The sequence below is a fragment of the Hyperolius riggenbachi genome, chromosome 7 (genome assembly GCF_040937935.1).
Source record: "Hyperolius riggenbachi isolate aHypRig1 chromosome 7, aHypRig1.pri, whole genome shotgun sequence".
In the NCBI taxonomy this organism is placed as follows: domain Eukaryota; kingdom Metazoa; phylum Chordata; class Amphibia; order Anura; family Hyperoliidae; genus Hyperolius; species Hyperolius riggenbachi.
In genome coordinates this window covers 323,386,939-323,459,027 of record NC_090652.1, presented here as the reverse complement: position 1 = coordinate 323,459,027, position 72,089 = coordinate 323,386,939, and the positions used below count along the sequence as shown (strand labels likewise).

At 46.6% G+C, this 72,089-nt stretch overlaps 1 long non-coding RNA gene across 2 annotated transcripts; it reads right to left on the bottom strand.

The window, feature by feature from the left end:
* Positions 1–21,295: 21,295 nt before the first annotated feature.
* On the bottom strand, positions 21,296–47,680 carry LOC137525924 (uncharacterized). 2 transcript variants are annotated; one of them, XR_011023068.1, is made up of 5 exons: positions 46,980–47,680; positions 38,090–38,120; positions 36,635–36,759; positions 35,445–35,551; positions 21,296–21,378 (listed from the first exon to the last, which is right to left on the bottom strand). It is a non-coding gene; the product is annotated as an uncharacterized lncRNA (long non-coding RNA). The 2 variants fall into 2 exon arrangements; XR_011023069.1 differs by lacking the exon at positions 21,296–21,378 and adding an exon at positions 34,700–34,837.
* Between the last annotated feature and the right edge of the window lie 24,409 nt (positions 47,681–72,089).

Below are 72,089 nucleotides of genomic sequence, written 5' to 3'. Positions count from 1 at the left end.
TGGAGGTTCTATAGGTGTGGTTAGTATATGTAAATGATCAGTCTCCCATCAGGTCCTCTAATTTGTATACCTTCTATGATTGGATGACTTGTATATATATATATATATATATATATATGTGTGCATTGATGTGTGTTTTAATCAGAACTGGGCAACTTGAAGATGGGCAGGTAGCCCGAAACAGCGGACTGTTTTGCCCTACGGTTCTTTTTATGTGTTTGTCTTTTTCTACCAATAAATGAGGATACATGTATGAAGGTGGTGCGGATTACTACGCTTTGATACTTTGTTTGTCTGCTGGACAGGGCACTTGGCGATTTGGTGGATTTGGGAGAGGAGGCCACTGCTGCGCAGGTATTTGAGTCCCTGGAGGAGTATGAGGAGGAGTTGGAGGTGCTGGACGTTGCTGCTGGGGGGGGGGACATCGGAGCGCAGCAGCAGTGGTGCGAGGGTGGAGAGAGGAGGAAGAGGCTCAGGGGCCAGAGGAGGAGGACGCTGACCCTGATGTCTCTGTTGGACAGTCCACCCTGTTCCCCATGGCAGCGCACATGCTGCGCTGCCTGCGCACAGACCCCAGGGTCAAGCGGATGCAAGCGAGGGAGGACGCCTGCATCAGCATGATCCTGGACCCACGGCTGAGTTTCTGCCTGCCAGAGACCGTGAGCAGCGAGCAAGGGAGTTGCAGGAGATCCTTGTTCGGTGACTGGAGGAAGCCTTCCCCCCACCTTCCACCCCCTCTGTCCCTGTCCAGCAGCCAGCAGCAGCTTCAGGCGCCCAGGAGACCTGCTGTCATTGACGCAGGCGTTCTACATGAAGGTACAGCAGCCGAGAGAGGAGGTGCGTCCAGCAGCCACCTTCGCTGAGAGTCACAGCCAGCGCATGACCCGGATGGTGGCCGACTACATGGGGTCCTTCAGTGGGCTTGACACCGGCAGCGAAGAGCCTGTGGACCCCATGGAGTACTGGGTGGAGCGCTTGCACATCTGAAGGGAGCTTGCGCAGTACGCCCTGGAGGTATTGTCTTGCCCCCCTTCCAGCGTGCTGTCTGAGAGGTGCTTCAGTGCGGCCGGTGGCGTGGTCACCGAGAAGCGCTCTCGTCTGTCCACAGAGGGCGTGGACAGACTGACATTTTTGAAGCTTAACCAGGCCTAGATTGAAGGCACGTTCCTGGCACCTGTTGTCGGCGAAAGGAGGACATGAGGTGCCTGCCTGGGAATTACAATACATTGCCTGCTGCCTGCCATACATGACGACTCCTCCTGCTGTATTTTTTATTTATTTATGAATTTATTTATGTATTTATTGTATTTGTACAGGACTCCTCCTGCTGCTGCTGCTGGCCTGCTGCATTTATTTATTTATTGATGAATGAATTTATGTATTTTATAAATAACCAGCTTTTTGTCTGGTTCCTTCCACTTGGTTTCCATTAAGTCACACATTGTTTTGTGAACCGGAAACACTAACCCTTTCGGCACTATGGGCCATATGCAATTCAGTTTTTCACCTGAGTTCTCTCTTAGGAGAACATTTTCATCTTCTCTTTAAACTAAATTTTCAGCATTTTACAATTGAAAAAGTACCCAAAAGTTGGTGAAAAAGTACTATCAAATTTATTTTGAGTATTTTCTTGCTTGTTAGTGGCTTAAAAACACACGATTGGTTCACACGATGGCCAGGGGCCCCAAGGCCAACACGTGATACCTGGAGGGGAGTGCAGGTGGGCCTGGACCTCTCACACCCAGGCTCTGGACCTCTCACATCCAGAAAACCCACCAACACTGCCTCCATACTGAATGCTAAATTCAACACACACAAGCAATAGAACACAGCAGTACATGCATCCAGCTACATTTAAAAGTGGTCAGCAGGTGCTCGTCAGCCAATCAGGATGCACTGTCATACACCCTTTACCTGCCATACCACATCTAGCAGCCATTAGCATTCAGGTGGGAGGCTTCAGTTAGACGCCACCGCAAGATTGGGTCGCTAGCAGGACCGCCCCGTGCAGGCATCTCTCCCACAGGAGTCCCTCCCTAACCACTCACCTGTCCGCCATGTCCTAGAGCTGAAAGAAAACGTTTAAAAACACATGATTGGTTTGCACGATGGCCAGGGGCCCCGAACCTCTCTCACTGGCCGGGGCCCCAAGGCCAGCATGCAATACCTGGAGGGGAGTGCAGGTGGGCCTAGATATCATGCGAACCAATCGTGTGTTTTTAAAACATTTTCTTTCAGCTCTAGGACATGGCGGACAGGTGAGCGGTTAGGGAGGGACCCCTGTGGGAGGGATGCCTGCACGGGGCGGTCCTGCTAGCGACGGAATCTTGCGATGGCGTCCAACTGAAGCCTCCCACCTGAATGCTAATGGCTGCTAGATGTGGTATGGCAGGTAAAGGGTGTATGACAGTACATCCTGATTGGCTGACGAGCACCTGCTGACCACTTAAATGTAATGTGCAAGCACGATTGTGCAGGTGCTTACCCGGATGACATCACTGTGTTCCGCCCGACATGGCAGCAACACCGTGATCACTCATCCTTGGTACTATAACAGCTGTAAATCTGACTGTTGAACCAGACAGGTCAGATTGTCATGACAGAGGTGCAGGCTGAGATGAAGAGCGATTGGAGAGATGCTGCAGTCATGAGTCACTCAGTCTCCTGTAGTCAACCCCGAATCAGGTGGTCTTGCTCGCTGCGGTGAGCCATACAAAGGTTACAAAAAGTGGGTAGATTTAAAAAATAAATGTCCCTGGGAAAATGTAAACTGCAGCCCCTCTTCACCTACTTTTCTGAATATGAATCCCAGTCACCAACTGTGCAAAGTTTGAGAACTCTGCCATGAACAGTGGAGCCTAAAAAAGCCAATCAAAATGTGCCTGTTTTCACTCCTGCACTGTTAATAGCACATGCCTCAAACCTGATGCAGTTGGTCATTAGGTCACTAAGGTTCAAATTCAGCAAAGGGGGGTAGAGCCACAAACAACCAATCATAGGTTTAATTTAACTGGGAAAATACAAATTATTGATGCCAAGGACCCCAAAGCTCACAAACTTGGACATTGAGTGTGTGTGTGTTAACGTTAGACAAAGTGGGTGAGTGAACAGCAGCCAAATACATACCTAGATCATCAGCTAGTTTACAATATTAGACAGCCCTATCACATAACTTGCTAGGCAGCAGGGATGCTTGGATAGTACTTTTTAAAATCCGAATTGATCCGGTTCGGATATCTGAATCCGACCTTTTAGATATCCGCGTGAACGTGAATATCCGAACGCATTATCCGGATATTATTATTATTTGTATTTATAAAGCGCCAACATATTATGCAGCGCTGGACATCAATTTAGGTTACAGACAATATTTAGGGGTGACATACAGCAATATGACAATACAGGAATACAAGAGAGACCAGATCACACAGCACAGTATGAGTACAAGGTAATGCTTAGTCAGTCACTGGAGGGGAGCATGGAGATCACACAGCACAGTATGAGTACAAGGTAATGCTTAGTCAGTCACTGGAGGGGAGCATGGAGATCACACAGCACAGTATGAGTACAAGGTAATGCTTAGTCACTGGATGGGAGCATGGAGATCACACAGCACAGTATGAGTACAAGGTAATGCTTAGTCACTGGATGGGAGCATGGAGATCACACAGCACAGTATGAGTACAAGGTAATGCTTAGTCACTGGAGGGGAGCATGGAGATCACACAGCACAGTATGAGTACAAGGTAATGCTTAGTCACTGGAGGGGAGCATGGAGATCACACAGCACAGTATGAGTACAAGGTAATGCTTAGTCACTGGATGGAGCATGGAGATCACCAGAGGTGGCCTTAGAGTACGCGGGGCCTGGGGCGACTGTCATATGCGGGGCCTAGAGACATATACTGTGGATACACACGTTGTGGAAGCACACACTCTGTATAGGTTAGATAGGTAGGTGCCTCTAGTATAGGTTAGATAGGTAGGTGCCCCGCAGTATATATTAGACAGGTAGGTGCCCCGCAGTACAGATTAGATAGGTAGGTAGGTACCCTGCAGTATAGATTAGATAGGTGCCTGCAGTATAGATTAGTTAGGTAGGTACCCCGCAGTATATATTAGATACGTGCCTGCAGTATAGATTAAATAGGTGCCAGCCTGCAGTACAGATTAGATAGGTGCCCGCAGTATAGATTAGATAGGTGCCAGCCTGAAGTATAGGTTAGATAGGTGGCTGCAGTATAGATTAGTTAGGTAGGTACCCCGCAGTATAGATTAGATGGGTGCCAGCCTGCAGTATAGGTTAGATAGGTGCCTGCAGAATAGATTAGATAGGTGCCTGCAGTATAGGTTAGATAGGTGGCTGCAGTATAGATTAGATAGGTGCCTGCAGTATAGGTTAGATAGGTGGCTGCAGTATAGATTAGATAGGTGCCTGCAGTATAGGTTAGATAGGTGCCCACAGTATAGATTAGATGGGTGCCAGCCTGCAGTATAGGTTAGATAGGTGCCAGCCTGCAGTATAGGTTAGATAGGTGCCTGCAGTATAGATTAGATAGGTGCCAGCCTGCAGTATAGGTTAGATAGGTGCCTGCAGTATAGATTAGATAGGTGCCTGCAGTATAGGTTAGATAGGTGGCTGCAGTATAGGTTAGATAGGTGGCTGCAGTATAGGTTAGATAGGTGGCTGCAGTATAGATTAGATAGGTGCCTGCAGTATAGGTTAGATAGGTGCCTGCAGTATAGGTTAGATAGGTGGCTGCAGTATAGGTTAGATAGGTGGCTGCAGTATAGGTTAGATAGGTGCCTGCAGTATAGATTAGATAGGTAAGTGCCCACAGTATAGATTAGATAGGTGCCAGCCTGCAGTATACGTTAGATAGGTGCCTGCAGTATAGGTTAGATAGGTGCCAGCCTGCAGTATAGGTTAGATAGGTGCCTGCAGTATAGATTAGATAGGTGCCAGCCTGCAGTATAGATTAGATAGGTGCCCTGCAGTATAGATTAGATAGGTGCCAGTATGCAGTATAGGTTAGATAGGTGCCAGCCTGCAGTATAGATTAGATAGGTGCCAGCCTGCAGTATAGGTTAGATAGGTGCCAGCCTGCAGTATAGGTTAGATAGGTGCCTCCAGTATAGGTTAGATAGGTGCCAGTATGCAGTATAGGTTAGATAGGTGCCAGCCTGCAGTATAGATTAGATAGGTGCCCTGCAGTATAGATTAGATGGGTGCCAGCCTGCAGTATAGGTTAGATAGGTGCCAGTATGCAGTATAGGTTAGATAGGTGCCAGCCTGCAGTATAGGTTAGATAGGTGCCAGCCTGCAGTATAGATTAGATAGGAGCCTGCAGTATAGATTAGATAGGTGCCTGCAGTATAGATTAGATAGGTGCCAGTCTGCAGTATAGATTAGATAGGTGCCTGCAGTATAGGTTAGATAGGTGCCCTGCAGTATAGATTAGATAGGTGCCAGCCTGCAGTATAGATTAGATAGGTGCCAGCCTGCAGTATAGGTTAGATAGGTGCCAGCCTGCAGTATAGATTAGATAGGTGCCAGCCTGCAGTATAGATTAGATAGGTGCCTCCAGTATAGGTTAGATAGGTGCCAGTATGCAGTATAGGTTAGATAGGTGCCAGCCTGCAGTATAGATTAGATAGGTGCCAGTCTGCAGTATAGATTAGATAGGTGCCAGTCTGCAGTATAGGTTAGATAGGTGCCAGCCTGCAGTATAGGTTAGATAGGTGCCAGCCTGCAGTATAGGTTAGATAGGTGCCAGCCTGCAGTATAGGTTAGATAGGTGCCACTGCCAGCCTGCAGTATAGGTTAGATAGGTGCCTGCAGTATAGATTAGATAGATGCCTGCAGTATAGATTAGATAGGTGCCAGCCTGCAGTATAGGTTAGATAGGTGCCTGCAGTATAGGTTAGATAGGTGCCTGCAGTATAGATTAGATAGGTGCCCTGCAGTATAGATTAGATAGGTGCCAGCCTGCAGTATAGATTAGATAGGTGCCTGCAGTATAGGTTAGATAGGTGCCTGCAGTATAGGTTAGATAGGTGCCTGCAGTATAGATTAGATAGGTGCCAGCCTGCAGTATAGATTAGATAGGTGCTAGTATGCAGTATAGGTTAGATAGGTGCCTGCAGTATAGGTTAGATAGGTGCCAGCCTGCAGTATAGGTTAGATAGGTGCCAGCCTGCAGTATAGGTTAGATAGGTGCCAGCCTGCAGTATAGATTAGATAGGTGCCAGCCTGCAGTATAGATTAGATAGGTGCCAGCCTGCAGTATAGATTAGATAGGTGCCAGTCTGCAGTATAAATTAGATAGGTGCTAGTATGCAGTATAGGTTAGATAGGTGCCAGTATGCAGTATAGGTTAGATAGGTGCCAGTATGCAGTATAGGTTAGATAGGTGCCAGTATGCAGTATAGGTTAGATAGGTGCCAGTATGCAGTATAGGTTAGATAGGTGCCAGCCTGCAGTATAGGTTAGATAGGTGCCTGCAGTATAGATTAGGTAGGTGCCAGCCTGCAGTATAGGTTAGATAGGTGCCAGCCTGCAGTATAGATTAGATAGGGGCCAGCCTGCAGTATAGATTAGATAGGTGCCAGTCTGCAGTATAGATTAGATAGGTGCCTGCAGTATAGATTAGATAGGTGACAGCCTGCAGTATAGGTTAGATAGGTGCCTGCAGTATAGATTAGATAGGTGCCTGCAGTATAGATTAGATGGGTGCCAGCCTGCAGTATAGGTTAGATAGGTGCCAGTATGCAGTATAGGTTAGATAGGTGCCAGCCTGCAGTATAGGTTAGATAGGTGCCCGCAGTATAGATTAGATAGGTGCCAGCCTGCAGTATAGATTAGATAGGTGCCTCCAGTATAGGTTAGATAGGTGCCAGTATGCAGTATAGGTTAGATAGGTGCCAGTATGCAGTATAGGTTAGATAGGTGCCAGCCTGCAGTATAGGTTAGATAGGTGCCAGCCTGCAGTATAGATTAGATAGGTGCCTGCAGTATAGATTAGATAGGTAGGTGCCCTGCAGTATAGATTAGATAGGTGCCTGCAGTATAGGTTAGATAGGTGCCAGCCTGCAGTATAGATTAGATAGGTGCCTGCAGTATAGGTTAGATAGGTGCCAGCCTGCAGTATAGATTAGATAGGTGCCTGCAGTATAGGTTAGATAGGTGCCAGCCTGCAGTATAGATTAGATAGGTAGGTGCCCTGCAGTATAGATTAGATAGGTGCCCTGCAGTATAGATTAGATAGGTGCCCTGCAGTATAGATTAGATAGGTGCCTGCAGTATAGATTAGATAGGTGCCAGCCTGCAGTATAGATTAGATAGGGGCCAGCCTGCAGTATAGATTAGATAGGTAGGTGCCCTGCAGTATAGATTAGATAGGTGCCTGCAGTATAGGTTAGATAGGTGCCAGCCTGCAGTATAGGTTAGATAGGTGCCTGCAGTATAGGTTAGATAGGTGCCAGCCTGCAGTATAGGTTAGATAGGTGCCTGCAGTATAGATTAGATAGGTGCCAGCCTGCAGTATAGATTAGATAGGTACCAGCCTGCAGTATAGGTTAGATAGGTGCCTGCAGTATAGATTAGATAGGTGCCAGCCTGCAGTATAGATTAGATAGGTACCAGCCTGCAGTATAGATTAGATAGGTGCCAGCCTGCAGTATAGGTTAGATAGGTGCCTGCAGTATAGATTAGATAGGTGCCTACAGTATAGGTTAGATAGGTGCCAGCCTGCAGTATAGATTAGATAGGTGCCAGCCTGCAGTATAGATTAGATAGGTGCCAGCCTGCAGTATAGGTTAGATAGGTGCCAGTATGCAGTATAGGTTAGATAGGTGCCAGTATGCAGTATAGGTTAGATAGGTGCCTGCAGTATAGGTTAGATAGGTGCCAGCCTGCAGTATAGGTTAGATAGGTGCCAGCCTGCAGTATAGATTAGATAGGTGCCTGCAGTATAGATTAGATAGGTGCCAGTATGCAGTATAGGTTAGATAGGTGCCAGCCTGCAGTATAGGTTACATAGGTGACAGCCTGCAGTATAGGTTAGATAGGTGACAGCCTGCAGTATAGGTTAGATAGGTGCCAGCCTGCAGTATAGGTTAGATAGGTGCCAGCATGCAGTATAGGTTACATAGGTGACAGCCTGCAGTATAGGTTAGATAGGTGACAGCCTGCAGTATAGGTTAGATAGGTGACAGCCTGCAGTATAGGTTAGATAGGTGACAGCCTGCAGTATAGGTTAGATAGGTGTCAGCCTGCAGTATAGGTTAGATAGGTGCCAGCCTGCAGTATAGGTTACATAGGTGACAGCCTGCAGTATAGGTTAGATAGGTGACAGCCTGCAGTATAGGTTAGATAGGTGACAGCCTGCAGTATAGGTTAGATAGGTGACAGCCTGCAGTATAGGTTAGATAGGTGTCAGCCTGCAGTATAGGTTAGATAGGTGCCAGCCTGCAGTATAGGTTAGATAGGTGCCAGCCTGCAGTATAGATTAGATAGATAGGTGCCAGTATGCAGTATAGGTTAGATAGGTGCCAGTATGCAGTATAGGTTAGATAGGTGCCAGTATGCAGTATAGGTTAGATAGGTGCCTGCAGTATAGGTTAGATAGGTGCCTGCAGTATAGGTTAGATAGGTGCCAGCCTGCAGTATAGATTAGATAGGTGCCAGCCTGCAGTATAGATTAGATAGGTGCCAGTATGCAGTATAGGTTAGATAGGTGCCAGTATGCAGTATAGGTTAGATAGGTGCCTGCAGTATAGGTTAGATAGGTGCCTGCAGTATAGATTAGATAGGTGCCAGTATGCAGTATAGATTAGATAGGTGCCAGTATGCAGTATAGGTTACATAGGTGACAGCCTGCAGTATAGGTTAGATAGGTGCCAGCCTGCAGTATAGGTTAGATAGGTGCCAGCCTGCAGTATAGGTTAGATAGGTGCCTGCAGTATAGATTAGATAGGTGCCAGTATGCAGTATAGATTAGATAGGTGCCAGTATGCAGTATAGGTTACATAGGTGACAGCCTGCAGTATAGGTTACATAGGTGCCAGCCTGCAGTATAGGTTAGATAGGTGCCAGTATGCAGTATAGGTTAGATAGGTGCCAGCCTGCAGTATAGGTTAGATAGGTGCCAGCCTGCAGTATAGGTTAGATAGGTGCCTGCAGTATATGTTAGATAGGTGCCAGCCTGCAGTATAGGTTAGATAGGTGCCACTGTGCCAGCCTACAGTATAGGTTAGATAGCAAGAAGGCTGCAGCGGTGGGGAGCGGCCATAGTTGTTAAAACTCACGTGTCTTTACCGATGCGCACACTGTGAGTCACAGCTACCAACTAGTTCCTCTCCCAGCATCTGTGTATTGGTAACAGTGCCCCCCTGTGGTGACATGTGGTCACGTCATCATAGGGGGCGCTGTTACCAATATACAGATGCCGGGAGAGGAACTAGTTGGTAGCTGTGACTCACAGTGTGCGCATCGGTAAAGACACATGAGTGTAGATTAGATAGGTGCCAGTATGCAGTATAGGTTAGATAGGTGCCAGCCTGCAGTATAGGTTAGATAGGTGCCAGCCTGCAGTATAGGTTAGATAGGTGCCAGTATGCAGTATAGGTTAGATAGGTGCCAGTATGCAGTATAGGTTAGATAGGTGCCAGTATGCAGTATAGGTTAGATAGGTGCCTGCAGTATAGGTTAGATAGGTGCCTCCAGTATAGGTTAGATAGGTGCCAGTATGCAGTATAGGTTAGATAGGTGCCAGCCTGCAGTATAGATTAGATAGGTGCCTGCCTGCAGTATAGGTTAGATAGGTGACAGCCTGCAGTATAGATTAGATAGGTGCCAGCCTGCAGCATAGGTTAGATAGGTGCCCTGCAGTATAGATTAGATAGGTGCCAGTATGCAGTATAGATTAGATAGGTGCCAGCCTGCAGTATAGGTTAGATAGGTGACAGCCTGCAGTATAGGTTAGATAGGTGCCAGCCTGCAGTATAGGTTAGATAGGTGCCTGCAGTATAGGTTAGATAGGTGCCTCCAGTATAGGTTAGATAGGTGCCAGTATGCAGTATAGGTTAGATAGGTGCCAGTCTGCAGTATAGATTAGATAGGTGCCTGCAGTATAGATTAGATAGGTGCCAGTATGCAGTATAGGTTACATAGGTGACAGCCTGCAGTATAGGTTAGATAGGTGCCAGCCTGCAGTATAGATTAGATAGGTGCCTGCAGTATAGATTAGATAGGTGCCAGCCTGCAGTATAGGTTAGATAGGTGCCAGCCTGCAGTATAGATTAGATAGGTGCCCTGCAGTATAGATTAGATGGGTGCCAGCCTGCAGTATAGGTTAGATAGGTGCCAGTATGCAGTATAGGTTAGATAGGTGCCAGCCTGCAGTATAGGTTAGATAGGTGCCAGCCTGCAGTATAGGTTAGATAGGTGCCAGCCTGCAGTATAGATTAGATAGGTGCCTGCAGTATAGATTAGATAGGTAGGTGCCCTGCAGTATAGATTAGATAGGTGCCTGCAGTATAGGTTAGATAGGTGCCAGCCTGCAGTATAGATTAGATAGGTGCCTGCAGTATAGGTTAGATAGGTGCCAGCCTGCAGTATAGATTAGATAGGTGCCTGCAGTATAGGTTAGATAGGTGCCAGCCTGCAGTATAGATTAGATAGGTAGGTGCTCTGCAGTATAGATTAGATAGGTGCCCTGCAGTATAGATTAGATAGGTGCCTGCAGTATAGGTTAGATAGGTGCCTGCAGTATAGATTAGATAGGTGCCAGCCTGCAGTATAGATTAGATAGGGGCCAGCCTGCAGTATAGATTAGATAGGTAGGTGCCCTGCAGTATAGATTAGATAGGTGCCTGCAGTATAGATTAGATAGGTGCCTGCAGTATAGGTTAGATAGGTGCCAGCCTGCAGTATAGGTTAGATAGGTGCCTGCAGTATAGGTTAGATAGGTGCCAGCCTGCAGTATAGGTTAGATAGGTGCCAGCCTGCAGTATAGATTAGATAGGTACCAGCCTGCAGTATAGATTAGATAGGTGCCAGCCTGCAGTATAGATTAGATAGGTGCCAGCCTGCAGTATAGGTTAGATAGGTGCCAGCCTGCAGTATAGATTAGATAGGTGCCTACAGTATAGGTTAGATAGGTGCCAGCCTGCAGTATAGATTAGATAGGTGCCAGCCTGCAGTATAGATTAGATAGGTGCCAGTATGCAGTATAGGTTAGATAGGTGCCAGCCTGCAGTATAGGTTAGATAGGTGCCCGCAGTATAGATTAGATAGGTGCCAGCCTGCAGTATAGATTAGATAGGTGCCTCCAGTATAGGTTAGATAGGTGCCAGTATGCAGTATAGGTTAGATAGGTGCCAGTATGCAGTATAGGTTAGATAGGTGCCAGCCTGCAGTATAGGTTAGATAGGTGCCAGCCTGCAGTATAGATTAGATAGGTGCCTGCAGTATAGATTAGATAGGTAGGTGCCCTGCAGTATAGATTAGATAGGTGCCTGCAGTATAGGTTAGATAGGTGCCAGCCTGCAGTATAGATTAGATAGGTGCCTGCAGTATAGGTTAGATAGGTGCCAGCCTGCAGTATAGATTAGATAGGTGCCTGCAGTATAGGTTAGATAGGTGCCAGCCTGCAGTATAGATTAGATAGGTAGGTGCCCTGCAGTATAGATTAGATAGGTGCCCTGCAGTATAGATTAGATAGGTGCCCTGCAGTATAGATTAGATAGGTGCCTGCAGTATAGATTAGATAGGTGCCAGCCTGCAGTATAGATTAGATAGGGGCCAGCCTGCAGTATAGATTAGATAGGTAGGTGCCCTGCAGTATAGATTAGATAGGTGCCTGCAGTATAGGTTAGATAGGTGCCAGCCTGCAGTATAGGTTAGATAGGTGCCTGCAGTATAGGTTAGATAGGTGCCAGCCTGCAGTATAGGTTAGATAGGTGCCTGCAGTATAGATTAGATAGGTGCCAGCCTGCAGTATAGATTAGATAGGTACCAGCCTGCAGTATAGGTTAGATAGGTGCCTGCAGTATAGATTAGATAGGTGCCAGCCTGCAGTATAGATTAGATAGGTACCAGCCTGCAGTATAGATTAGATAGGTGCCAGCCTGCAGTATAGGTTAGATAGGTGCCTGCAGTATAGATTAGATAGGTGCCTACAGTATAGGTTAGATAGGTGCCAGCCTGCAGTATAGATTAGATAGGTGCCAGCCTGCAGTATAGATTAGATAGGTGCCAGCCTGCAGTATAGGTTAGATAGGTGCCAGTATGCAGTATAGGTTAGATAGGTGCCAGTATGCAGTATAGGTTAGATAGGTGCCTGCAGTATAGGTTAGATAGGTGCCAGCCTGCAGTATAGGTTAGATAGGTGCCAGCCTGCAGTATAGATTAGATAGGTGCCTGCAGTATAGATTAGATAGGTGCCAGTATGCAGTATAGGTTAGATAGGTGCCAGCCTGCAGTATAGGTTACATAGGTGACAGCCTGCAGTATAGGTTAGATAGGTGACAGCCTGCAGTATAGGTTAGATAGGTGACAGCCTGCAGTATAGGTTAGATAGGTGACAGCCTGCAGTATAGGTTAGATAGGTGTCAGCCTGCAGTATAGGTTAGATAGGTGCCAGCCTGCAGTATAGGTTACATAGGTGACAGCCTGCAGTATAGGTTAGATAGGTGACAGCCTGCAGTATAGGTTAGATAGGTGACAGCCTGCAGTATAGGTTAGATAGGTGACAGCCTGCAGTATAGGTTAGATAGGTGTCAGCCTGCAGTATAGGTTAGATAGGTGCCAGCCTGCAGTATAGGTTAGATAGGTGCCAGCCTGCAGTATAGATTAGATAGATAGGTGCCAGTATGCAGTATAGGTTAGATAGGTGCCAGTATGCAGTATAGGTTAGATAGGTGCCAGTATGCAGTATAGGTTAGATAGGTGCCTGCAGTATAGGTTAGATAGGTGCCTGCAGTATAGGTTAGATAGGTGCCAGCCTGCAGTATAGATTAGATAGGTGCCAGCCTGCAGTATAGATTAGATAGGTGCCAGTATGCAGTATAGGTTAGATAGGTGCCAGTATGCAGTATAGGTTAGATAGGTGCCTGCAGTATAGGTTAGATAGGTGCCTGCAGTATAGATTAGATAGGTGCCAGTATGCAGTATAGATTAGATAGGTGCCAGTATGCAGTATAGGTTACATAGGTGACAGCCTGCAGTATAGGTTAGATAGGTGCCAGCCTGCAGTATAGGTTAGATAGGTGCCAGCCTGCAGTATAGGTTAGATAGGTGCCTGCAGTATAGATTAGATAGGTGCCAGTATGCAGTATAGATTAGATAGGTGCCAGTATGCAGTATAGGTTACATAGGTGACAGCCTGCAGTATAGGTTACATAGGTGCCAGCCTGCAGTATAGGTTAGATAGGTGCCAGTATGCAGTATAGGTTAGATAGGTGCCAGCCTGCAGTATAGGTTAGATAGGTGCCAGCCTGCAGTATAGGTTAGATAGGTGCCTGCAGTATATGTTAGATAGGTGCCAGCCTGCAGTATAGGTTAGATAGGTGCCACTGTGCCAGCCTACAGTATAGGTTAGATAGCAAGAAGGCTGCAGCGGTGGGGAGCGGCCATAGTTGTTAAAACTCACGTGTCTTTACCGATGCGCACACTGTGAGTCACAGCTACCAACTAGTTCCTCTCCCAGCATCTGTGTATTGGTAACAGTGCCCCCCTGTGGTGACATGTGGTCACGTCATCATAGGGGGCGCTGTTACCAATATACAGATGCCGGGAGAGGAACTAGTTGGTAGCTGTGACTCACAGTGTGCGCATCGGTAAAGACACATGAGTGTAGATTAGATAGGTGCCAGTATGCAGTATAGGTTAGATAGGTGCCAGCCTGCAGTATAGGTTAGATAGGTGCCAGCCTGCAGTATAGGTTAGATAGGTGCCAGTATGCAGTATAGGTTAGATAGGTGCCAGTATGCAGTATAGGTTAGATAGGTGCCAGTATGCAGTATAGGTTAGATAGGTGCCTGCAGTATAGGTTAGATAGGTGCCTCCAGTATAGGTTAGATAGGTGCCAGTATGCAGTATAGGTTAGATAGGTGCCAGCCTGCAGTATAGATTAGATAGGTGCCTGCCTGCAGTATAGGTTAGATAGGTGACAGCCTGCAGTATAGATTAGATAGGTGCCAGCCTGCAGCATAGGTTAGATAGGTGCCCTGCAGTATAGATTAGATAGGTGCCAGTATGCAGTATAGATTAGATAGGTGCCAGCCTGCAGTATAGGTTAGATAGGTGACAGCCTGCAGTATAGGTTAGATAGGTGCCAGCCTGCAGTATAGGTTAGATAGGTGCCTGCAGTATAGGTTAGATAGGTGCCTCCAGTATAGGTTAGATAGGTGCCAGTATGCAGTATAGGTTAGATAGGTGCCAGTCTGCAGTATAGATTAGATAGGTGCCTGCAGTATAGATTAGATAGGTGCCAGTATGCAGTATAGGTTACATAGGTGACAGCCTGCAGTATAGGTTAGATAGGTGCCAGCCTGCAGTATAGATTAGATAGGTGCCTGCAGTATAGATTAGATAGGTGCCAGCCTGCAGTATAGGTTAGATAGGTGCCAGCCTGCAGTATAGATTAGATAGGTGCCCTGCAGTATAGATTAGATGGGTGCCAGCCTGCAGTATAGGTTAGATAGGTGCCAGTATGCAGTATAGGTTAGATAGGTGCCAGCCTGCAGTATAGGTTAGATAGGTGCCAGCCTGCAGTATAGGTTAGATAGGTGCCAGCCTGCAGTATAGATTAGATAGGTGCCTGCAGTATAGATTAGATAGGTAGGTGCCCTGCAGTATAGATTAGATAGGTGCCTGCAGTATAGGTTAGATAGGTGCCAGCCTGCAGTATAGATTAGATAGGTGCCTGCAGTATAGGTTAGATAGGTGCCAGCCTGCAGTATAGATTAGATAGGTGCCTGCAGTATAGGTTAGATAGGTGCCAGCCTGCAGTATAGATTAGATAGGTAGGTGCTCTGCAGTATAGATTAGATAGGTGCCCTGCAGTATAGATTAGATAGGTGCCTGCAGTATAGGTTAGATAGGTGCCTGCAGTATAGATTAGATAGGTGCCAGCCTGCAGTATAGATTAGATAGGGGCCAGCCTGCAGTATAGATTAGATAGGTAGGTGCCCTGCAGTATAGATTAGATAGGTGCCTGCAGTATAGATTAGATAGGTGCCTGCAGTATAGGTTAGATAGGTGCCAGCCTGCAGTATAGGTTAGATAGGTGCCTGCAGTATAGGTTAGATAGGTGCCAGCCTGCAGTATAGGTTAGATAGGTGCCAGCCTGCAGTATAGATTAGATAGGTACCAGCCTGCAGTATAGATTAGATAGGTGCCAGCCTGCAGTATAGATTAGATAGGTGCCAGCCTGCAGTATAGGTTAGATAGGTGCCAGCCTGCAGTATAGATTAGATAGGTGCCTACAGTATAGGTTAGATAGGTGCCAGCCTGCAGTATAGATTAGATAGGTGCCAGCCTGCAGTATAGATTAGATAGGTGCCAGTATGCAGTATAGGTTAGATAGGTGCCAGCCTGCAGTATAGATTAGATAGGTGCCTGCAGTATAGATTAGATAGGTGCCAGTATGCAGTATAGGTTAGATAGGTGCCAGCCTGCAGTATAGGTTACATAGGTGACAGCCTGCAGTATAGGTTAGATAGGTGCCAGCCTGCAGTATAGGTTAGATAGGTGCCAGCCTGCAGTATAGGTTAGATAGGTGCCAGCCTGCAGTATAGGTTAGATAGGTGCCAGCCTGCAGTATAGGTTAGATAGGTGCCAGCCTGCAGTATAGGTTAGATAGGTGCCAGTATGCAGTATAGGTTAGATAGGTGCCAGTATGCAGTATAGGTTAGATAGGTGCCAGTATGCAGTATAGGTTAGATAGGTGCCTGCAGTATAGGTTAGATAGGTGCCTGCAGTATAGGTTAGATAGGTGCCAGCCTGCAGTATAGATTAGATAGGTGCCAGTATGCAGTATAGGTTAGATAGGTGCCAGTATGCAGTATAGGTTAGATAGGTGCCTGCAGTATAGGTTAGATAGGTGCCTGCAGTATAGATTAGATAGGTGCCTGCAGTATAGATTAGATAGGTGCCTGCAGTATAGATTAGATAGGTGCCAGTATGCAGTATAGGTTACATAGGTGACAGCCTGCAGTATAGGTTAGATAGGTGCCAGCCTGCAGTATAGGTTAGATAGGTGCCAGTATGCAGTATAGGTTAGATAGGTGCCAGCCTGCAGTATAGGTTAGATAGGTGCCAGCCTGCAGTATAGGTTAGATAGGTGCCACTGTGCCAGCCTACAGTATAGGTTAGATAGCAAGAAGGCTGCAGCGGTGGGGAGCGGCCATAGTTGTTAAAACTCATGTGTCTTTACCGATGCGCACACTGTGAGTCACAGCTACCAACTAGTTCCTCTCCCAGCATCTGTGTATTGGTAACAGTGCCCCCCTGTGGTGACATGTGGTCACGTCATCATAGGGGGCGCTGTTACCAATATACAGATGCCGGGAGAGGAACTAGTTGGTAGCTGTGACTCACAGTGTGCGCATCGGTAAAGACACATGAGTTTTAACAACTATGCCCGCTCTCCCCAGCACTGCAGAGGGTGCGGGGCCTCCTCAGGCGCGGGGCCTGGGGCGATTGCCCCACTTGCCACCCCCAAAGGCCGGCTCTGGAGATCACACAGCACAGTATGATTACAAGGTAATGCTTAGTCACTGGAGGGGAGCATGGAGATCACACAGCACAGTATGAGTACAAGGTAATGCTTAGTCACTGGATGGAGCATGGAGATCACACAGCACAGTATGAGTACAAGGTAATGCTTAGTCACTGGATGGAGCATGGAGATCACACAGCACAGTATGAGTACAAGGTAATGCTTAGTCACTGGAGGGGAGCATGGAGATCACACAGCACAGTATGAGTACAAGGTAATGCTTAGTTACTGGATGGGAGCATGGAGATCACACAGCACAGTATGAGTATAAGGTAATGCTTAGTCACTGGATGGAGCATGGAGATCACACAGCACAGTATGAGTACAAGGTAATGCTTAGTCACTGGATGGCAGCATGGAGATCACGCAGCACAGTATGAGTACAAGGTAATGCTTAGTCACTGGATGGAGCATGGAGATCACACAGCACCGTATGAGTACAAGGTAATGCTTAGTCACTGGATTGAGCATGGAGATCACACAGCACAGTATGAGTACAAGGTAATGCTTAGTCACTGGATGGGAGCATGGGGATTAGGCAAGTTAGGTTCACTCAGATGCATAGCATGGGTTTACAGTAATGGAGGTGCATGATCAGGTAGGACACAAAAGGAAGAGGACCCTGCCCAAAGGCTTACAATCTAGAGGGAGAGGTAAGGACACGAACGGTAGGGGACCAGAGCTCAGCTGTGGGTTTAGAGCACTTGTGAGGGGTAGTAGGCCAGAGTGAAAAGGTGAGTTTTGAGGGCCTTCTTGAAGGTGTTGAAGGAGGGGCTGCCCTAATGGGTGGAGGTAGAGAGTTCCATAGTGTTGAAGCAGCTCTTGAGAAGTCCTGGAGGCATGCATGGGACTGGGTGATGCGGGGGACGGTCAGGTGAAGTTCATTGGAAGAGCGGAGTGAGCAGCTAGGTGTGTAGCTCTGAGCAACATCAGAAGTGTAGGTTGGACAGGTTTTGTGGACAGATTTGTAGGTCAGACCTAGTATCTTGTATCTGATTCTGGACTAGATAGGAAGCCAGTGGAGGGATTCACGGAGGGGAGCCGCCCTGGTGGAGCGATGGGAGGAGTGGATAATTCTGGCTGCCGCATTCATGATGGACTGCAGTGGGGCTATTCGGGTCATAGGGAGACCAGACAGAAGGGCATTGCAGTAGTCGAGGCGGGAAATTATGAGGGCATGGATGGAGTTTGGTGGTGGCAGGGGTCAGGAAAGGGCGAATCTTACAGATGTTATGAAGGTGGAAGTTGCAGGGCTTTGTGAGGTTTTGGATGTGGGGAGTGAAGGAGACTGCGGGCTTGAGCGGTAGAGCGAATGATAGTGTGGTTAACAGTGACCTGCACATCTGGGAGGTCCAGGGATGACCGACGTATTTGTATATCCGGATAGACAAACCGGAATTGCCTTTTAAAATGCTTTAAAAACGTTTAACCTTCAATCCTCCCTCTCTTTGTCTGATTTTGTTTTCCAGGGGTTTGTAGGCTGTCAAAAGCATGCTCACATACATTAGCCAGGAATCAAACCCAGCTATGCTCACCGCTATACCACCATTGACCGGGAATCGAACCCAGGTCAACTAACATTACAGGCTGAAGCCAGCCATTTCACTCATCTCTTCAACTACAAGAAAGGCCCAGGAGTACTTAGCCAGTGGCGTCCCTACCATAGGGCGCAGGGGGGGGGTGTGGCACACCGGGTATCAGACACCCAGAGGGTGTCGCCACAACCCCCCACAGCAGGAGGGGGAAGCAGGGCTAGAAGGAGGGGATGTGGAGGCAGCGGTGGGGAGGGGGGACATATCCCACCCCTCCCTCACCTGGGACCTCTCCTTCTGCCTCTCTCCCCCTCCAGAAATTAGCAGCGACAAGTGCGGGGCGGCCAGAGGCGTATGGACAATTACTCACCTGATTTCTGCGTTCCAAGCGTGGAGCGCAGCGTCATGAGGTTACAGGTCTCCGTCTTCAATGCCGCCCATTGTGCTTCCTGATTAGTGGAAGCACAGTGGGCGGTATAGGAGGAGGAGACCTGTAACGTCATGACGCTTGGATCGCAGAGATTAGGTGAGTAATTCTCTGTACACCTCCGGTCGCGCCGCACTTGTCGCCGCTATGCTGGAGAGGGGAGAGAGAGACAGAAGGAGGGGTCCCAGGTGAGGGACCCCTCCACAGCCCCTCCATCTAGCCCTGCTTCCCACTCCTGGGGCACCTACACTGGGGGCAACTATACTAGCTTACTGGGGCAACTATACTAGCCATACTGTACTAGCTTACTGGGGGCAACTATACTAGCCATACTGGGATCAACTATACATACTGGGGACAACTATACTAGCTATACTGGGGACAACTATACTAGCTAGACTGGGGACAACGATACTTACTGGGGGCAACTATACTAGCTATACTGGGGGCAACTATACTGGGGGCAACTAAACCAGCTATACTGGGGGCAACTATACTAGCTTCACTGGGGCAACTATACTGGGGGAAACTGTACTAGCTATACTGGGGGCAACTATATTAGCTATACTGGGGGCAACTATATTAGCTAATACTTTAAATTACAGTTAGCTCCACCCTCATCTGGTCATGACCACGCCCAGTTTTTGCCGCGAAGCATGCCGCAGGTTGTGGCCACACCCTTTTTTTTTGGGGGGGGGGGGGGTCTTTTAATACCCAGCACCGGGTGCCAAATGCCATAGGTACGCCACTGGTCTTAGCTACAGTAATATCTATGTTACGGCAGGGCCCTTATTACACTTTCTCTTACAGGGCTACGGAAACAGTTTTGCCCATGCGATAAAGCGAGGTGCAAAATGAAATCATGCCTAGCAGAGGATGGTTTCAATCCATCAACCTCTGGGTTATGGGCCCAGCACACTTCTGCTGCACCACTCTGCAGTCTGATTACAGTTGTATACAAACTTCAAGTTTAAGAAGGGTACATTAGTTCCCTTCACAAAACACAAGGCCATCCCTGGGTGGGCTTGAACCACCAACCTTTCGGTTAACAGCCAAATGCACTAACCAATTGTGCCACATGGACTGTGTCGTGGCTGCTAAATGGCTATCTGGGGTTCTCTTCGGACAACTGTTGAACACAAAAGGCAAGGCCGTCCCTAGCAGGAAGGGTTGCATGGCCACCGAGCTTTTCATCCTTCCCACCCTTGCCCTTGAATCTTCCGGACTTCAAATTGTTGTCATTTGCTGTGTGTGTTGCACCAGCATCATCCAGGGGGGCACATGATCTTCCTGATTCTGAAGTCTTGAAGCCTGTAAGCTGTTTCACTATGTGTCCCACTGCTTTCATCTAGCAAATTAGCAAGCTAATTTTTCTCTTGGATAGATATAGAGAGAGGTGTTGCTGGTCCTTCTTGTAATCCGGATATCTGCAGATATCCGGGTCAGCCGGCAAACTGAGCAGAAATCCAGATAGCTATCTGCGGATAACTATCCAGAATTTGGATCCAGCCAGATCGGGTAAACCGGATATCCAAAAATGTTTACACTGATATCTGAATTCCGGATGAGCAGCCCTGCTAGGGCCTTCATCCAGGGAGGACACAGACACAAGAAGTCTCTGCTTCACAATTTTATTTTGTGGTTTGAAAATACAAAAATATCAAGATTAATGATTTAAACAAAATATACAAAATCTGTAATAAAACAGCTCAATAAAAACATCAGCATTTAATGTTCATTTAACTGTGCAGCTCTGGATAAGCCAGCCTGAGGAGGTCTCAGGGGGATCGGAGATGCAAAGAAACAGCCAAGTCTCTTGGCCAGATCACCATTGCTGGTGGACTCTATTCTGTAGACAGAAAACAGATATACTATAAAGGGGAACACCGCTTTATTGGTAAACTAAAATTATCGGATTATGTACACAGCGAACAATGGACAGCGCCACTTAGCACCGACTGCATTCAAATGACTAGCAGCACGAAGTGTGCAAGGACCACTAATAGACAAAATACACAACCTCACAGCTGAGGATGACCACACCGTGGTGGGGGGGTAGAGTACTTTATAATTTGCATGCAAGCTATTATGAAAACTAACATCCTCCAGTGCGGTGTCGGTAACAATTCGGTAAATTTGTGTTCGGGAATTCGGATGCGTTTGTCTTTTTTAGGGAAAAAAAACATTGAAATAGGTGTAAATAAAAAAAACAAAAAAAAGAGGAGGAGGAGGAGGAGGAGAGAGAGAGATCCTTCTTGTAATCCGGATATCTGGGAGATATCTGCGGATATCAGAGTCAGCCGGCAAACTATCCGCAGATAGCTATCCGGATTTCTGCTCAACTATCCACAATCTGGAGGCGGCCGGAAGAATGTAAAAATGTTCGGATATCTGGTTTTTCGGATGAGCATCCCTGCTAGGCAGCCTTCATCCAGGGAGGACACAGACAAGTCTCTTTCAAAATTTTATTTACATTTTAAGCTTTGTAAAATTTCAAATTAAAATAAGCAATCAAAATCACAAAAAAAAAAAAAAAAAAAAAAAAAAAAAAACCAGCTGTCGAATGGGTTAGGAGAATAAAAAAAAAAAAAATCTTCCTGGTTTCTTGGTCCCAGGGTGTGTGGACTCCGCTCTGCAGACAGAAAACAAATATAATATAAAGGGTCACACCGCTTTATTGGTTAACTAAAATGATTGGATTATGTACACAGCGAACAATGGACAGCCCTACTTAGCACCGACTGCATTCAAATGGCTACCAGCACGAAGTGTGCAAGGACTACTAATAGACAAAATACACAACCTCACAGCTGAGGATGACCTCACCGTGGTGGGTGGGTAGAGTACTTTGTTTTTGAAATTTTCATAATAGCTTGCATGCAAATTATAGAGGAGAGAGGAGAGAGAAAAGAGAGAAGAGAGAAAGAAAAGAAAAAGAGAGAAGAGAAGAGAAAAGGAAAAGAGAGAAGAGAAAGAGAGAAAAGAGAGGAGAGAGAAGAGAAGGGAGAGGAGAGAGGAGGAGAGAGAAGAGAAAAGAGAGAGGAGAGAGGAGGAGAGAGAAGAGAAAAGAGAGAGGAGAGAGGAGGAGAGAGAAGAGAAAAGAGAGGAGAGAAGAGGAGAAGAGAGATCTCTGCTTCAAAATTTTATTTGGTTATTTGAAAAAAAAAATAAAAAATAAAAAAATCAAGATTTAAATAAAAACATGCAAAATCGAATAAAACCACTCAAAGGGGGGGGGGGGGGGGGGGGGGGGGAATCAGCGGTTAATGGTCTAAACTGCAGCCAGCCTGAGGTCTCAGGTGTTGAGATGCAAAGAACCGGCCAGGTTTCTTGGCCCCATGGTGTGTGTTCTCCACTCTGCAGACAGAAAACAGATATATTATAAAGGTTACCTAAAATGATCGGATTATGTACACAGCGAACAATGGACAGCCCTACTTAGCACTGACTGCATTCAAATGACTAGCAGCACGAAGTGTGCAAGGACCACTAATAGACAAAATACACAACCTCACAGCTGAGGATGACCTCACCGTGGTGGGTGGGTAGAGTACTTTATAATTTGCATGCAAGCTATTATGAAAACTTCAAAAACAATTGGAGAGAGAGTGTGAGAGAGCGCGAGCAAGCGCGAGAGCCAAGAAGTCTCTGCTTCAAAATTTTATTTGGTTATTTGAAAATATAAAGATTAAGATTTAAATAAAAGAAGATCTAATAAAACCACAAAAAAAAAAAAAAAAAAATCAGCCGTCAGTGGTCTAACTGCAGCCAGCCTGAGGTCTCAGGTGTTTGGAAATGCAAAAAAAACGGCCAGGTTTCTGGGCCCCATGGTGTGTGGACTCCACTCTGCAGACAGAAAACAGATTATAAAGGGGAACACCGCTTTATTGGTTAAGTAAAATGATTGGATTATGTACACAGCGAACAATGGACAGCGGTACTTAGCACTGACTGCATTCAAATGACTACCAGCACGAAGTGTGCAAGGACTACGAATAGACAAAATACACAACCTCACAGCTGAGGATGACCTCACCGTGGTGGGGGGGTAGAGTACTTTATAATTTGCATGCAAGCTATTATGAAAACCTCCTCCAGTGGTAGTCAGGTGCATCTTATTTGAATGCAGGGTGTGCACTTTGTCTATGTGTAGTCTTTGCACACTTCCTGCTGGTAAACATATGGATGCAGTCTGCCCTAAGTAGCACTGTCCATTGTTCGCTGTGTACACACCTTAAAGAGAACCTGTACTGAGTAAAAATATTTAAAATAAACACATGAGGTAACTTCAAATGAACATTACATAGTTACCTTGCCATCAGTTCCGTTCAGAAGCTCACCATTTTCTTCTGACAATGATCCCTTCCAGTTCTGACAATATTTTGTCAGATCTGAAATATATCAGTTGCTGTCAGTAAAATATCAGTTGCTGTCAGTTATAGCTGAGAGGAAAACTGATGTACCAGGTAATGTCCATGTTTCCCTATGGCTCAAGTGGGCGATGTTACAGTTTAACTGTGTGCTGACCAGGAAGCTGTTATGGGGTAATGGCCATTTTCAAAATGGAGGACGAAAAATTACCTTGATCACAGTGAACAAACCGGACGCGGGACAGGAGAAAGACACTGAGGAGTAGACTACATGGAAGGTAAGTATGACTTGTGTATGCTTATTTTGACTTTTAATTTTCAGTTCAGGTTTTCTTTAAGTATTTTTCAACCAGCTGCTCCCATCAATACAGTAGGATGCGAAAGTTTGGGCAACCTTGGTTATCGGCATGATTTTCCTGTGTAAATCGTTGGTTGTAACAAAAAAAAAAAAAAAAAGTCAGTTAAATATATCATATAAGAGACACCCAGTGATATTTGAGAAGTGAAAGGATGTTTATTGGATTTACAGAAAGCGTGCAATAATAGTTTAAAGAGACTCTGAAGCGAGAATAAATCTCGCTTCAGAGCTCATAGTTAGCAGGGGTATGTGTGCCCCTGCTAAAACGCCGCTAAACGGGGGTCCCTTCACCCCCAAACAACTTGGTCGTAGACTTAGTCGTGAAATTTTCTCTTCCTGGAGGCAGGGCTAACGGCTGCAGCCCTGCCTCTAGTCGCATCTATTAGACGCGCATCGCCGCCTCTCCCCCGCCCCTCAGTGAAGGAAGACTGAGAGGGGCGGGGGAGAGGCGGAGGTACGCGTCTGATAGACGCGCATGAGGCAGGGCTGCGGCAGTTAGCCCTGCCCCAATGTGGTAGCGCTCCCCGGCTGCACAAAGGGGATTTGGGGGTGAAGGGACCCCCGTTAAGCCGCGGGATAGCGGCCTTTTAGCAGGGGCACACATGCCCCTGCTGAGGTCTGAAGCGAGATTTATTCTCGCTTCAGACTCTCTTTAAATAAAATTAGACAGGTGCATAAATTTGGGCACCACAAAAAAGAATTTAAAGCAATATTTAGCAGATCCTCCTTTTTCAGAAATTACAGCCTCTAAATGCTTCCTGTAGGTTCTAATTAGAGTCTGGATTCTGTTGGAATGGTCCAAAATACCTTCATCTTTATAAAACCTCTAGTTCATTCAGGGTTGATGGCTTCCGAGCATGGACATCTCTCTAACTCACCACAGATGTTCAATTATATTCAGGTCTGGGGACTGAGATGGCCATTCCAGAATGTTGTACTTGTTCCTCTGCATGAATGCCTTAGTGGATTTTGAGCAGTGTTTAGGGCCGTTGTCTTGTTGGCAGATCCAGCCCCGGTGTGGCGTCAACTTTGTCACTGATTCCTGGACATTGGTCTCCAGAATCTGCTGATACTGAGTGAAATCCTTGCGTCCCTCAACTTTGACAAGATTTCCAGTCCCTGCACTGGCCACCCAGCCCCACAGCATGATGGAACCACTACCATATTTTTCTGTAGGTAGCAGATGTTTCTCTTGGAATGCTGTTTTTCCTCCATGCATAATGCTCCTTGCTATGCCCAAATAACCCAATTTTACTTTCATCAGTCCACAGCACCTTATTCCGAAAGGAAGCCGGCTTGTCCCAATGTGCTTTCGCATACCTCAAGCAGCTGTTTGCACTGTGGGCTGAAAAAATGCTTCCTCTGCATGACTCTCTTACATCATCTCCTTGTGTAACGTGTGCAGAATGGTGTAACGATGCAGTGACTCCATCTACAGCAAGATGAGGTTGTAGGTAGTTTGTGCTGGACTGTGGGTTGACTGACTGTTCTCACCATTTGTCACTTCTGTTTATCCAAGATTTTTCTTGGTCTGCCACTTTAAGCCTTAACTTGAACTGAGCCTGTGGTCTTCCATTTCCTTAATATGTTGCTAACTGTGGAAACATACAGCTGAAATCTCTGAAACAGCTTTCTGTATCCTTCCCCCACAACCGTGATGGTGAATAATCTTTGTCTTCAGGTCAAGTTGAGTTGTTTTGAGACCCCAATGTTGCTACTTTTCAGAGAAATTTAGAAGAGGGAAACTTACAATTGACACCCTTAAATACTCTCTCATAATTGGATTCACCTGTGTATGTAGGTCAGGGGTCACTAAGCTTACCAAGCCAATTTGAGTTCCAATAATTAGTTCTAAAGGTTTTGGAATCAATACAAATTTATGCACCCATTTAAATTTAAACAATTATTGCGCACTTTCTGTAAATCCAATAAACTTCATTTCACTTCTCAAATACCACTGCGTGGTGGTTATGATAAAAAATGTCAGTTAAATACAGGATCTTCTCAAAAAAATAGCATATTGTGATAAAGTTCATTATTTTCTGTAATGTACTGATAAACATTAGACTTTCATATATGTTAGATTCAAATACACACAACTGAAGTAGTTCAAGCCTTTTATTGTTTTAATATTGATGATTTTGGCATACAGCTTATGAAAACCCAAATTTCCTATCTCAAAAAATTAGCATATTTCATCCGACCAATAAAAGAAAAGTGTTTTTAAAACAAAAAAAAAAGTCAACCTTCAAATAATGATGTTCAGTTATGCACTCAATACTTGGTCGGGAATCCTTTTGCAGAAATGACTGCTTCATGCGGCCTGGCATGGAGGCAATCAGCCTGTGGCACTGCTCAGGTGTTATGGAGGCCCAGGATGCTTCCATAGCAGCCTTAAGCTCATCCAGAGTGTTGGGTCTTGCGTCTCTCAACTCTCTCTTCACAATATCCCACAGATTCTCTATGGGGTTCAGGGCAGGAGAGTTGGCAGGCCAATTGAGCACAGTAATACCATGGTCAGTAAACCATTTACCAGTGGTTTGGGCACTGTGAGCAGGTGCCAGGTCATGCTGAAAAATGAAATCGTCATCTCTATAAAGCTTTTCAGCAGATGGAAGCATGAACCCACTTTTGAACCAGAAACAGTGGCAGAAGCACCTGACCTGGGCTACAGAGAAGCAGCACTGGACTGTTGCTCAGTGGTCCAAAGTACTTTTTTCGGATGAAAGCAACTTTTACATGTCATTCGGAAATCAAGGTGCCAGAGTCTGGAGGAAGACTGGGGAGAGGGAAAAGCCAAAATGCCGGAAGTCCAGTGTCAAGTATCCACAGTCAGTGATGGTCTGGGGTGCCATGTCAGCTGCTGGTGTTGGTCCACTGTGTTTTATCAAGGGCAGGGTCAATGCAGCTAGCTATCAGGAGATTTTGGAGCACTTCATGCTTTCATCTGCTGAAAAGCTTTATGGAGATGAAGATTTTATTTTTCAGCACGACCTGGCACCTGCTCACAGTGCCAAAACCACCGGTAAATGGTTTACTGACCATGGTATTACTGTGCTCAATTGGCCTGCCAACTCTCCTGACCTGAACCCCATAGAGAATCTGTGGGATATTGTGAAGAGAAAGTTGAGAGACGCAAGACCCAACACTCTGGATGAGCTTAAGGCCACTATCTAAGCAACCTGGGCCTCCATAACACCTGAGCAGTGCCACAGGCTGATTGCCTCCATGCCACGCTGCATTGAAGCAGTCATTTCTGCAAAAGGGTTTCCGACCAAGTATTGAGTGCATAACTGAACATAATTTGAAGGTTGACTTTTTTTGTTTTAAAAACACTTATTTTTTTATTGATCGGATGAAATATGCTAATTTTTGAGATAGGAAATTTGGGTTCTCATGAGCTGTATGCCAAAATCATCAATATTAAAACAATAAAAGGCTTGAACTACTTCACTTGTGTGTAATGAATCTAAAATATATGAAAGTCTAATGTTTATCAGTACATTACAGAAAATAATGAACATTATCACAATATGCTAATTTATTGAGAAGATCCTGTATATCATATAGGAGACAGTGATTTATACAGGATGATCATGACCATTAACAAGGTTGCCCAAACTTTAGCATCCCACTGTAGTTCTGCATTTACTGTTAATGTATATGCACAGCTCCTATTTTGGGTACATGGTGCGTTTCTAGGCATCTGAGGCAGCTTGCTGATGTGCTGATCTACCTTCTATTGTAAAATGATCGCATTAGTAGTAATTTTTTATCCTATTTATGACCCAGATTTCTGATCTTTTCCTTTCAATTGCTATTATAGTATTGGACATTCTATCATCTGAGAAAATGTTACTGTTATTGGACACCATTAGTCTAACAATCTGATGCAGAAAACTTCCCAAAGTGAACACAATAATCCCTAGATTTCTTTATGGTTATCTCATGGTAACTTGCACAACTTGCTGTACTGATGACTTGAGGTGCCCACTATCTGTCATTTTAGCAAACAATCAACATTCCGATTTGATAACCACGATCGGAAAGGAAACCATCAAAAATCATCCCTCAGTGGCATCAACTTGATTAAAAGTATAAATATGATCATTTCAGATAAACCATGCACAAAATGGATCGATACTTTAATTGTCTGGTCAATTGGCAGAATCAACATTCTGATGTATCTGCTACTTGGTTTCCCAGTTCTACTTTTGTAAATAACAGTCTTGTTGCAGTAACGCCATTTGTTTTTCCAAATTAAAAAGTATAACAAAGTAGAATCAAATTACAAGTTAGGGTTCGCTCCTCTAGTCTTCTACTCTGACTAATTTGGGTATAAATGCAGGTACTAAATTTTAAGCAAGATGACTACTTCTAACATCAAAATGGAGGCTTGGTGGAGTCTGAGGTCGCTCTATGCTCCTGCTGGTGGAATCTCATAGAACCTTATGGAAGCTTTTCTTCTGGGATGTTATGGAAGCTCTCTCTCATGGAGTCCCTTTCTCAGTCTTAAAAAGCCAAGAAATTCATTCACATACACCCCTACATGACCACCTCAAGCTCAGGTGTCATTCCCCTCCCCCCTGTCCTTGCCATTTATGACTTCTTTGGACCTCTAGATGGCATGATAACCTCACTCATGAAGTCCGGTGATGTTGGCTGCAAGACACAGGGGGCACTCTGATCATACAGGTGTTTGGATCTGTAAGATGACCCTTCCTTTCATAGAAACTTTCTCAGGCATCATAGAGACAAATAGAAACTATTTAGCTATTGTTCATCTGATAAGACTGTTCCCATGAAATTCCATTGTCCCCTCGGTTTTTATGGCTTTAGCATCCAAGGGTCCCATACTTTGAGATAGGAGAACACCAGTTTCACTGGCTATTTAGTCGCTAGACCAGCTCTGATTGTTTCTGTTCCCAAGGGTAATGCATAGTGTCAGATGGGGATTTGCTGAACAGGATCTCACTTTAGTTTCTGTAAACACCACCAGCTGTTTTTACATTCAGCATTCCTTTGGGATGGTTTCACCCTGTTTCACACCTATGCCAACATAGAAACCATATCCAACAAGCTGACACACGGGTGCACTGGGCAGTAGGCTGTATACAGCTGACACACGGGTGCACTGTAAACGGTAGGCTGTATACGGCTGACACACGGGTGCACTGTGGGCGGTAGGCTGTATACGGCTGACACACTGGTGCACTGTAAACGGTAGGCTGTATACGGCTGACACACGGGTGCACTGTGAGCGGTAGGCTGTATATGACACACGGGTGCACTGTGGGCGGTAGGCTGTATATGACACACGGGTGCACTGTGGGCGGTAGGCTGTATATGACACACGGGTGCACTGTGGGCGGTAGGCTGTATATGACACACGGGTGCACTGTGGGCGGTAGGCTGTATATGACACACGGGTGCACTGTGGGCGGCAGGCTGTATATGACACACGGGTGCACTGTGGGCGGCAGGCTGTATATGACACACGGGTGCACTGTGGGCGGCAGGCTGTATATGACACACGGGTGCACTGTGGGCGGTAGGCTGTATATGACACACGGGTGCACTGTGGGCGGTAGGCTGTATATGACACACGGGTGCACTGTGGACGGCATGCTGTATATGACACGGGTGCACAGTGGGCGGTATGCTGTATATGACACGGGTGCACTGTGGGCGGTATGCTGTATACAGCTGACACGGGTGCACTGTGGGCGGTATGCTGTATACAGCTGACACACGGGTGCACTGGTTCGCATGACAGCTGGGGCCCCAGTCTCACTGGCTGGGGCCCCCAAGCAATAGCCAGAGGGAAGTAAGGGTGGGCCCAGGACCTCTCACCACTTAATTCTTTCATGAACACATTGAACACCTTTTAAGTTATGTTAAAACCAAGCACACCATTGTTTTTCTTGTGAAATTCCCAAGAAGTTTGATGTGTCACATGACCCTCTTCCTATTGAAAAAAAACCCTAAAGTTAGATTCAAAATGGCCAGCTTCAAAATGGTCGCCATGGTCACCACCCATCTTAAAAGTTTCCCCCCCTCACATATACTAATGTGCCACAAACAGGAAGTTAATATCCCCAACCATTCCCATTTTAGTGTAGTTTTGCCAAAACTTATCCAGCTGATCAAATTTGGTCTGTCAACAATGATCTTTACTTTGGTGTGCCAACACACTCACTCATATAGGTCATTGCTTCACTGAGATATGCAAGCCCCTTCACCATGACAAGGCACCAATCACGAAGGGGAATGGACTCATGTACATGTTTTTTTTGGCTGTTGCAGCCACAGTGTAGCACCAGAGGCCAGAAACATTAGGAATGTACAGTCACATGCCAGAAAAATGACGTTTTGTAGCAGCAGCCTTAATATTTCAGGATTTACCTGTAGGAATTTTTTAAAACCATTGTTTCTTGGACCCTAGTTGGTGGTGGACAGCTGTGTGGAGACTGAGTCACAAGTCTTCCTGCATGCAGTAACCCTCCGGGATCCATGCCTCATTCATCTTAATAAGCGGGATCACTTATGGGCATGGATTGCTCCTACGCCACCGTCCTCCGCTGCCTGTAGCTCCGGTATTGGGTCCTGTTACTTCATCCAGTCTGCACAAGAGGAAGTGCGCCCTTTAAGTATCTCTCCAGCAGCTGCTGAGAGGTATGTAAATAGCTGCGACTGGAGGAATTTGCAGGAACCGGAGCTACAGGCAGTGTGGCAGCAATCTGTGCCCATGGGGCAGGAGGAAGCCCCAGATATGGGCATCTATATCTCTTTTCAACCCAGAACCACACAAAACAAAAAAGGAAATCACAATTGCTGTACAAATAACTGGCAGTCATTTCAAAAGTGCTTTACAAAGCACCAGAAATTGATGTGGAAAATGCTGCAAAAATAAAGACCACAATTACTTACAGGAACATGTTTTCCAGGAGGTCCTCAGTAGTGTTGGGCGAACAGTGTTCGCCACTGTTCGGGTTCTGCAGAACATCACCCTGTTCGGGTGATGTTCGAGTTCGGCCGAACACCTGACGGGGCTCGGCCAAACCGTTCGGCCGCATGGCCGAACTAAGAGCGCATGGCCGAACGTTCCCCGAACATTCGGCTAGCGCTGTGATTGGCCGAACGGGTCACGTGGTTCGGACCCGAACGCGCTCTGATTGGCCGAACGGTCACGTGGTTCGGGTAAATAAATACCCGAACCACGTCATATCTCTGCCATTTGTCTGTGGGTTTAGCTTTGGGTAGGCAGGCAGGGTAGTTCGCGCTCCAGCCACGCTAGCCAGGGTCCCCCCCAGTCATTGTGTGTCGCTGCTGGGAACAGTAGTACACCGCTCGCTCAGCCAGACTATATATAGCATTGTTTACTGCCACTGTACCTCGCTCAGCCACGCTATATATAGCATTGTGTTTACTGACACTCTGTGTACACCGCTCAGCCAGACTATATATAGCATTGTGTGTACTGCCACTGTGTGCACCTCGCTCAGCCACGCTATATATAGCATTGTTTTTTCTGACACTGTGTACACCGCTCAGCCAGACTATATATAGCATTGTGTGTACTGCCACTGTGTGCACCTCGCTCAGCCAGCCACGCTATATATAGCATTGTGTTTACTGACAGACTATATTTAGCATTGTGTGTACTGCCACTGTGTGCACCTCGCTCAGCCACGCTATATATAGCATTGTTTTTTCTGACACTGTGTACACCGCTCAGCCAGACTATATATAGCATTGTGTGTACTGCCACTGTGTGCACCTCGCTCAGCCAGCCACGCTATATATAGCATTGTTTTTTCTGACACTCTGTACACCGCTCAGCCAGACTATATATAGCATTGTGTGTACTGCCACTGTGTGCACCTCGCTCAGCCAGCCACGCTATATATAGCATTGTGTTTACTGACACTCTGTACACCGCTCAGCCAGACTATATATAGCATTGTGTGTACTGCCACTGTGTGCACCTCGCTCAGCCAGCCACGCTATATATAGCATTGTGTTTACTGACACTCTGTACACCGCTCAGCTAGACTATATATATATAGCATTGTGTGTACTGCCACTGTGTGCACCTCGCTCAGCCAGCCACGCTATATATAGCATTGTGTTTACTGACACTCTGTGTACACCGCTCAGCCAGACTATATACCATTGTTTACTGACACTCTGATTCTGCTGGGAACAGTAGTACACCGCTCGCTCAGCCACACTATATAAGCATTGTGTTTACTGCCACTCTGTGTACACCGCTCAGCCACACTATATAGCATTGCGTACTCTGCCAGTCAGTGTGTATATTGCTGGGATCAGTAATACTCCACTCACCGTCAACCACTATATGAGCTCAACATGAGTTCCCCAGAGACCTCCGCTGTGAGCAGCACTCCCAACAACAGCAACAGCCAACGCCCCACACAAGCTATAACATCCACCCCAGCAGCCAGTGGTCAGCAGCAGCCCTCCCCGGAGGAGAACGTTGTGTCCATCGCCAGAGCGATTGAGGGCTGCCATTGAGGAGATGATGGGGCCTGATGTGGAGGAGGAGGTCTGGCTCAGGCCAGCAGCATCCCAAGTTAATGTTGAGGACGATGAGGGGTCTGTGTCTGGGGATGTTGGGGTGGCAGAGGTGGTGGGTGGGTCAGACTCAGGAGAAGAGTTGTATGATGAGGATGATGATCGGGACCATCTGTATGTGCCTCAGAGTCCGACCCCAGAAAACATGTTGTATCGTGTGTTTAGGTACTAAAATCTGCGTTCCCAGTAGTGTTGGGCGAACAGTGTTTGCCACTGTTCGGGTTCTGCAGAACATCACCCCGTTCGGGGTGACTATATAGCAGACTATATAGCATTGTGTTTAATGCCACTGTGTACACGGCTCAGCCACACTATATAGCATTGTGTTTACTGCCACTCTGGGTCTGCTGGGAACAGTAGTACACCGCTCACCCGCCACTGTATAGCATTGTGCTCTGTGTCGCTGCTGGCAATAGTGGTACACCGCTTACCCACCACTGTATAGCATTTCTGTACTGCCACTGTACTGCTGCCAGTCAGCGTGTACTTTAAGGATAAGTGAAATGAGGGAGAAATCCGGTGAAAGAGGGAGGGGCAAGGGAAGAGGTGTTTCCCCTGACGGTTCACGTACAGGCCACAGGGGAGCACCCAAGAAAACCCACTCAATACCGCCCATGTTGTCCAGGACAACCACTCTCACAGATCCAAAACAGGACCAGATAATTACTTGGATGACCTCTCAAGCGTCCAGCAGTGGGTTAAGCAGCACCAGCACATCACGCACGAGGTCCGAGTCCTCAGCCAGTTACAAGGAGCCAGTGGGCACAAAGCTGACACAACCGGCAGCGACACCACGCACACAACTGCCAGATAACCAGACGACGTTGGAGTGAGCTGCGCAGAGGTTGTTCTGGGGAGCTCTACTCCACGGCGGCGGCCCCCCACAATGACATATGACGAGTTTCAGGAGATGGAAGAGGAGGGTATGGACAATGTGGACATAGACCCAGATTTTGTTTGTGAACGAGAACATCGCCGTCGTAGCAGCAGCACAGCCACAGATGTCTGTTGGGGAACCCACTGCTGCACGAGTTCGCCTTGTGCCACAACTTAGGCGGCGCGCAATTTCAGGCACCGCAAGCGTGGAAGTTCAAGTGAGAGGCAAAAGAGGCGCAAACAGAAATCGCCAGCAAGGCAGGTGCTCCAAAGTCTGGGCTTTCTTTGAAGACTGCACTGAGGATGTTACCATGGCGATTTTCAAGGTGTGCAAGACCCGCCTGAGCAGGGGGAAAAGTATTAACAACCTCTCCACCACCAGCATGAGCCGCCACATTCTATCCAAACATCCCACTCTGTGGGCAAACGCGGCAGGACAGGGTACCACCAGCAACACTGCCTCCCTTGGGTTCACCAGACTCACCACCAGACCCGCCTCAGCAGCAGCAGTAGGCCAGCCATTGCGTGGTTCACAACATTCACAAACATCAGACGACGCTGACACTGTCACTGTCACTTTCCGGACTAGTGCTCTTGAGGTCTCCCAGTGTTCAACACAACAACCAACAGCCCTTCGGTGTGCAGCCCTACGGTTGAGTTGTCTGTCTCGGAGATGTTTGAGCGCAAGAGGAAATTGCCAGCAAATGACCCCCGGGCCGTGGCAGTAACAGGCAGCCAGCATAGCCAAGCTTCTGGCCTGCGAAATGCTGCCATATCGAGTGGTGGAGAGTGGAGACAAACAGCTTCAAGGGCATGATGTCAGTGGCCATCCCACGTTACGTGGTTCCCAGCCGCTACCACTTTGAGCACTCTGCAGTGCCTGAGTTGCATGAGCACGTGGTCAGCAAAATAACCCGAAGCTTTAAGAATGCCGTTGCCTGCAAGGTTCACCTCACCACTGACACCTGGACGAGTGCGTTCGGCCAGGGTCGATACATCTCCCTTACCGCGCACTGGGTGAACCTTGTGGAGCCTGGCAGCGATTCCTCACCTGCTACGGCGCGGGTGTTGCCCACGCCACAAACAGCTGCACCGCCGTCCCTCCTACTGGATAACAGCAGCACCTACCTCTGACTCCTTCTCCTCCAACACATCTCAAAGCTGTACCTCATCCGGAAACGCTAACCCAGCAGCAGTAGGATCGTGGAAGCAGTGCAGCACAGCTGTTGGCATGCGTCAGCAAGCGTTGCTGAAGCTGATCTGCCTTGGGGATAAGCAGCACACAGGGGAGGAAATTTGGAGGGGAATAAAGGAACAGACGGATTTGTGGCTGGCAGGCACCGCTGGACCTGAAACCAGGCATGAAGCTAGACACCTGGCACGAACTGGCAATGTACGCAATAGAGGTGCTGGCTTGCCCGGCAGCCAGCGTTATGTCGGAACGCTGTTTCAGTGCTGCCGGAGGCATCGTCACAGATCGGCGTATCCGCCTCTCCACAGAAAATGCAGACCGTCTGACTCAAATTAAAATGAATCAATCCTGGATTGGAAACGACTACGCAACACTCCAGGACCCCAACCAAGTAACATGACCAATGAACATCTGGGATGGTTTAGCGTTTCCGGTCCCTGTTTATTTAACCTCTCATCTTTATTACATTTATGACTGCATGGCGACAAAAAGCATTGCTGCTATATCCGCACGCTTTTTGTCCTCATGCAAGGCCTGGGTTGTTGTGTCTCACAAAGCGTGGCCTTCTCCTCCTGCGCCTCCTCCTGTTCCATCACGTGTACTGCTGCTGGTGCTGGGTTAGCGTTACCGGTCCCTTTTCCTGGAACCTCTTCTCTGTATTACACTTATGACTGCATGGCGACAAAAAGCATGTTACCTGTGCAAAGAAACATGACATTTTCCACATTTAAAAGACAGTTTTTCCTTTGAAACTTTACAATCAATTTTCTCAAAAACTATAAGCTCTTTTTCAAATATTTTTTTTCCCCCTTGTACCCACTCCCAAGGTGCACATACCCTGCAAATTTGGGGTATGTAGCATGTAAGGAAGCTTTACAAAGCACGAAAGTTCGGGTCCCCATTGACTTCCATTATGTTCGGAGTTCGGGTCGAACACCCGAACATCGCGGCCATGTTCGGCCTGTTCGGCCCGAACCCGAACATCTAGATGTTCGCCCAACACTAGTCCTCAGGACAGCTCCCCCAATACTCTTCTCCTTCCCAATCTTTGGACAGGAAGCGAGATTAGCATAAATCTTTAATACTCCTTAGAATATATATTTTCTAATAAAAATGTAAATGTTATGCTAATCTAGCTTCCTGCCCACAGATGGGGGAGGAGACTAGTATCAGGGTGTTTTCCTGGGACAAGAGCTAAGCGATTGCATTTGTCATTTCTAGTGTGCCCCAGCTCTAAGAGCGGCCTCTGCTGGCCATTCCCAGTCAGGCCCTGGTGTTTCTTCAGTAGATGCTACAGCACTCACCGCTTCCACCAATGTCTCTAATGGCTCTTCTGACTTCTGCCTGGCAATGTCCTCCAATACCGTCATTGATGCTGGAAAGGCCCCACTGGAATCAGCAAAGCTGTAGTCTGAGGAGGAAGGAAAGACAATGAACCCCAGAATCTCCACAAACCTCGGCTGGACTTGAATACAAAACTATTCTCTTAAAAAGGAACCAGAGCTGAAAAAAAAAAAAAAAAAAAAAAAAAATGATTTTATACATACCTGGGGCTTCCTCCAGCTCCATACGCGCTGATCGATCCCATGCCGCCGTCCTCTGCCCGCTGCTATGAGAAACATCTCCGCGCTGTTCCGTCAGTCGGAGCCAGTCTACGCATAGTAGAAGTGCGCTCTTTGTGCATCTCTGCAGCAGTGTATGGAGAGATACGTAGAGGGCGCACTTCTCCTGCGTAGCCCGGCTCCGATGACGTCAGCGACAGGAGCTAGTTCTCGTAGATGCGGGCAGCGGTGGATCGATCAGCGCGTATGGGGCTGGAGGAAGCCCCAGGTATGTATAACATTTTTTATTTTGTCATCTAGGGTTCATCTCTGGTACCCTTTAAACAGTTCATGGGTGGGGTGTTGTCCTGAGTGGAAGGCTTAATGGCATTTTTCATCCCTAAGAGTGGCCTATGCTGGCTGTGAAAGACTCTGAAGCCTCCTAAAATTCCTTTTTATTGAATATTTCTCTTCTGCAATATCAGAATAGCTAAGAACCAGAATGCTGTGTTTAACCCCCCCTCCAAATACCGGGGCAAAAATCCATGACTTTCAAAGTCGTGGATTTTGCTGACTGGGGAGGCAGAGCTTAGAACTGTAGCTCTGCCTCCATCATCAATCACCGCTGATCACCATCTCTCAGTGAAAGAAGACAGAGGGGCGGGGAGCGATAGACACAAGTAGAGGCAGAGCTACAGCCCTAAGCTCTGCCGCTACTAGGAACCGTTCCCCACCTTTTTCCCCCAGGGGATTCGGGGGTTTTAAACATCATTCTGCCACAGGGAAAGCGGTTTACCCATTCCGATATTGCAAGAGATAACTATTGAATAAAAAAGTGGAATTTTAGGACTTGAGTCTCAAAAAAAAAAAAAAAAAAATAAAAATAAAAAAAACCACCACCTGGGCTCAGATTTAAAATGTATTTTTATTTTAGTAGGTCCTTCAACACTCACCGTTTCAGTGTTTCTTTGTAGGCTCTTTCCTGCACAATATTCTGCATACCCATAAGATCCAGAGTTCCAAAGGCCGATTCAAACAGGAAGGGGGGGGGGGGGGGGGGTCTTCTTGCCAGTTTAGTCTGAGGAAGGAAACAACAATCTTCACAAACCTCTGCTGGACATGAATACAAACAACTATTCTTCAGCCTGCGGTGTTCTCTTCTAGGATGTACATCAAAAAGGGGCACTGGGCAAATTGGTGAGCCGGGTGGAACCGCCAGTAGGCTCTCTTACACCCCTGGGAGCTAGCTATGTAATTCCCATAAGCAGGAGTAGTAAGGTGTGGTGGCAAACTAGGCAGTGCTCCCTGGCGGTAGGATCACAGACTGTAGTAGGGAAATACATCAATGGCAGCAGCAGGGGGAGGACTAAGGTGTGTCCTCAGCAGTAGCACAGAAGGGCATGGCACCGAATTGGTTGTAACTCAGCATGAAAAAATGTCACCCAAATATGAAAGCATCCATGAACCCTGGCGGTGGATACAGACTTTAGTAGAGAAATACATCAGCGGCAGCAGGAGGGGGACTAAGCACTCAGCAGCAGCACAGAAGACCATGGCACCTCACTGGTGGTATTACAGCATAATTCTGGCCAAAAATATAAGCATCCATGGACCCTGGTGGTGGGAACACAGTAGGGAAATGCTGCAGCAGGAGCAGCAGCAGCATATGAGGCCAGGAGACATGCCGGGTGGCACCACAGCAAAAGATTAAATGAACCAGGCCAAATAGGAGTAGTACTTGCCTTAAGGGGACGACTTTAAGGTAGGACCCCACCTTTTTCATGGTTGCTGTTGTCTCTACCAGATAAAGTGTAAACTTATTTATAAATCTGACCGGCCGCCTTCTAACCTCTCTAAAACAAACAACAATTAGGAGTAGGTTCTAACTTGCGTTGGAAAGGCAGGCATTATTGAAATTCCCGGCCACTTCATGTCCCCGTCACCAACAGCAGGGGCCAGGAAATTGCTTCCCACCCAAGCCTGGTTTAATTTTGAGGAAGGTGAGTTTATTCAGTTGTCAGAATTCTAGCGGTTTTATTTATGCAGGAAAAGCTGTCATGTGTATGTATATATAAAAATATTAATGATCAATACAGTCCTAAAGAAAGCAATAGTTATTCTCTCTCTTTATATATCTATCTATCTATCTATGAAATATATTTAAAAACTGGTGGTTTGAGACAGTAAAACATTCTCGTGAGATTGTTAGGATTCTAGAGAGTTGACGTGTTCTAGTACAAGGTCGTTACAGCCAGCAAGGAAAAATTTCCCAGCTAGAGAAAGTCAAAATATGAAAGATCTAAAATAATAAGAGGTTTTCGAATTAGTTAAAGAAGATTCAATGATGCCACCTGGCAGTTTCATAGTTTTATAATTCTGAATAGATTGTTATGTTCTGAAATGCTTACCTCTGCCGGTTGAAATGATAGATTTATTCACCTGAAAGACAAATATATAAAACATGATTTTATATTAAGATTTAATATGCAATTATTTCTTATATGAGTCATTGTTTTAAGAAGAATTATATAATAAGCTTTATATTTAAATAAGTATATTAGAAGCCCTGTATGCTTCAATAAGCCTTACATTGCTGAAGGTTCTTACAGGTCTGTGTTGGTGTCAACCTGACCTGGGAAAGTACAGACACATTCCAAAAACTAATTAGCAGAAGGGGATATTATCAGAAATGCGTCATGAATGACATTGTTTAGTCTCAATGTCTGGGGCAGCCAGCAGACAAGATGGCTGGTGACGTCCATTTTTAATTAACTGCGTCAGAAATGACCCTATATCAAATGTCAAGCACTGTAAATAATGTTAATTCCCACAAGATAAGGTAATTAAGAATTTATAAACAATATTGTGATTTAGGTATTCAAAACAGATAGCGTTTGACGCACTAAGTTTTAGCCAATCAGAACCTGGGATCCAGGGAAATTCCAGATTAGGCAGCCATATTGCTTCCTATCCCTATAAAAGTAGGGGCTGAAAGCTCATAGTTTGCAGAAGCCCAACAATCTCCTGAGAAGACATGAGGCAGAAGCTACCTTTCCACAAGTGGTTCTAGATGCTGAAGAGATGACAGAGAAGGGGTAATATGCTTAATATTCTGGTGATTTACTTTATTAATTGTTCAGCATTAAGTTTTGTTAAGATGTTAGCAAGAAGTTTTTTTTAGAAGCTATTTTTTATGCTATTTCTAGAAGATTACTACAAGTTTTACACAGCTATTATATACACAGCTATTGACACAGATGAGACTATTTTTGATCTTATTCTACATAACACAACTGTTATATTCTTTTTTGAATGTACTTAGAAGATTGATGATCGCATGGCTATAAAGCCTTGATAAGATGGAATACTGTTAGAAGGAAACACTACTTGGAACTGTTCATATTTTGTATATATGCTGTATGATAAGCAAATACAATTTTTTATATAAAATCATATACTGAGTGCTCTGATTCATTTCAAGGTATACCGTCAATCTATAATTACTGTTATAGAGGGTTCAGACCCCGCTATGCCGGATTTATATGATAGCAACACTATAAAGGCTGGTCCTTTACTGAGTTAGCAATCATGAAAAAGGCAAGAACCGCTCAGGGTTTTTGACACAGTCATTGAACAGCTCAGAGTGTTTATTGGTGACCACACCATCGGCCGCACTAAAGCATCTTTCGGATAGGACAGTGGTAGGGGTGCAGGACAGGACTTCTAGGGCATACTGGGTAAGCTCACTCCAGATCTCCAGTCTCTTGACCCAGTGCTCCATGGGGCTGTCTATGTCCAGCCCGCTGAATGACCCCATGAAGTCAGACACCATGCTGGAAAGTCGCTGCTGGTTGGAGGATGCTATGGCTGGCACCTCTGATCTGGGCAGCTACACTGCATACAAGCTCTTAGGCTCAGCAGGTCTCCGGTGTGCCGGATGCTGGTGGCCACAGGCACCTGTTGCTGGGTTGGCAGAATAGCAACAGTGGGGGTGGAAGGCTGGGGGGGGGGGGGGGGGAAGGCTTCCTGAAGTCTGTGCACAAGGGCCCCCTGCAATCCCTTGTGCGGCGCTCAGTGGTGGATGGTGACATGAACTGTCCCAGCTTCCCCTTCAGATTCAGGTCCCGGATCAAGGTGATCCAGGTGTCCTCCCTTGCATGCATCTGGGTCACCTGGGGGTCCCTGAAAAGGCAGCGCAACATGTGCACACCCATGGGGAAGAGGCCAGCATTGGCAGACACATCTTCATCCCTCCCTGAGACAACATGCCTGTCCTCTTCCCGCACCATGTCCTCCTGAAACCGCCACCCACGCACAACGGCAGCAGTGATCTACTGCTCCCCCTCAGCATCCAGGTTAAGGACCTCCAACTCCACTGCCTAAAAGTCGTTGTCCTGTGGAGGTGGACTGTGCTGCCAACTGCTCCTGATCCAGATGGGTCAGGGCTGCCTCTCCCTGTTCCATCAGATCATACACTGCCCTGTCCAGCAGGCAAACCCATTCAAACGGATGCCCGCTCCTGGCTCACCATCTTGGTTCCATGCAGGAAGGGAGCCAAGACCAGGCACAGTTGCTGCATGTGTCCACTCAGCTGAGGAGATCAGCTGCAGGTTGGTGGAGCCGGAGACGGTTTCCTTACAGTTGTACCTGGTGACAGCCATCCTGTGCTGGCGCAGCCACTCCAACATGGCCAGGGTTGAGTTCCAGTTGGGACATCTATGATCAAGTGGTGTGATGGCAGGCCCTCATGCTGCTGTAGGTTGGCCAGCATTGCAGAGGCAGAGCATTGGAAATGGTGCATCAGCTTCTGCGCAGCTGGTCCACCTCCGGCTAGGTGCACAGGAAGCGCTGCACCACCAATTGAGAACGTGGGCCAAACAGGGGGATATGGTCGAGTAAGCTTATCCTTCCCCAGGCTGAGAAATTTCAGCAGAGCTTGGCAGTGGTGAGGCTTTTCGCTTCTGCTGAGGTGGGCTTGATTGCTTGTGGGGTGTAGAAAAAAATAAAATAAAAATAAATATGAGATCAAAGGAGCCTGCTGCATCCCCCCTGATCCCACGTGAACTGATGGCACCACCAACTGGCTTGCTGCTACTATGCCAGCTGCTGTTGCTTTCTTCTCACTCCCTACCACCAATGTCACCCAGTGCACGATAAGGGACAGCTAGCGGCTCCCAAAACTGCTCCCAAACTGGAGCAGCACACGAATATCACTCCCCTCTTGCACCAGGGAGTACAGAAGGAGCTGGGAACACATGGCCCAGGCCAGCAAGCCATTCAGCTTCCGGATGTGCCTGTGGCCAGGAGACAGAGGCTTGGTCAAACCATGAAAGCTGTCGCTCAGCAGGGTCTGCCAATGTCCTACATGGGAAGCTGAGGGAGCAGAGGAGGCCAATGAGGACTGGCTGGCCTCACCAGCCTCAATGTCTGTGGCATGAGCTGCCAAGGGTGCACTTCAGTGAGAAATGAGTTTTCGTACTGCGGCGGCTTGATGACCATGAGGAAGGGATGCTGCTGCTCCTGAATGCCGCGGGGTGTCTCCTGCTCTGACCACCCTGTTCTTGGACCTTCAGCCTCTTAACTCTGCAAAATCTTTCTGGTGCTGGCTCCTCAGGTGGGTCTGGAGGCTTTAGGTACCCATCATAGCCATGTTGCACCCACAGATCAAGGTTTTTTTTTTGCAGGAGTTACACACTGCATAACAGGTGGACAAATTAAAATAATTCCATATTGGGGATGTAAAAAAACCCCTACGGTGTGAAGAGGGTGTGGTGGCTTTCCCTCTGGTTGGGGGTTGCGTGGTGCTGCTGATGGTGGTGCCGGCTGAAGCAGTGAGCTGTGGCTCCTGCCTTCCATGCCCACTGCTGGACCTTCCCCTGCCTGACATATGACAATTCAATTGCCTACACTCCTGTGCCCCATCCTCCAAGCTGCCTTTGGAGACCTCAGGCATATAAAGTCCTGCCAATCATCCTCGTCATCAACCGCTTTTCTCCTGACCCCCCCACCACCTCTTCCTCCCATCAGCTTTTCTCCTGACCCCCCACCACCTCTTCCTCCAACATCCCCAGACACAGACCCCTCATCCTCAAAAATCTGCTTGTGCTGGCCCAAGCCCAACTGACGGGCGAGCCGTCAGTGCGCAGAAAACGCAGCCGCAACCGACTTCCTGCCTTGGTTGTCGTTGCGCTGCCCCAATCAGAATCTCATGTCTGTGGACACCAGGCAGTCCAGCCTGGGGGGTCTCTGCTGTCTTCAGAGAAATAGTTAGCCTAGTTCTTTTCATGAAGCCTGTGCCCTGTGACTTGCTAATGAAGCCAGAGGGGTAACACTCAGATGTTAATTAACAAACCAGGAGTCTTTTCAGAGCCAAGGAAGCTAATCCCAGCAGGGGGCAGACTTAGCGGAACCATTCAGCCAGGATAGGGAAACATAGAGTTATGATCTTTATGCATGTTTTAGAAGTACCATACATCGGAGAAATGTGGAAGTTATATCATTCTGCTGGTCCGGATCTTGTGAGTGTTTTGATATTAAATTTGGGCCCCTAGCCTAACCAGAACGCTGGGAATTCCACCGTTTTTTAACCGGGCATGCAAACATGCCCAAGTTTGATATATTAATCGGTAGGTTCTGGGGATCGAGAATATGTAATTATTATCTGTGTGCCGGCCGCGCAGGTCTGCCTAGGGAACCTGTCAGGATTATGAGTTTGCTAAAGCCCCTGCCCAGATGTGATTACCATAGTCCGGCCTGGGGGGCCGACCCTGGAAGCCCGCCTCTGAGCTCAGCTCCATTAAAAGTGAATGAGCTGCCTGGGAAGAAATTCCTCCCTTTACCATCTTCAGGACACACGGCCACTATGAGGAACAAGTGGTGGCCATATTGCCAGAGCTAAAACAAAGGACATCCTCCATTTTGTTTGGATTCTAAATCTTGCTGAACTTTACTCTGCAACAAAGAACTCTAAGAACTTGAAACCGTTTTGCTTGAACTTGACGATTTTCCCACAAAAGGACATATTTCCACAAACCATAAGTATTTTTCTCCCTTTTATTTTTCATACTGGCTATTACTGTCTTAATAATTGTTGATTTTCATAATTGTCTGTATATATTAATTATTTATATTGCTGTGAATAAACGACTTTCTCCAAGTCATTCACTGTTTCGCTACCCTGCTTATCAGCACACACAGAAATGATCCCGGGTCTCTGAAGATACGCTACTGTTTGTTTGTTGTTGGCTAGACAGAATATCGTGTGTTTAACCGTTTTATTCGCAGGATTAGTCAGTCAGTTAGTGGGCCCCACGGTCCCATAGTAACCGCGGTGGTGGCAGTTTACTCTGAACCAGTAGGTGACGTTGTAATTACCCGTGTCTCACAGGCTCCCTTCTGAGTTGTCTGCGGCTAATTCTTAACGGTTCCTGCGCATTGACTGCGACCAGAGTTCGCACGATCTGTGCGCTGGCACCGTTTAGAAGGCTAAGTGCGGTCAGCCACTGAGGGCTCCTGTGACACCAACCTCCTCCACATCAGGCCCAATGATCAATGAACTGAGGGGCAGAAAGCTCTCATCCAGGGAGGGCTGACCACTGGCTGCTGGGGTGGATGTCACAACAAGTGGGGGGGGCAGGGCCGGGCCGAGGCATAGGCTGGAGAGGCTCCAGCCTCAGGGCGCAGTGTAGGGGGGGCGCAGAATTCATTCAGCTGTCATTCCTAATTGTGTTTGAAGCAGAAAAAAATAAGAAAAGGGGATACATGGCAGTGACTGCAAGCCAGATAACTAGATATTAAGGTGTTGGGGAGGTTGTGGGCCCTGTGGCGCCTCTTAGTCTAATAGCAATCAGTGTGTGACGGCTGGGGTGGGAGGGATGGAGGGGCGCACTTTGGTGTCTCAGCCTTGGGTGCTGGAGGACCTTGTCCTGGCTCTGGGGGGGGGGGGGGGGGGGGGGGGGGCATTGCCTGCTGGTCAAATCGGAGTTCTGGGAACAAGTAATGGACTGCTTCTCCACCACTGCCTCTGCCTGCATGTCCTGAATGGCCATATGGTGAGCCAAGGTGCTGAAAATGGGTGCCAACGGCGGCCGCTGTGCTGCTGGACGCCACTCTGCTGCATCCCCTACAGCTGACCACCCTCTCCCTGGCAGTGGACCACTCCCAGACATGGCAGTGGCAATGGCATTCCCTCTCCTGCCTCGGCCCCTGGCAGACTTTCTCTGTACACTGTATTTGAAGGTGGAAAGTGTGCTGCTTTTTACTTCAATGTGTGTGTAGACAGATGGAATATAAACAGGGCTTTAGTTATTGATTTTTTTTTTTAAACTGGCAATAGAAAAAACAAATGTGCAGACTGTGCAAGTACTGAAAAGAGCTGTCTACAAATACAATACACATACACCTGTAACAACAACATTTCTATAGCGCTTTTCTCCCATAGGACTCAAAGCGCTTAGGGGAAGGGACAGGGAAATCGTAAACAAGTTGGGTTTTTTTTTTTGCGAATAAGTGAAATTTTCCCCCAGTGATTTTTTTTAATCCTAAAAATGTGTACATATGGGTTGTTTGATTTTTTCTTTAAGTTTTTTGTGCAATGTTTTTTTTTGGGGGGGGGGAATATTTTGAAAAGCCATGAGGCTAGGTTTACAGTGGGATGTTGCGTTGTGACCTTATAGGGACCATGAGCAGAAAAAACAAAAAACTAAAAAAGTAATAGAGAAGTAAAATCAGTGAACACGTGCCTGCCTGCACTACGCACAGCACAGTAACTGCACACTGACAGTACACCGTCACTGACTACAACTAACTTAAGTTAATCGCTGGCTAGCTAAATTACAAGTATCAAATACAGTAATAGAGCAATAAAAGGAGTTACAATGCTGTTTTACACAAAAAACTCTTGCTATGTAACTGGAGATGCTCTCAGTACCACTCAGTCTAGCAAGGACAGAGCTCTTGAAATGGCTGCCGCTTTATATACAGGAGGGGAGGTCATAGCCTCCCCTCCTATGATTGGTTGCTAGGGCCTACACTTGGGGCCTCCGGTTGGCCCAGTGACGCCATTTCCCCCAGTCACGGATTTCCGACCCGTGATCATGGGTAGAATCTGAGTGATTGGAATCTGAACGCGGTCTGATCATGGATTCCAGTCTGTTGAATACTGGAAAAGAGGCTCTTGATCATGAGACTGTGATGAGCACCACTAGTGTTTGCAGAGCGGTATATAGTCTGGTCTGCTGTATCTGTATTCTACTGCAATCAGGGCCGGGACAAGGTCCACCATCAACAGAGGCTGAGCTGCCCAAGTGCGCCCCCCCCCCCCACACGGCGATCGCGCATTGTCAAATGAGAGACACAGTGGATCAGTTCTTTAAGATTCTTGAAGACTTTCGCACAAAGTACCACGATCGCTTGAACTCTCGATCAAGCCCGTCGTGTAATGTCATGTGACCCGGCAGCAGGCAGATGGATCAAGGATTACTTGTCAAGTTTGTTGCTGGATCCATCTTCCTGCTTTCGTTAGGTGAGTACATAACTTAAAGGATACATCTGACAAATTAAAAAAGAAACAGATGTACTGACCTGGAGCTTGCTCCAGCCCCTGGAAGCCTGTGTGTCCCTGGGCGCAGCTACTCTCCCAGTCCATCTAGTGTGGTCACCTCCGTAGCAAATGCCAAACTGGCAGGTCGTCATCCACTGCGCAGGCGCCCAGCCGATCTGCTTGCTATCAAGCTCCCTTTGCCGGGAGCATTCTGCACAGGCGGAAAAGTACTGCGTCTGCGCAGAATGCTCCCGGCGACAGGAGCTTGATAGCAAGCAGATTAGCTGTGCCCTGCTACAGTCGGGACCACTGGAGACAGGCTGGAAGCGGAGCTGCCCCGAGGGACACACAGGCTCCCAGGGGCTGGAGGAAGTCCCTAGGTCATTAAATCTCATTTTTTATTATGTTCGTCAGATGTATCCTTTAAGCAATGTGCACCCCTCAGACTTCAGGTGCCAAATAAACCCACAAGAAATAGGAATCGACAACACCAAAATAATGTGCATTGTTCAAACCCATGGATAGCAGACACCTGAGTGACATGATTGATGACAGTGCACAGACACACTGTATAATATTATCCATCATATAATGCATCATGTATGGATATAATCAGTAGCTGATAGGTGTACATGTCACATTAATATGTAATATTATCCATCATATAATGCATGACAGACAGGAGCTGTGCTTGTCACATTATAATATATAATATTACCCATCATATAATGCATAAAAGAGAGGAGCTGTGCTTGTCGCATTAAGGAGCAGGGGTTGTCACACACCGGGTCGGACTGGGACACTGGGGGCCCACCAGAGAAATTTTAGCCTAGGGCCCACACACCCCATGATTTGGCACTCACATACCCTACTCCAGTGGTTCTCTTAACAGCATTACCTAGTGATATAGAGGTCCCCCTCCCTCCCCTATACAGTCCCCTGTACTCTGTAAAGTGCTGCAAAGGATGTCAATGCTCTATAAAATACATATTATTATTAATAATAATAATAATACTATGTAAGGACAATAGATTGTTACTATGGTAGGATTCGATTGTGAGCTCCTCTGAGGGCAGTCAGTGACATGACTATGTACTCTGTAAAGTGCTGCAGAAGATGTCAGTGCTGTATAAATACATAATAATAATATGGTAGGGCATTACACTATGACTATGGTAGGATTAGACTGTGAGGTCCTCTGAGGAGGAGTCAGTGACACTTCCTATTCAGAAAAATCACATTACACGCAGAAACATTTAAATATAAGTTAGCTTCTCTTCGGTGAGGTTAAAGTAAACCAGAGACAAGTATTTGGCAGCGTTTTATACATACCTGGGGCTTCCTCCAGCCCCATCGGCACAGATCGCTCCCATGCTGCCCACCTCAGTCTTCTCCCTCTTCAGTAACAGGACCGGAACTTCAGCCAGTTGGTGCATGCGCAGGGCGCTCCTCTGTCTCACTCCCGTGGCTGGGAGCAATCTGCACCTGTGAAGGCGCAGAAAGCTCCCAGACACGGGAGCGAGACAGAGGAGCGCACTGCGCATGCACCAACTGACGGCGACTGAACAGACTTACGGGACCAGATACCAAAGAGGGAGAAGGCGGAGGACAGCGGCGTGGGAGCGATCTGTGCCGATGGGGCTGGAGGAAGCCCCAGGAATGCATTGAATACTGCCAAATAAATGTCTCTGGTTTACTTTAAGTATACATGTGAATCAAAACATTTCTGGCACTGCAATACATTATTAAGATCTCACCAGCCTCCTCTTGTCTGTTGTTTACTCTGGCCCACAGCTTTTCCCCCATAAGTGTTTTCTTCCTGCCTGTCTTCTCTTCTGTCAAGGAGTTAATCTTTCCTCTTAATGGTCATTCTTTTCCCAGCTTAGTCTCTTCATCTGTCCCCTGCATTCCCTCTGTAATTGAATGCTGTCCTCTCCTTCTGTAATGCTTCTGTACACTTTCCCCTGCTGCTCCACTCTCACTGGTGTTTCCTTATCTTTGTTCTCTGCTTTGTCACAGCTTCTTCGGTCTTTCCTCACAGACACAGTGTACTCTCCCTCAGAGCTGCTCCATGTCACAGGCAGCTCAGCATCTCCCTTACAGCCAGCTCTATCTGGCTTCTCAGTTGAAAATCCGCGCGCTGCTCTCCAACCATCAGCTGAGAGCTGCACGTCTGTGAAGTGTGTGCTTGACTGCTTGTCAGTCACATGACTCTTCTGCTTCCTGTCTCATCTAGGGACCTGGTCTGCACAATCCCCTTGCCAACAGTATCTCTCATGCAGCGAGTACTGGCCGGGGCAAAACACACACACTTACATTTTATTTATGAGGGGACAGGCCACGGCTCGCACAGCCGAATCCACTATCACCACACCACCCCACCGTCTCCAGCCTGCCTCCTCCTAGCTGCTGACTGCCTGTCCTGACTCACAGGACAGGAGACGGCAAGACGCTGAAAGGCACGTTTAACCAGCCACAAGGGGGCGGGACCCACAGGCTGCTGATGTCACTGAGAGAGACACGCTGGCTGGCTCTACGAGAGAGGGGCTGGCAGCATCGCTGGAGTCGGACGGTAACCATGGCAACAGGGAAGCGGAGAGCGGATTGTATACACTCCGCTCCTGCTACATCATCCCCGGCAGCAGCTATCCAGCGCTGTGTGAATCGGCGGGCGCAGGCAGCATGAACACACCGGGGGGCGGCTAGCCAGAGGCAACACAGACCTGCAAGTTGCGCTCACTCAGACTGCTGACATGCGCCCAGAGGCCCCAGCCTCGTCGGCCTCTGTGTCGGCACGGCCCTGACTGCAATGGTCCTCAATAATTGAATGTAGGCATCCCCTAGTAGCTGATGTTCTGTTCTATCTGTACACAAACACCATATAAAATCCTGCTCTGATATCAGGGTAGAGTATTTTGGTGTTTTGGGTTGAATTACCGGTTTGATCTGGGTAAGGATGGTAACTTTTTCAGTTGTTGGTACAGGTAAACCTAATACATGCCCTATTATTGAAAGTGTGTGGTTAAATTGTACAGGTTTACAGTTTTCAGCCTTATCCTACATCAATTTCATCTGGTCTTGAGGCAGCTTTGCCTTTTCCAGTCTGATTAACTCCTTTGATAAGATCCTCAATAGTGTGGCAATGTGTACATCTAAAAATGGTGCAGGGAGTAAAGTGGTGCACCGTTCCGCCGATAAATGCATCTTAAAATGCAATTTACCGTTTTAATGTAAATACATTAACAGTAAATAGCATTTTATGATTTATTGCGGAATGGTGCACCATTAAAAAAAAGGCAGGGGGCTAGTATAGGCAGCGGGGAGTGGCACAGCGGCACACTAGAGGGAGTAGGCATAGGTGGAGGGTGTGTGCAATTTGTGTACATTACCTTGTCCCGGCCGGCGATCGCTCCTTCAGTTAGTTTGCTGTAATCATGCAGCCAGCCAATCACCATGCGGGGACTGAAACCACATGGTGATTGGCCAGCTGCAGGACTACAGCAAACTGAAGGAGCGATCGGCAACCCGGCACAAGGTAATGTATGCAAATTGCACACACCCTCCACCTATGCCTACTCCCTCCAGTGTCCCGCTGCCTCTCCCCCCCGCCCCCTCCTGACCCCAACTGCCTACACTAGCCCTCTGCAATTTTCTTTTCTAGGAAACATCTTGCAAAGATTTCTATCTGATGGGGAGCTCAGCTCCATATAATAGACTGTAGGTATGGCTCTCATACTATATGGAAGGGGGTAAAATTGGTCAGTGATCTTTCATTTTCCAAAGACTATGGTCTGGTGTGTGTATGCACCCTAAGGCACACTGCATGCGCCATTTTTAACACTTATAATTCTAAAGCGCATTATATAATTGAAGTCATTGCAGCACCATTTTTATTCCCCTGGCGCTGTGCACCATTTTTCTGTCCCGGTGGCAATACCTGGCTCTAACAATCTCTTAACGGTTCTCCACATTTCCCAGTGTGAAAAATACCCTGGGAACCCTCAAAAGCTTTACCATGAATGTGGATATATGGCCTCAATTCACTAAGCTTATCTCCTGTCTTTAATAACTCTTCTAGAGTTGTTACCATGGTGATGAGGCATGTAGTATTCAGGAAACATTTTACCTCAGGCAAACCTAAAGTTAACTCTTCTGTCTTTGGAGTTATTTTAAGGATTGAAGAGTTAACTTAGAGTTAAAGACAAGCTGTTTATTAACTGCATGAGGAAGTAACTACAGAGGAAGTAACTTAAGGAATGAAGAAATTAAGATAACTCTCTTATGTGGAGGTAAGTTTCCTCTTGCCTTATTATCTCCAGCATGATCTTAGTGAATTTAGGCCATAGTATTTCAGTGAGTGCTACTTCCCACGACCCGCCAAGTTCCACAGATTTAGCCAGTTTGGTTGTATAGCTTGAAGTGCTAGTCTCTGGGTACATTTTTGATGAGGCGTTGCACAGTAAGGTAATAAAGGAGTTGGTCTGCATATTTTATCAGTCAGCTGGTTTTCCTGAATCCACGCGTTGAATTTTCAGGGTACCCGGGTCACTTAATTAGGTATAAAGTTTTAGGGCCCGTTTCCACTACAGCGACTCTGCGTGGGTTTTCTGCAGGCAGATTCACATAACCAATGCTAGTAAATGGGCCTGTTTCCACTTGTCAGGAAATCTGTGCAGTTTGCTGTGTAGGAAAAATCTGCCCAGCAGAGCCATCAGAATTCGCACACCGCAAGGAGATGTGCAATGCACAAGCAATGTAATAGGAATTTTGCATGCGTTTTCGCTATTTGAAATTTTCAATGAGAATTCATGCAAGTTTTTGCCTACAATCAATGTAAAAGCACACAGGCACTGACATGGTTAAATTTGCATACTTACAAAAACGTACACTAATTTGCAATATTATTCTTATACAAACTTGTACGAATTCGCATCTGCATTTTCTGCAACAAATTCGTACCACACAAGTGGAAACGGGCCTTAAAGGATACCCCAACTGACATGTGACAATGAGATAGACATGTGTATGTACAGTGTCAAGCACACATAACTATGCTGTGTTCCTTTTTTTCTGCCTGAAAGAGTTAAATATAAGGTATGCAAGTGGCTGACTCAGTCCTGACAGACAGGAAGTGACTACAGTATGACCCTCACTGATAAGAAATTCCAACTATAAAAACACTTTCCTAGCAGAAAATGGCTTCTGAGAGCAAGAAAGAGGTAAAAAAGGGTAATTTCTTATCAGTGAGGGTCACACTGTAGTCACTTCCTGTCTGAGTCAGGACTGAGTCAGCCACTTACATACCTGATATTTAACTCTTTCAGGCAGAAAAAGAAAAAAAAAGGAACACAGCATAGTTATCTGTGTGCTAGGCACTGTACATACACATGTCTCTCATTATGTCACATTTCAGTTGGGGTATCCTTTAAGTGTATGGCTAAATTATCACTTTGTTCAACTGATGAAAAGTGATTAATATGGGACTAAAAATTAGAGATGGCCCGAATGGTTCACCCGCGAACGGGAACTTCCGGGGTTCACGATTGCTGAGAACCGTGAACTTTTCTAGAAGTTCGATTTGCCCCCATAGTGCATCATGAGGGTCAACTTTGACCCCGTACATCACAGTCAGCAGGCACATTGTAGCCAATCAGGCTACACCCCCTCCTGGAGCCACTCCCCCCCCCCCCCCCCCCCTATAAAAGGCAGGCAGCGTCAGGCATTGGACTCACTCGTGTGCCTGCAGTAATTAGATAAGGGATAGCTGCTGTGCAGAGAACTGTTAACTGCACCTGTGTGACAACTGCACATTGTATTGTAATACCAGTCACTGCATACCTGTCACTGCATCTGTGACTGCACATTGTATTATACCTGGCAGTCAGTGCATACCTTTCACTTGAATGGATGGCAGACTTGCCCTCCATAACAGATTCTCGTTAAAGGTAGTAAATTCGATTAGTGTCATATATAGCAGGGCCTCAAAAGTCCTCCTGTATTATTTTTTGTCACTACCTCAGGACTTGCAAGGCATGCCATGCCTGCTGACTTCCTTGGATGTGTGGTGGTAGCAGTTTCTTAGGCTCCAACTCCGGGCCGGAATCGATCCGACTCCCTGGCCGTACACCAACAATGGTAGAGGAAGAACCGTCTACAGTATGAGCAGCGATGGACTACTGGGTGTGCAGGCTTGACCTGTGGCCAGAGCGGTCCCAATTTGCCATCCAACTTCTGTCTTGCCCTGCCTCAAGCATCCTGTCAGAAAGGACCTTCAGCGCAGCTAGAGGCATTGTCACTGAGAAGAGAAGTCGCCTAGGTCACAAAAGTGTTCAGTACCTCACCTTTATCAAAATGAATGAGGCATGGACCCCGGAGTGCTACTGCCCACCCGAAGACCAAGTCAGTCCCCACACACAGTATCTCTGCCTGCAGGCTGCTTGCCTTCTTTGCCACCACCAACAGGGTCCAGGACTCTAGGCGGATTCCTGAATTTAAGGCCGCTGCTATAATAATTTTTCTGGTGCGTGTACATGCCTGCCTATTTTTTCTGGCTGCACTGCAGCTGCAACAAAAAAAACAAAAAGGCATGTACATGTGTCAATTCCCCTCCGTGATCGTTACCTTGCAGCGGAGAAGGGGCTTGCATATCACAATGAAGCAATGACCGCCGGCTATATTAAAGTGTTGGGGGGCACACCCAAAATAAGGTCGTTGCTTCATTGTGGTCAGATCAAGATTGATCAGCTGGACAGTCACTGTTCTATCATTGAGCTACCTCAGCCCGACCATATGGGCTTGAAAACCGCCATGGCCTGCACTCTCACCACAGTGCGCACCAGTCCAGCACGGCCGTCACTATACAAACAGCTGTTTGCGGTGCATTACACAGTGAGATTGGTGTGTTGGTGTGAAGCAGAACTCTAATTACACTCACTGATTGTTGTATACACATGCAAGATGTTTTAAAGCACTTTAGGCCTGCAATCGAGCATGCAATGTGATTTCTGCCCTTAAAAGGACTAAAAAAAAACAAAAAACAAAAAAAAAACAAAAAACCTGAATCCGTTTGTAAGGCACGGAGGACGCCGTCCGTGCCGTGTCGCCGGGTCCCCACCGCTCAGTAGCCCCCCCCCGAACGGCTTCCAACCGCACTGCCTAGGTCGGGCTCTCCAGCCTGCAGAAAGATGGCCGCCGAAACTGGCTGCGGCTGTGCAGTCCGCATAGGGCTACTGAGCGGCGGGGGACGAGGCGAAACGGCACAGAGGGCGCGGACTCCGTGCCTTACAAACTGATTCAGGTCGGCCGGTGAAAAATGGCGCCGGCCAAATAATGGCGCCAGACATTGAACAATAAAATTTTTAAAAACAAAAATATCGTTTACAGAATTTTTTTCGTTTTAAGCTTCTTTTTGTACAGTTTTAGAACGGTAATTTTCGTTTTATATAGACTCAGGCTGCCCTCAGTGCCCTGTGGGGTTTGCAGTCAAATATTAGAACTGCAGATGGTGCTGTGTAACGCATAAGGATATTTAAATAATGGACGGAAGGGTTTGAGGAAAGGAGTTGTAGCACAGTGGTAAAAAGTGCTGGTCTTTGATGTAAATTTTGCAGGTTCGAATCTTCTCAACGTTACATTTTTTTTTTTTTTTCAAATCTTTTATTGGTTTTCAAACACTTTAAACATATATACACTTTTATGTTGCACTAGAAAACTGAAGTAACATTTGTTTCCCCCCCTCTTCCCCTCCCCCCCCTAATCCTTTCCCAGGCTCCCCTCCCCCCTCCCTTTTCCACTCTCTCTTCTCTTTTAGTTAATGCTAGGTCGCCTTTTCACTTCTAAAAAGTTCCTTGACTGCTTTCAAGTTCTAGTTGGGTTTGTCGATTCATATTTAGCTCCAAACGGCCTAGGGTGCCTTTAAGTTGCTCTGTTGCGTACCAGGATGTATACTTAAAAGGGCTCACTAATTCTTGCAAGTCACGGGTGGACATAGTTTGTATAAGGAAAGCTTTCCATCGCTTGAAAAATTGTTTCGTCGACTTTTCCTTATGCGTATGGGCCTCCAATTTGTCTAGTAGCATAATATGTTTCAGTTCCTCTTTCAGGTCCCAGATAGTGGGTATAGCAGCGTATATCCATCTATTGTATATTGCTTTTCGGGCTGCGAGCAGGCATATGTGGACCAGATCCGGGACTTGTTTTGGAGGATTGGTTGGGTCCAAAGAATGAAATAGGAGTAGCATTGGGTCTTTGGGTAGTGTGCATCTTCCTAACTTATTAACAAATTTTATGACATCCTCCCAAAACTTTTGGATATAAGGGCAAGACCAGACACAATGAATCATATTGGCTCTTTGTAACAAGCACTTAGGGCAATGACTGACATACCCTGGTCGAGGGTTACGGTATATTATGTTATAGGCATATTTGGCCTGATATATCAACAAGAGGTGTGATTCCCTCCATCTTTCATTTACCATCACTCTCCTAACCTGGTTATTCCCTTCTATGATCCTGCTCTCAATATTATGTACTGTAAAGTGTTTGTTCCAGCTAGACATGTTTCGTACTATCTTTTCCTGGATGTTTACATTTTTCAGGCCCTGTTGAATGTCAGATAAGGACATTCTGCCTCCTGTGGGTTTTATAAAGATATCAAACGGTGTAATGCTCGCTATAGAGGCTATGTCTTGTAATTGGGTTCTTACAAACGACTGAACCTGTGCTAAAGTAAGGAAGTCCCGTCCTGGAACACCATACATCTGCCGCAAGTCCCTGTGTGTAAGCCATTTCCCTTCCCGTAGATTTAATAGATTTCCTAGCCTGGTAATTCCTGCTTCTGTCCACCGATTATAGCTGGCATGCATATTACCTGGGATAAAGCTTGGGCTCCCTACTAATGGGAAATACTTGGAGATCCTCCACGGTAATTTGAAAATCTTCCTTATTTCTCTCCATGTGATCATAGTGTCTCTATACACAATATTATTTTTTAGGCGGACTGGAACCATCTGCCAACTAGCATGTAACAGGCCCAATAGATCCCATGGCTCCGCTATACGTCGTTCTAGGAGGGTATTTGAAAACTCCGAAGCTCCCGCTATCCAGTCTCTTACATGTCTAAATAGGCAAGAGAGATTATACCTTCTAATATCTGGGAAGTTTAGGCCCCCCATCTCCTTCGGGAGTTGCAGGCGCGACAACTTAATGCGGGCTTTTTTCCCTTTCCATATGAATTTCGTTATTGCTCTGTTTAACTCAATAACATCTTTATGCTTTATCAGTAAGGGTAACACTTGCATTGGATATAGGAGGCGCCCAAAAGTAATCATTTTAACAAGGGCTATTCTTCCTATCAGTCCTAGAGGGATGTTTTGCCAGCCCTGTATTTGTTGTAGAATTGATTTGAAGAGCGGTGGGTAATTAAGTGTATAAAGAGAGGTGGGATCCCTTCCAATGTCTATTCCCAGGTATCTTATTTTGCTCTGTACCACTCTGACTCCTAAATTCCTATAATTCTGTGGATCTGCAAATTTGGAGAGGGGAAGAAGTTCACTTTTGTCTATGTTTATTTTGAACCCTGAGTGGGATCCTAGATCTTTGATAATTTGGAGGGCCTTTGGTAATTGTACCTGGGGATCAGACAAGAAAAGCATCAGGTCATCTGCAAAAAGTGTTTGGACAATTTTCAGCCCTCCCATCTGGATTCCCTCCACTGCTGAATGCAGCTTCCTTGCTACCGGTTCCAGGGCTATATTAAATAGGAGTGGGGATAAAGGGCACCCCTGTCTTGTTCCTCTATATAGCTGAAATGGTTGTGACAGATAGCCAGGAGTATTAACTCTGGCCCTTGGGGAATTATATAAAAGGCGATACATGTTGAGGAAAGGACCCCCAAAACCCATTTTGATCAGAACCTTCTCTGTCCATAGCCAGCTCACTGCATCAAATGCTTTTTCTGCGTCAAAGGTAACTATTGCACTATTCTTATACGTTTTAGGGTAGGCCCTCACTTGCTCCAGGACTGACAGGACCTTTCTAATATTTGAAACAGCCGCTCTGCCTTTAACAAATCCGACTTGTTCCCCATGGATTAATTTGGGAAGCAGGAACGCCAGTCTGTCTGCCATTATTTTGGTGAACAATTTGGCGTCCTGATTTATTAGGGACACTGGCCTGTATGATCCCGGGCTTTGTGGGTCCTTTCCTGGCTTCAGAATCAGCTTAATATACGCTGTTTTCCCTGAGTCTAGCATCTTTTCTCCTTTGAGAGTTGAATTATATATTTTGCGTAAGACTGAAGCTATGTCATCTTTCAGAATTTTATAAAATTCTCCTGGCAATCCGTCAGGGCCAGGTGTTTTGTGGTTAGATAGATTCTTTATAGTGTCCTTGATTTCCCCTTCAGAGATCTCTGAATTTAATTCTTCCAGATCTTCCTGTGACAGTTTAGGGAGTTTTATATCTTTTAAAATATCCTCTATCCCCCCACTATCGGGTCTTCCTTGCTGACTATAGAGTGTTTGGTAAAATTGGGTAAAGATTTCATTAATCTGCTGTGGGTGATGTACCACTCTCCCTTTCTGATTTTTAAGGGCTGTAACTACCAGGGGTGAAAATCGTCCTCTTGCCATGAAGGCCAGAAGGCGGCCTGCTTTGCTCCCATACTTATAGTAGTTTAGGTCTCGGTATGATTTTTGTAGTACTTCTCTTTCCCTAAACCATTGGTCTGTGGCAGCTTTAGCCTGTAACCACTCCGTTCTATTCTGGGCGCTTGGTCCCCTCCTATATTTTCTATAGGCCTCCCTTACCCGTCCCACCGCTTCTTCATATTTTTTAGTTGCTTGTTTTTTCTTTGTTGCTGTGTATGCCATTATCCTACCGCGTAGCACCGCCTTTGCCATGTCCCAAAAGAGATGGGGGTCCCCCCTGTGCTCCCTGTTATCTTGTGCATACTCCATCCACCAGTTCTTTAATAGTAGGTGAAAGCCCTCGTCCTTATACAGGTGCCCTGGGAATCGCCAGATCACTTCTGATCCTCTCTGAATTTGCTCGCTTATTTCTATCAGAACTGGGCTATGATCAGAGATGACCAGATCTAAGATTTCCGCTCTCTGTAGCCTATTAGTTAGATATTCATTTATAAAAATGTTATCAATCCGGGAGAAGGTTTTATGTACTGCAGAGTAAAATGTAAACTCCCTGTCATATGGATGGAGGAACCTCCATGTATCTACCAGACGAAGGCCTTCACCAAATCTCGAGAGAACTGTATTTCCTCCCATCTGCTCACTAATTTGTGTTCTTTTCCCGGATCTATCCTCCTGGGTGTTTACCACCTCGTTCCAATCACCCCCTATTATCCGTTTAACCTGCAGGCCATCTGCTAGCAACCATTGTAGCTTTTGCAAAAAAATACCTTGGTTAACATTTGGTCCGTACACATTATAGACTTCCATCGTCTCACCTGGCAAATAAAGTTTTACCCCAAGCCATCTGCCTTCAGTATCGCTCTGGATGAGCTCTGATTTAGCCTTTAAAGACTTACTTATTAGTGTAATGACTCCCGCTTTTTTATTTAGTGCAGGTGCCCCATAGCAATCAGCCACCCAGTATTTTTTCATAAATTTAATCTCATTGGTACCCAGATGGGTCTCTTGTAAAAGAGCTACGTCTGCTTTTAATTTTTTTAGGTGGCGGAGCACCTGCCCTCTTTTAATTGGGGATCTTAGACCTTTTACATTCCACGTTATAATATTAATACCCATCTATAATTTGGGGCAAGGGTCTTAGTGTTAGTATATTTCCTAGGCAGATGACTTCGGGCATCATGTCAATCATATGTTGAAGTTTAGCATAATTAGTACTTGACTCAAACCACAATAACATTAGGTAAAAAGAGTGGCCTTTTCTCTTCCTATCCTGAAGAGGGAGTGGAATCAGACCCTCCCTAACCCTCCCCCCTCTATCCCCCCCATTCGTTCCTGAGTCCTGTCCAGGAAATAACCGCATGTAACCCAGAGGGAAAACCCCCCAAGTTAGGAAGATAATAAGGAACCTCAGGAAGACATCTTCACACCCTTCAGACTTCACTTCTTCCCTGTATGGCCTAGTTGCCATTGTCAACTCCTTTCTTCTGCTCCCCAGCATTCGCCCTCAAATGTTTGGTCCTCACGTGTAGATATAGCAATCCACAACCCTTTTGTTATGCACTCAAAGTTAAACCAGGTGGGTCTCTCTGGTCTTTCATGTACCCTCTTGATGTTTCCGTGCGCTAGGCTTCCTCCTCATGATCATCCTGCCTCGAGGGAGAGTTTCTAGGAGAGGCTCGTTTAGCAGCCGGTCTTGTTAGAAATTTCTCCGCATCCCCCGGATTTTTGAAGATGTAAGTCTCCTCATCTGTACCGGTGATACGTAAAGTTGCAGGGTATTGCAGTGCGAAGCGTATTTCCCTTTTCACTAGCTCTGAGCAAACAGCATTGAACTCCTGACGACGCTTCGAGACTTCAAGTGAAAAGTCATTGAAGATTAAGATGCGGCGGTTATCATACATAAGGTCTTCTTTACGCGCCTTAAATGCCGTCAGCAGCCTTTGCTTATCTTTAAAGTCCAAATATCTGGCCATCACTACTCGCGGAGGTTTGTTAGCCTCTTGTGCACGGGCTGGGCCTACCCGGTGTGCTCTTTCCACCTTATAGGGGCTTTGTAGGCCCAGGAGCTCAGGCAGGGTTTTTTCACAGAAGTCATCTATATCCCCTTGTGTATGTTTTTCCGCAAGTCCTACCACTCTAATATTGTTCCTCCGTGAGCGGTTCTCCAAGTCTTCCAATTTTTCATGGAAGAACTGCTGTTGTTTCTGGGATCCCTCTAGCTTCTTATTTGCTTCAGCTAGGTCAGTCTCCAACTGCTCGATACGCTTCTCTGCTTCCCCCAGCCGCCCTGCATGCTCCCTTAGTTGTTTATTTATGGGGCCTAGTGATTTCTTTACTGCTCCTTCCACTATATGCTGAAGATCCGGGCTGATCAGCTTGGCCACCTCAGCTGCTATTTCTCTCGAGTCCCTGGCTGATCGGGGTCTAGAGTCCTCTTCCTCCCCGCTCTCATTTCCCCAGTCCCCCGAGTGGTTGCTCCTTACCGGGCTTGTACCGCGCTGGGATTTCTTCTGCGCCATCTTGGGAGGCTGTTCCTTCAGGCGCTTAGGTCCTCCTTTGTGCTGCGAGCGCGTCAGGTATTTTTCCATCCGCCGTGCCTGCGTACAGATCAGTGCCTCAGTTTGTGGGGGCTTCCTACCCTGGTTTTTATGTTCAGGGCGCGGGTTGTGGAGGGTGTTTAGGGCAAAAGCTCACGGAGCTCCTCTATCTCCGTCCGCTCATACAGGCGCCGGAACCGGAAGTCAACGTTACATTTTTTACTTTAATAGATAGCGATACTGCTGCTATTTGTAAATTAATAAAAGGTTAGTTTAAAAATACTTGAAGTAAAATGTTTTGTGCTTTAATACCACAGCTGCATAACGCATACAAGGTTCGAAATGAAGTGGGAAGATGAGACAAGAAATTTCTGGCTGCAAAGTGACATAAAATAGCTGTACTGATTCTCTTTGCCTAATCACTACAGCTATTCTTCGTCAGTTTGCAGCCAGTAATTCCTTGTCTCATCTTTATTCTGTCTTCCCACTTTCTTTTGAACGAACAATTGAATGCATTATGCAGCTGGGATATTAAAAACACACACAAAAAAAAAAAAAAAAAAAAAAAGGAGCATTGACTGGATTTGAACCTGCACAAAAATGATCAAGTCCAGTGCTTTACCCCTGGGCTAAACAAGCACTACACTAGCTATTATTATTATGTATTTATATAGCGCCGACATATTACGCAGCGCTGTACAGTGTATATATATTGTCTTGTCACTAACTGTCCCTCAAAGGAGCTCACAATAGCTACTTAGTTTCCCAACAATATATTTTCTCTTCCAAAGTCCACAGTCCAAAGTAATAAACGAAAAATATCGCTTAGGAAAAGGAAATAAAACGATAACTATAGTTTTGGACATCGGTGCCATTTTTAACGTTAAAAAAAACGAATCACACACTTCTACAATGATTTCCTAGGAGGTGCCATTTTTCTAAAAACGATGCCTGGCGCCATTTAGGTATCTAACTTTTTTTTTTTTAAGCTGACCTCGTAAGTCCTTTAAACCGCTGCTTTGCTTCAAATCCAGATTTTCCCCGAGACTTTTGGAATCTATCCCACTCATCCATGCAAAAACTCAGATGTTAGACCCCTTGAAACATCTTTTCCATCACTTGTGGCCAGCATAAGTTTTTAGTTTTCAAAGTTAGCCTCCACATTGAAGTCTATTGCGCTTTGCGAAAGTTCACACGAACCGAACTTTTGCGGAAGTTTGCGGACCTGGTCCGTGAACCAAAAAAAAAAAAAAAAAAAAAAAAAGGTTCAGGCCAGCTCTACTAAAATAGTAAAATTCCATTGATTGAGCAAAATGGAAGATTTTAAGAGACTGCACAGGTGTTTTCTGTCTTATTGTTACTTCAATCAATAAATTTGTAGGATTAGTGATGCAGCAAACATCAAATTTTCAGTTCGAACACAAATTTTCTGCAAAAGTTTGCCAACGGGTGTACCACCATAGACGTCAATGGGCAGACAAATTTTACAACCTGCAGGGGCTTTTTCTGGCCACAAGTGATGTAAAGGTTATTTCAAGGGGCGTAACACCTGGACCGTAGCATGCCGGAGGGGGACCCATGCCAAAAGTCCCACCAAAAATTATGTAGTTGATGCAGAGTCACGTTTTAATCTCTAAAGGACAGAAATCGCAGTACATTCCTAAATTTGTGGAATTACAGTAAGTGCTTTAAAAGATCCAGCGTGTGTACACAGCAATAAGGTAGTTTAAAAGGTTAGGCCCGGTTCATGCTGACAGAAAAATGGCACATTTAACGCACCGCAAAGAGCTTTAGTGATAAAGTCAGGTAAGCAAATCTTTGTTTTTACTAGTTGACACCTCCAGGATATAAAATGTTAGTCCTCTTGGGAGCAAGCTTTGTGTAGTGGTCGCTCTGTCACCAAAGTGCAGGGGATCGCGGTTTTCCAGCCTCTATGGTCGGGCTGAGGTAATTCAATAACAGTTAAAGGAATACTATCGATACCCAAGTGTTCTAAAATGACAGTGTGCAAATAATGTCTAAGTAGCTGTGTAAATATTTTCCTACTTTTCATGTTAAATAGAGGCACAAGCTGTAATTTATTGAGGGTAGGATTTAGCTATATTGGGACAAATCAATTGCAGAAGGGGTGTCTGCTTCAATGCACAGCCAGAGTTGCATATCAGACAACAGAAAGCAAATATCAAACTGAAAGCAAAAACAGTATGAAAAAGCTGTGAGAATTAGTTACATTTCCTCTGCTCTCTTCAGACAGGTCAGTCAGAAACACAGGACACAGAAGCTGCAGCTGTTCTCTGTCACACACAGAGCTACACAGAGTTAACTGATCAAGTGTGAGGGGAATTTCCCCTCTCCTCATGGCTCAGTCAGCCGTCAGTTTTGGCGTCAGTAAAGTTTGAATGTATTTTGATAACAGTAAACAAAGAAGTAGCTACTAAAATGTATACACCAGTACTTAGCAGCACTTCCCAAACAATTCCTGTGTCAATTGAAAAAAAAAAATGTGAATCGATAGTATTCCTTTAAGTGATAAAAAAAACCCCACCAATTATGCACTGAGGCCTTATACAGGGGCAGTAGTGGATACTAGATGCCAGTAGTGAAAGGGGGGGGGGGGGGGGGGTGAAGGATTATTGGGTTATGGTCGGTGCACTACTAGGACCAACAGACCTGCCTCCAAAAGCTAATGGGTGCACTGGACACACAGAACTGCAATATAACAATAGTAAGAAAAATAAAACCAGCCCTTGCTGTAGCGCGCCACTGACTGCACCTGTCTGCAACAGCTAACGTGCACTGTGTGAACACACTGAACAGCAATATCACAAGAATAGAACACAGCCCCTAGAAGGCCTTTGGGGTTACGTAGGGGTAGAGGTGAGCGTAATGACTTAATTACGATTTCGCGAAATTTCACGTTATTAGTGTAAGTACAATTATGGCCGTAAGTACATAATCGTAATGAAGAAGGATTTCACGAAATTCCGTGTAAGCGTAATTTTCGCATTACAGTGGGTATTGCGAAATTACGTTTGCCTTGCATGCAACCGTTTGTAAGCGTAGTTACATAACGTAATTTCGCGATAGTTCATTTTACTGTAAGCGTTAATTTTCACGTAGTTTTTGCGTTACGGTGGGTATCGCAAAATTACGTTTGCCTTGCATGCAAACGTTTGTAAGCGAAAGAAACAACAACCCACAAAGTGAAACTAACATGGCTGCCAGATTATATACTAGGAGGGTGGGTCAAACTACAATTGGTTGTTTAGGATGTATCTCGAAAGAAGCCTGTAATATGATTGGACAATCTCCAATACCCAGACACTTTCCTGTGTCTAGTAATTACGATTATAAACGAAATTACTTTCACTTTCAAAATTAAAATGTATTTCTTTATATAGCTAACAAGTAATTACGAATTTTGCGAAATTACGTTATGGTTTACGTGAAATTACGTTATGAACGAAACGCGAAATTACATGTTGAAAATTACGCTTACGGTATTATCAATTACCATTTTAATGGCAATTACGCTAACATAATTTTGCACCATAATAGCAAATTTCGCATGCGTAAATATAGTAGCGCAAAATTTCGGCTCAACCCTACGTAGGGGGTGAATTGGTACTGTAGCAGCAAGAAACTCCACTGGGGACACAGAACACAGGCCTAACGCTTTCCCTAGTAGCAGCACAGCTCTCTCCCTACACTCACAACAGCCACAGGCAGAGTGTACAATGGCTGCTGTGCTGGCTTTCTGATAGGTTGGGGGTGGTCCCGGTGGGAGGGATAGCTGATTGGCTGCCATGTGTCTGCTGACTCTGATGTATAGGGGTGAATCAAACGCGCCATGTGCTCGCCTGCTGATGCTAACACCAGTTGTTCACTGGGAAATGTCTGCCGGGGAACAGTTCGGGCCATCTCTATATGACTACCACTGTGTGGGGCTTTCACTGAACTCTTCTCAATAGAAGGGTTTTCATATAAAAACAATCCATTGATCAATAAGACCACAATGAATGTATGGCTACTGTTACTTTGATACACGTAACATGGCTGGCTTCATGATTTCACAGGTTCAGTCCTGGACTGACCCATGTCTTCTGCTCGGACGCATGCCCCGATTACATCACAATACATAAAAGGGTTCAGCTAGTCAAAGTAGATTTACTCACCTTTTGAAGAACGTCAGGCATTGCATGGATCATCGGAAGAAGTATGTCTAAAAAATTCATCCTTGTGACTTCTGTGCAATCAGCAATATAATGGTGGTCTGTCAGCCTATGTTTAATAATATATTGCAATACAAACGGCTGAGACAGAGATACAACAAATGACAAATCAGCAAAACACTCATTTATAGCAATAGTAAGACATAGCTCCCAACTGTCCCTCTTTCGGAGGGACATTCCCTCTTTGGGAGCCCTGTCCCTCTTTCCCCCTCATTTGTCCCTCTTTCAGGACTTTGTCACTATATATATATATATATATATATATATATATATATATATATATATATATATATATATATATATATATATATATATATATATATATATATATATATATATATATATATATATATATCTCTATCTATATCTATCTATATCTATCTATATCTATCTATATCTATCTATATCTATCTATATCTATCTATATCTATCTATATCTATCTATATCTATCTATATCTATCTATATCTATCTATATCTATCTATATCTATCTATCTCTATATCTATATCTATATCTATATACTATAAATGTGTTTGACTCTAAACTTTATTCCCATCCTTTAAATTGATCGATTACTAATTTTAAAATGTTACTATTAAGGCAAATTTACCAGGTTTGAAAGGACCAGTGTGGTTTGAATTATAAAACATATTTTTCTTATGAAATCTTTATGGTTTGCGTGACTAGGGGCGTGGTGGGGTGTGGCCATGGGTGTGGCTTAAGTGTCCCTTTTTCTCATCTCAAAAAGTTGGGAGGTATGGTAAGACAATGGCTTCAATTCATCAAAGGCTGTTGGATAACAGCAGAGCAGTGCAGAGCAGCTTGGAGTGTCTGTGTTACAAGCTGCCTTACAATAGAAGGCATCCCGACATCACATTAGATTTAAACACTTGCAGGAGAACAGGGGCTGTTTCTATTGGCTGCCTGCTCCTGTAAGGCCTGAGCGACATAATGGAGCGAGGGCCTCTTGGGACTTTGTGGCCACAAAATACAGGTTATTGGTATTCTATTATATATGTATTGGTTCATATACACTTGTCTTTCTGTGGTACTGCTTTTCCCTCCTTTCTTGCAGGGGCCGGCTGGTGATTTCTGAGGCTGCCAGGTATCTGGGCAAAGAGCATCTGGAGATGAGCCTGATTGGCAGCTGTCAGAAGGAGGTGGGGTTATCGGCAGCCAATGATCTTTGATCTCCTGTCACAGCTCAGTGTATGCTGTCATGCTCTCCTCAGTGTGTGTCAGGACAAGCTGCGATCCCCCCTCCCTCTTCTCGGATTTTTTGGACTGTCGTAGGCTATTGCCTTTATTGGAGGGAAAGTTGCCACGGTGGTGGGCGGGCTAAGTACTTTAGAAGTTGTTCGACTAGGATTGGTGATTTGATACGCTTAACTTTGGATTATTTAATGTTTTTTATAGTTTTAATAAAGTTGAGCTTGAAGTGTTAAATATTTAAAGTATTTTATTGAATAAAATTATCCAACAACTTTAATTTGAAAGCCGCAACAAACACCTTACGGCCAATTTTTATCCACTAAGGTTGTGTGTTGAGTTTTATATTTAATATTTTATTTTGTGGTATGTGCCTCTTAAGTCCCATGTCAATCATGAGGACATCCACAGGAAGGCATTGAAAGCTAGTTACCGACAGGGGAGAGCTGGAGAGAATTAGCGAATGTGTTAGCGAATGCTGTAAGCTGGATGAATTGACATTTGCTGACATATTACTGACGTGTGTGGAGATAATCACAGCACAAGGCGGACATTTATCTCATTGCTCTGTAATTTCAGCTTCTCATGCGGTAACTGCTTTGATGAATTAACATTTTCTTAAGTGCTCCGCAAAGTCAGCTGTTTTCAGCATTAGCGCATGCGGCAATGCTTGATGAATTGAAGCCCATGTATTATGTTGGCACCATATAAATCCAATAATAATCCTACATAATAAGAGACAAGTGTCCCTGCATACGCTGTCTCTGTAATTGGCTCCGTGCTTTTTGCTACTGTGAATGTGCGCAGGGCGGACCCAGACAGCTGGTGGGCGGGGCCAGGGGTGTGCACAGTGGCGAGAAATAGACCTAGAGCCTGTTTATAAATGGGCCTGCTAGGAATAATAAATCACAATGCACAGCTACTGGGATTTGGCTGCAGACATCTACAGCATGCCGTCCTGTTTTCACAGCGCAGTGCGAGCTGGACAGCAAAGCATTACACAGGCAGCGTTTCCCCGCCCATCTCACATGCAGACAGACTATGCAAATCCAGACATAGGGCTCTATTCACAAAACCATCTGCGGTAACTCTATTGGGTGACAAATTACCTCCAGTGATAATTTACTAAAAATAGTGAAAATAGTGAGTATTCACTAAAAATGTACCAAGTGTGATAAATGTTTGATAAAAGTGCGGTGATAAAACAGTCAGTAATATGTATGGAAATAAAGCTTGTTTGACCACTGTAGGGCAGCCCACATACTTGCCACCCATTACACAGAGACGGCCCAGGAAAGCCAGTCACATTTACAGTGGGACCTCAACTCTTGCACAGGACAGAAGGAAAACATATAGAAATGCATCCTGTATGTATATAATTTAGCCTGTCTAATTCCCACTCATCTGTGTCTAATCACAACTGTAATTTTAGCTCTCAGCTGTGCCAGCTGGCTGCCTCAGCAGAGCAGCTAATGTTTAAACACAGGATGTTAACCCTATGTCTGCTTCCATGAAAGCAGGAAGTACATACACTGGAGATTTTCAGCTGGATTTGTATCAGCTGTAACAAAGAAATTTTTTTCTTTAAAGGTAATTATGCTGCTGCTCATCTTTTAGAGCAGAGATGAATTTCCTCCTCGGCATCTATAAAATCATCTAAAAGACTGTACAAGGTGTGAACGGACGCCCCGAGATGAGATGCCCAGAGGTGACACGCCCAGAGATTAGACACTCGTCTTTTCTGCCTTCTGTGTAAAATTGACATAAACTCGAGCAAACAAAGCTCAAAAATCTCCATCCTGAAGGCCAAAAGCAGAGAAGTGATAATTATCAGCTGCCATTTGTAGGGGAAAAAAAAAATCCTTAATTAACACCAACTTTTCAATTGAGAATCTCAAATTGGAGATACATTGGGCTCTATATTCTCAAAGAGCCAAAAGTACCGCAAAATTTTACCGCTAAATTCCCGCCAGCGGTAAACTCCGCATTTTTTCAGCATTCACTAACATTTTCTGCATGTTTGCCGCATGCGGAAAAAAAGATGCAGAAACAGCCATTATTCATGCGGGAATCATGCGGGAATCATGCGGTAAAAAGGTCGCATGAAAAAGTGTATAAAAATGTTTTTTTAAAGTCCAGCAAGCACAGCCCTTAAGCCTCCAGACTTCATTAAAGTCAATGGGATGCGGAATATATCACCTACTACTTGTAGGTGATAAAAAAAACGGTAACTAACGACGAAATGATGCGCCTGAACATTTTTGAGAATTGATCTTTTATTGCGGAAAATACCGACTTTTGCGGAAATTTTTCCGCATGAATCCCGCACTTTTACCACACTTTTTCCGCATGCGGGAAAAACATGCGGAACATTTAGAGAATTGAAACTTGACGGTATTTTGGGTGCAAACTTCCCGCATGCACTTTACCGCATGCAGGAAGTCTTTGAGAATAGAGCCCATTGTGAGGTAATTACCACACTTACCACATGAGGTAATTTAGGGAGAAAAAAAATGGTGAATTTGAAAATGGAGATATTTTGGTCGGTGTTTATCACTACCTAATTTAACTCATGCAGTAACTCATTGAGAATAGAGCCCATAGTGGGAATTCCCTGCCAATAACAGAAATCTAGATAGATAATCCAACAATGGGCTCTCTTCACAAAGCATTACCACATTCAGCAATGCTGATAACAGCTGATTTTACCGATCACCTTCCCAATTTACAATTCACAAAGATTCTGGCATACAGGAGCTCCCCCTGGTGGCTGCAGCACAGCTAAGAGGTATGATAGGATACACAGCAGAGAACACCCGAGTCATACATGCAGCTAGCTCCCTGTCTGCCTGCTGACCTGCTCCCCAGCTGGTAAGTCAGGGGTCCCCAACCACCGGGCCGCACCCCACTGCCGGTCTGTGGGCAGTTTTCAGCTGGGCCGTTGTGGGTCTGGCCTCTCCCCCTGCAGCCGCTGCTCCTGTTACCTTATGAGCTGGCGGGCGCTTCCTCAATTAGATTCCCCCGTAGCTCCTCTCCTCTTTGCAGCAGCTTCTATTACAGCCGCGCATCCCATGGCTGCTCGCAGGAGGGAAGGAAGCAGGACAGCAGTTCCCATGGCTACAGTGATGGCCGCTACAGAAAGCCTCTCTCCTGCTTCCTTCCTCTTTACAGCAGCAGTGGGATGCGCTGCTGTAATGGAAGATGCTGCATGGAGGAGAGGGGCTATGGGGAGATCTAAGAGAGGAAGCGGCCGCCAGCTCATAAGGTAACAGGATCTGCAGCCAGGAGGAGGAGGAGGAGGAGGAGGGGGGGGGGGGGGGGAGTGGGCTATACAGGGGAAACTATGCTAGCTATGCAGGGGGCACATACCTGGCTACCTACCTGTGTATATACTCCAAACAGGGGGACTCCTGCTGCTAACCCCAACAACCCCCCCTCCGCTAACCCCGACACCCCCCGCTAACCCCAACTCCACCACACCCCTTTCCCCCCCCCCACTAACCCCAACACCCCCGCTAACCCCAACTCCACCACACCCCTTTCCCCCCCCCGCTAACCCCAACTCCACCACACCCCTTCCCCCCCCCCCCCACTAACCCCAACACCCCCCGCTAACCCCGACTCCACCACACCCCTTTCCCCCCCACTAACCCCAACACCCCCCCCCCACTAACCTTGACTCCCCCACACCCCTTTCCCCCCCCCACTAACCCCAACACCTCCCGCTCCACCACACCCCTTTCCCCCCCCCACTAACCTCGACTCCCCCACACCCCTTTCCCCCCCCCCCCACTAACCCCAACACCCCCCGCTCCACCACACCCCTTCCCCCCCCCCCACTAACCCCAACACCCCCCGCTCCACCACACCCCTTTCCCCCCCCCCACTAACCCCAACTCCACCACACCCCTTTCCCCCCCACTAACCCGACCCCCCCCCCCCAACTAATCCCAACACATCCCACTAACCCCGACTCCACCACACCCCTTCCCCCCCCCCCGGGCCCAAGAGGAAAGTTCGGTCTGGATAGCAGTCCCCAGCTGATAAAGGTTGGGGTCCCCTGTGGTAAGTGATTACCGAGCAGGGCTTAGTGAATTGAACCAGTTTTGTTTGTTTTTGGTAACTTACAGAACTTCTGCCTCACACAGAAAGGCTATCATTCATAAAGAGGCTGTCGGTAGTGCGGGAAAACACCGTTCTTCTCCGCAACCGGTAATTAAGACTTCTGGGTGGCCATTCATAAAGAAGTCTGCCTGTTGCGGTAGAAGTGCGGAGGTTTTCTGGAGGAAGCTGGCGGTAGCGTGGCGGAAGACATGCGGAAACATAAAAGCTGCCCGATTCCCTCCCTGCGCTCCTCTGTCTGATGCTGCTTGGGAGGTCCGTCCCATTCATTTACATGTAATCCGCCCACCTATCGCTACTGTCGAGCAAGCGGTATTTTCCTTCCGGATACCGCTTGCTCTAATCTTTATGAATGGATGTGTTTGTTACTTTTTCTAGATTAATCTAGAAAAACTCCGCACAAGGCGGAAATGTATCGCTCTGTCAGCTTTTCATGCGGAAAGAGCCTTTATGAATGGGGATTATGCTGAGTGGTCGGTAAAGTCACCGGTGTTAAGCATTTCCGCATGCGGAAATGCTTTATGAATGATACCCAAAATCTTTAGTGAATTTGGAGCAAAAAGTGTAAAAAACCAAACGAGATATTTTACCAAACAAACTGCTTTTACTGACCTGCCTTTTGTGAATAGAACTCAATACCTGTTTGCTGGATCTTTCTCCTCACTTCTCTGCACACGGCCACGCCTTTATCCTCCCATAAGCCACGCCTCCGCATTGTATATTCATGCTTTCTCTACCTGTGCAGATAATTGGCAGGATTCACAAAGCTTTTTCACCTGTTTTCCTCTGTTTTCACCTTATCTATGTAAGGCCTCTTTTCCACAGACTGTTGAACTGTGTGCTCAGCAAGCAGTTACCAGGCAGCTATGAGCAGTTGTGAGAGGTTGAGAGGCATTTCACTGCCTATCAACAGTCCGTGGAAAAGAGGCCTTACATTTTTAAGCTTCCACAGAGCAACAATTTAATATAATTAAGGTAAGAAAAGGAAGATTGAAATGAAGTTAAAGGCCTCTATTCATAAAGCATTCCCACATGCGGTAATGCTCAAAACAGCTGACTTTACCGACCATTTAGCAAAGTGTCCATTAATAAAAGCTGTTTCCGCATGAAAAGCTACAATTCCTGAACAGTGCGGGAAATTACAGCATTGGGCTCTATTCATAAAAGGTTACCACAAGTTTTCCGCTCAAAACAGCGGATTTTCCCGTCCATTTAGCAAAGTGGGCATTCATAAAAGCTGTTCCCGCATGAAAATCTACAATCCCCCAGCAGAGCGAGACATTTCCGCCTTCTCCAGTGTTTTTCTAGATTTATCTAGAAAAAAGTAACAAAATGGACATTCATAAAGATTAGAGGAAGCGGTATGTGGACGGGAAATACCGCTTCCTCGAAGCCTGCGGATTACATACAAGTGAATGGGACAGACCTCCCAGAGAGAGCAGTGCACGGAGGGACTCTGCCGGCTGAAGTGTTTCCGCATGCCTTCCGACAGCTTACCGCCAGCTTTCAGCGGGAGATCTCCGCACCTGTATGACAGCTTACCGCCAGCCTTCAGCGGGAGATCTCCGCACCTGTATGACAGCTTACCGCCAGCCTTCAGCGGGAGATCTCCGCACCTGTATGACAGCTTACCACCAGCCTTCAGCGGGAGATCTCCGCACCTGTATGACAGCTTACCGCCAGCCTTCAGCGGGAGATCTCCGCACCTGTATGACAGCTTACCGCCAGCCTTCAGCGGGAGATCTCCGCACCTGTATGACAGCTTACCGCCAGCCTTCAGCGGGAGATCTCCGCACCTGTATGACAGCTTACCGCCAGCCTTCAGCGGGAGATCTCCGCACCTGTATGACAGCTTACCACCAGCCTTCAGTGGGAGATCTCCGCACTTGTATGACAGCTTACCGCCAGCCTTCAGCGGGAGATCTCCGCACCTGTATGACAGCTTACCGCCAGCCTTCAGCGGGAGATCTCCGCACCTGTATGACAGCTTACCGCCAGCCTTCAGCGGGAGATCTCCGCACCTGTATGACAGCTTACCGCCAGCCTTCAGCGGGAGATCTCCGCACTTGTATCACAGCTTACCGCCAGCCTTCAGCGGGAGATCTCCGCACCTGTATGACAGCTTACCGCCAGCCTTCAGCGGGAGATCTCCGCACCTGTATGACAGCTTACCGCCAGCCTTCAGCGGGAGATCTCCGCACCTGTATGACAGCTTACCGCCAGCCTTCAGCGGGAGATCTCCGCACTTGTATGACAGCTTACCGCCAGCCTTCAGCGGGAGATCTCCGCACTTGTATCACAGCTTACCGCCAGCCTTCAGCGGGAGATCTCCGCACCTGTATGACAGCTTACCGCCAGCCTTCAGCGGGAGATCTCCGCACTTGTATGACAGCTTACCGCCAGCCTTCAGCGGGAGATCTCCGCACCTGTATGACAGCTTACCGCCAGCCTTCAGCGGGAGATCTCCGCACCTGTATGACAGCTTACCGCCAGCCTTCAAGCGGGACATCTCCGCACCTGTATGACAGCTTACCGCCAGCCTTCAGCGGGAGATCTCCGCACCTGTATGACAGCTTACCGCCAGCCTTCAGCGGGAGATCTCTGCACCTGTATGACAGCTTACCGCCAGCCTTCAAGCGGGACATCTCCGCACCTGTATGACAGCTTACCGCCAGCCTTCAGCGGGAGATCTCCGCACCTGTATGACAGCTTACCGCCAGCCTTCAGCGGGAGATCTCCGCACCTGTATGACAGCTTACCGCCAGCCTTCAGCGGGAGATCTCCGCACCTGTATGACAGCTTACCGCCAGCCTTCAGCGGGAGATCTCCGCACCTGTATGACAGCTTACCGCCAGCTTTCAGCGGGAGATCTCCGCACCTGTATGACAGCTTACCGCCAGCCTTCAGCGGGAGATCTCCGCACTTGTATCACAGCTTACCGCCAGCCTTCAGCGGGAGATCTCCGCACCTGTATGACAGCTTACCGCCAGCCTTCAGCGGGAGATCTCCGCACTTGTATCACAGCTTACCGCCAGCCTTCAGCGGGAGATCTCCGCACCTGTATGACAGCTTACCGCCAGCCTTCAGCGGGAGATCTCCGCACCTGTATGACAGCTTACCGCCAGCCTTCAGCGGGAGATCTCCGCACCTGTATGACAGCTTACCGCCAGCCTTCAGCGGGAGATCTCCGCACCTGTATGACAGCTTACCGCCAGCCTTCAGCGGGAGATCTCCGCACCTGTATGACAGCTTACCGCCAGCCTTCAGCGGGAGATCTCCGCACCTGTATGACAGCTTACCGCCAGCCTTCAGCGGGAGATCTCCGCACTTGTATGACAGCTTACCGCCAGCCTTCAGCGGGAGATCTCCGCACCTGTATGACAGCTTACCGCCAGCCTTCAGCGGGAGATCTCCGCACCTGTATGACAGCTTACCGCCAGCCTTCAGCGGGAGATCTCCGCACCTGTATGACAGCTTACCGCCAGCCTTCAGCGGGAGATCTCCGCACCTGTATGACAGCTTACCGCCAGCCTTCAGCGGGAGATCTCCGCACCTGTATGACAGCTTACCGCCAGCCTTCAGCGGGAGATCTCCGCACTTGTATCACAGCTTACCGCCAGCCTTCAGCGGGAGATCTCCGCACTTGTATGACAGCTTTCCGCCAGCTTTCAGCGGGAGATCTCCGCACCTGTATCACAGCTTACCGCCAGCCTTCAGCGGGAGATCTCCACACCTGTATGACAGCTTACCGCCAGCCTTCAGCGGGAGATCTCCGCACCTGTATCACAGCTTACCGCCAGCCTTCAGCGGGAGATCTCTGCACCTGTATGACAGCTTACCGCCAGCCTTCAGCGGGAGATCTCCGCACCTGTATGACAGCTTACCGCCAGCCTTCAGCGGGAGATCTCCGCACCTGTATGACAGCTTACCGCCAGCCTTCAGCGGGAGATCTCCGCACCTGTATGACAGCTTACCGCCAGCCTTCAGCGGGAGATCTCCACACCTGTATCACAGCTTACCGCCAGCCTTCAGCGGGAGATCTCTGCACCTGTATTACAGCTTACCGCCAGCCTTCAGCGGGAGATCTCCGCACCTGTATGACAGCTTACCGCCAGCC